The 62,476-nt window shown below is 42.2% G+C and overlaps 1 protein-coding gene across 1 annotated transcript; it reads left to right on the forward strand.

Moving 5' to 3' along the window:
* The first annotated feature begins 15,964 nt into the window (after positions 1–15,964).
* Parp1 (poly(ADP-ribose) polymerase 1) lies at positions 15,965–60,357 on the forward strand. Its single transcript, XM_026405764.2, has 23 exons — positions 15,965–16,236; positions 20,057–20,222; positions 31,089–31,204; positions 32,908–33,122; positions 34,494–34,593; positions 36,784–36,900; positions 37,638–37,814; positions 40,265–40,412; positions 41,825–41,965; positions 42,653–42,895; positions 43,206–43,274; positions 43,432–43,564; positions 44,510–44,705; positions 47,261–47,389; positions 51,215–51,298; positions 52,989–53,111; positions 53,824–53,952; positions 55,785–55,883; positions 56,378–56,530; positions 57,521–57,648; positions 58,381–58,442; positions 59,025–59,139; positions 59,503–60,357. The coding sequence occupies exons 1-23, from the start codon at positions 16,117–16,119 to the stop codon at positions 59,582–59,584; spliced, it is 3,045 nt and encodes a 1,014-aa protein (XP_026261549.2). The 5' UTR covers positions 15,965–16,116; the 3' UTR covers positions 59,585–60,357.
* Positions 60,358–62,476: the final 2,119 nt, after the last annotated feature.

Here is a 62,476-nt window from a genome sequence, read left to right on the forward strand (position 1 = left end):
GATGTGATTGGCACAATCATTGGCGGGCGAGGGTGATTGGTCATTCGTAAGCGGGTTACACATTCAAACTGATTGGTTTGGGCCCTGTGAGGAACTGCACAGGGCCCTAGGCTAAACGGCCAGTAGGGCGTTGTTTTAACTATCTCAGGAATCTGGGTGTAACAGAGGAACTTAATAATACCTAATCTTTTACATTCAAGCTTTCCAGTTTAGAAACTTTACCCTTTCATTCTTTGTATATTAAATGTGTTCATATCTTCCAGGTATACAAGTCTTTAAAAGTAAAAGGTTTAAAGGAACATTTTATCAAGCTAGTGTTCTTCAAACTAAACTTGTCTGTAATGGTAATTTTGGATTTATAAAGATAAAAAATTTTATTAGAAATTTATTTATATAATTTAATGTTCTGTGACCAAATCTAAATTTTATGTTACCTTTTACACTGAGATATAAAAATATAAAGGTATTTCTGAAAGATAGCAAGAGCCTGATCAGTTTAAAGGTTAATATTGTGAAACATTTTGCAACTTTTTTCCACACCAAAAAAGTTAAAGGCTCTCAGCCTTTCTTTGGTTTATTTTAGATGTAATGTCGTGCTGTATTAGCTAACACTCATACAGACTCAAAAAAACAAAATATGTAAACTTTATAAAATGATATTTTGTTATGCTCGAATTTGGGACCCCCAAAGACCACCAGAGACCCAAGATCATGTAAGCAGCTGAAAGGGTAAAGTTTCTAAGCTGCAAAGCCTGAATTAAAATGTAAAAGACCGGGCATCATAAAGTTCCTCTGCTACACCCAGAACCTGAAATTCCTGAGATAGTTAAGACAATGCCCTACTGGCCATTTAGCCTAGGGCCCTGTGCAGTTTGTCACGTAAGCATACAGGGCCCGAACCAATCAGTATGAATGTGTACCCGGCTTAGGAGTGACCAATCACACCCCCCCACACCTGTTCCCGCCAATGAATGTGCTAATCATGTATGAGAGTTGTTGTTCAATTTTCCCTCGCCTCATGCTGATTTGTTCTGATGTATTCAAAGCCCCCGCCCTCCCCAAAAAGTGTACTTAAGCACTGCTTAGCCTCTGCTCTGAGTTCTGGGTTCTTCTTGAGTGAGCCTAGAGCCTCAGCGCACTGAATTGGATCCTCAATAAATCCCCTTCTGCATTTGCATAAGTCAGTCTCTTGGTGGTCTCTTTCTCCGACTTTTCACAGGACCCTTACACAGCAAAGAGGTGTTTATTGTGAGCTAGCTTGGTCCTCTGCGCGCGCACACACACACACACAGCAACTGGTGACGCTGAGAGGCCCTGAGCCCAGGGTTTGCAGCATTTTTATACATTCTTTGGAGAGGGCAGGGACTTCACATACATCATAGCAAATCATCACACACCGCAGGAAAATCAAATAACAACTCTAAAACATGATTAGCACATTCACTGGCGGAAACAAGTTGGGTAGGGGTGATTGGTTAGTACAAAAGGGTATTCATTTGAACTGATTGGTTTGAGCCAGTACGTGCTGAACTACATGGTTTCCCAACTTGTTATCAACCACCATAAAATACTGAGAGGGTCATCTGGCATCCCAGGTATTTCCCTGTCTCATGCTGATTGGTGGCTGCTAGGGGGCTGCTATGGATCCCCACCTAGCCTGATTGAGTCAGGGACACATCTCTCCTGTTATTTGTAGATAAACAATTTAGCAGGGTGGGAATGTACCTAGGAGTGCTCTGTGGGTTTTTCCAAGGACAAAGGCATGTCCCTTCCTTGTGTTAGACCAGGACGCAAGAAAAGACCACTGACTCCAATTAAAATCAAATTAAAGCAAGCTTATTATTTCGACCAGCCGGGCTGCCTTTCCCTCCCAAAACAGCGGGAACAAGACAGCCCCGAGGCTTCTTTGTGGCCCAGTTTTATAGCCCAAAAAGTTACACAAAAGGGGGGGTTACAGATAACAACATTCTGAAGAGCATAACACAAGTTTACATTTTTGCTGGCCCCGGCATCAGAATTTATGGAGATCTTAGAGACTCAGAGAGGGTCATTGTCCGGCCAGGGAAGGCCAGAATTTATGAGGCGTCACTAAGGTTTAGGAAAGGGTTGTTATATGGTCAGGGAAAACCGGACCTGGGTGAGTTCAGGGCACGGGCAGGCATTCCAATCAGCTTTACAACATCAACTAATGGCCAGGCCATACAGACATCCTGATATTTTTACAGAAAACAGAAATGAATCCTTCATAACTTGTGACAAGCTGGCTTCTAATCTAATGAGATAACTAGGCTAGGTATATCACTTGGACAGGCTTTGCTCTGAGATAGAGGCTGGTTTTTCAATTTAAAGAGAGAGACCAAGATCAGCTTCAGAACTAGAACACTTTACCTAAGATTTGTAAAAAGCCCCATGTTGGTAAAGATGGCGCCAGGAGTGTTTCTCTTCCGGGAGCTCAGGCCCATGATGTCACGCGAACCATCACCTCCAATCCCTGTGAATGGCGCCAACTTTGAATGATGCACCTCCAATCCCTGAAGTGGTGGGAACTCTTAGACAATGAAGAAGTTACAGCCCACTGGCCTTCTCCTCCTCATCCTGCGTTAAGCCCATAAACATCAACACCCTCTTCGTGCTCTCTCTCTCACTCTCCCCCTCTCCCCCTCTCCTCTCTCCCTCTCCCCCTCTGCTCTCTCTCTCTCCCATCTCTCCTCTCTCTCCCCTCTTTCCCCCTTTCCTCCTCTCCTCTCTCTCTCTCTCTCTCTCTCTCTCTCTCTCTCTCTCTCTCTCTCTCTCTCTCTTCTCTCTCTCTTCCCCCTTCTCTTCTGCGGCTGCCCACTATGGTCCTGCTAATAAAATCTGGGACAGGTTTTAGATTTGGTCACAGAACAATCTCAGATAATTTGAGATATTAAGCCATCATCTGTTGACAGATAGTAAATAAAAGGGGTAAAAATAACTTCATATTATAAACATTAAAGTTTAAACTCAGTTCTCTTACTTTAAGACTGGTGAAACTGGCTTGCTGTATGTTTTAAGATCAAGGCTTGGGCTGGGGATGTGGCTCAAGCGGTAGCGCGCTCGCCTGGCATGCGTGCGGCCCGGGTTCGATCCTCAGCACCACATACAAACAAGGATGTTGTGTCTGCTGAGAACTAAAAAGATCAAGGCTTAAAGATTAAGTCTAAAATACAGGATTCAAGAAAAACAATATTTGAGTTTGCCCTCTGAGTTATCTTGAACCCAGGAAACAAGGGGAAGACTTCGGTCTACAACTCTGGGTCACATGACCTACCAATTAAGGAGATTACTGGACCCTAAAAAGAAAATCAGTTAATGCACGTACTGCAAGGGAGAGATGTCCCTGATGCTTCCAAGGAAAGCCTTATGGTCAGCAAGAATTTAACCCATTCTAGTGCAGATTGCACTAGCAGAGCTCCCTGAGAGTAGATAGACCCTAAGGGAACTCAGCTGACTCTTAACATAGATATGAACAAGGTCAGTTTGACCACCTTGATCTTAAAGACTTAGCAAAAACTTTAAAACCAAAACACAGCCATTCCTGGGCATTAAAAAAAAAAAAAAACCAAGGAAGGGCTGGGGTTATGGCTCAGTGGTAGAGTGCATGAGGCACTGGGTTTGATTCCCAGAACCACATAAAAATAAACAAATAAAATAAAGGTATTGTGTTCATCTACAACTAAAAAAATTAAAAAGTAATTATTTTAATGTAACTTAAGATGTACACTTGTGTTAGCCCCCCCCCACCTCCAAGAATAAGTAAGACCAAAGGCTACAAAAGAGAGAATCTTAGGCAGAAATGTCTGATAACTATCAAGAGAAGTTGCCAGAGTCAGAAGTTTTTAGTCAGTTTAAGGCCTACAGATCTTCCTAACCTCCTACACAGGTAGGCTTAAACAATGTTTGCTAATATAATTATCTAGCCGTAATAATAAAGAAAAAGGGATCTCTACTAAACACAGAGGTCATGCCAATAAAAATACATTTTACAAAAATCAGATGACATTAGGTAACTTAACTAGATATTGTGTTTACATTCCTGATAACTCTAGCAATGTTAAAGATTTACATTCCCAAATAAAGGCCTTATTAGATTTTGTTAGGCCTTGTTACGGGAATAACTTCTCAGCTCTTCCACCTCCTGGTAAGAGATTATTGATTTCTATCATCTTCATGATATTCATTGACATGTTCTAGATGCTGCAACATTTATTTTTTATTAATCATATTTCAGTACTCATGTCTTTTTGTTTCTCTCTCATAGAAGCACCCATCCCCAGATGACTTTAAACCTGTTCTTCCTGAACAAGACTTTTACGGTGGACCCCCTCAATCAACTGAGTTTCTAAAAGGAGATTCCAAACTGCCTGCACCATCCCACATCACCCCCTCTCAGTTCAAAGCAGCAAGAGCAGTTTCACCCTTTTCCCTACAGCAGGAAGAGGTACCTAAAATTAGAGGAGAAAATACAGCAAAAATTAAAGACAGTCAATTGGAAATTGGGTCAGATTACAAAATGGAGACCAGTTTGGGTCCAAAAAGTTGGAGATCACCTCTAGAGATTACAACAAAAACATCTCCTACAGAAGAATGACATCCCTCAATGTGGTGATAATTACTATCCAAAATACATGTATGAAGACACGAAGTGGTATGAATATACTATGTATATAACCAGAGATATGAAAAATTGTGCTCTATATATGTAATAAGAATTGAAATGCATTCTGCTGTTATATATAAATTTTTAAAATTACATTAAAAAAAAAGAATGACATCCCTCAAAAACCTCAACCACCTTCTAAAGATAAGACTAAAAAATGTTAATCATGTTTTTTTTTTTTTCTCTTGCTTGGACTATGTTATAAGACCAAGAAGCTAAAACAATACATTTCATCAGTCAAGCTAATGTATATACATGGCCATTACAATCCCTTACCTAATTTAAAAGATAAATCAAGGGTTTGATTGTTTCTAGCAAAGGGGGAAATGTTATGGGCCAGGTTATATGGGCAATGACCAAACAGACTCCATTTTACCCTAAGAGTCCTTGTCATATAACAAGTGCTTCTCCCAAAAACTCCTCCTGTGCCATCCTGATCCTGCTTAGCACACCCTGCTTAGAAAAGCAAATGTTTCTGTTCTTCTTATACAAGGTAAAATTGTTCTCTTTTTGGTTCCCATTTTTCTTGGACAATGTACCCTGCCACAAAATGATTGTCTAGACATTAGTAACCATTCTTTAACTTGTACTCAACTAGGGTCATTTTGATCCCTTCCCCTTCTGCTTATGATTTTAGATCTCATGATGTTTGTTTAGGGTCTTGAATCATAGCAACAGGCACTTAATATTAATGTCTTAACATGCTTTACTTATGGTATAAAAGGTGTACTCAAACCCCTGGAGGGAGTCAAAGGGTGTAGGCTTGTAGCTTGCCCCTTGGCCTGCCAGCTGGTGAATCCAGACTGCCAGCTGGTGAATCCAGACTGCCAGCTGGTGAATAAAGACGGTTCTGTCTCCTGCTTTAAGATTGACTCAATGATTTCTTGCAATCTCACTGGTTCCTCCAAAATGGCAGAGTTTTCTCATGGGAGAAGCATTTCTTATATAATAAGGAGTCTCAGGATAAAATGGAGTCTGTTTGGTCACTGCCCATATAGTCTGGCCCATAACAATAGAAATTTAAGAGGTGGACGGTGGTCTTCCAGTCACTTGAAACATGCCATTGAAGGGAATAGTGGGGACCCCCCCCCCGCCCGCACTTGCTCTCTCTCTCTCTTTCTCTCTCTCAATATCCAGGCCCACTCTCTCTCTCTCTCTCTCTCTCTCTCTCTCTCTCTCTCTCTCTCTCTCTCTCTCTGTCCAGGCCATGTGGTAAGAAGTTTTGTTCCTCTACTCACTCTCTACCATGATGTACCACCTCCACACAGACCCCAAAACAACCAAAGCCAACCAAGTATGATCTGAAACTTCCAAAAATGTGAGCCAAAAATAAACCTTTTCCTTTTATAAGTTGATTATCTCAGGTATTTGTTACAGTAGTGGAAAGCTGACTAACACAAGTGCCAAAGGTGCCAGGTGCTCAGACCATTGGGAGGATGATGGTTCAGCCAACTTATGGCCCTTGTTTTGAACTAAACAGCTAGAATCTCATAGCCATGTTCTTAACATCAGGGTTACAGAGATGAAAAGAATAACTCAGGAAAGGAGCCAAGAGGCTTTGCATACAACCCAAACAGTGATCTCCAAGGAATCTAAGCTTACTCTCAAGAGTAAATAGGAACAAGGTCAGTTTTGACCAACGTGGTCTTAAACATCTGGCAAGAGAATATCACTTAAGCACAGTCCTCTAAGGACATTTAAAAGGAAAAATAATGCTTTTTTTTTTAATGTAACTTAAGATGTACACTTGTGTCAGCCCTACCAAAGTAAGTAAAGCTGGAGGCTCTAAAGGAAGGGCTCTTGTATAAGAGTGCCTAATAATAATGATCACAAAGGAGTTGCAAGTTTGTCCTGAGTTAATTTGAGCCTGATTTCATAGGCTTACAAATCTTTTAACCTCCTACATTAATAAACTTGATCTCTTTTCACAGATATGATTATGATTTACTGTTGTCATGGTTTTTAGAGACTGGCTGAATTACTAATTGCTTTTGTGCTAATTGTTTACCAAAAAGTAATGCTTTGCTGCCTTGTTTATTGTTGGCTTAGCATGATCCCTGCCATATGTATGCCCTGTCCAGTCACCAACATCTGCCACTAAGAACTTCTGGACTTCTCTGATGCTGACTACCCTTAACTGTCCATGCCCCACTTGATGAATAACAAGCACTTTGGATTACTTCCCCCAACTTCACCTCCTTTTAGCAGGAAGTACCTTGGAAATATCATCACCCCTTTTTCCATAGAAAGGGAATATAGAAATTGACAGTGGTCCACTTTATGCTTTGAATATAGCCCTTTCTGCTCAGCCTCTGTGATTTATTTTTAAAACGAACTCTTCCTCTCTCCCTGCTCCTCCCTAATCTCTCCCCATCCCTAGTCTCAGGGGACACAGAATTGCCTTTCTTCCCCATTTTAGGCAGAATTGTGTGCCTGAGTACATACCCACTATAGGAATGAAGTAATTCACACTTTTGGGATGGTACCAGAAGATCTCAGAAATGACTATCTCCCTAATTAACAAGTGAATTATAACTCCAACAGAGAATATGTGGAATAGCCTTTGAATCATTCCTGTTCCTGCTGATGGGCAGAATCACAGCCTCTGGGACAGGAGTCTCCTGTGCTTCTCCTTTGCTAGTAAAGCAATAACATTCTTTTCCTTTTGCTCAATAATAATAATAATAATAATAATAATAATAATGACTCAGAGCCCTACCTGCAAGATGCCTGCTTTCTAGAGCAGTCACCAAAACATAATGGAGTAGGATTTCAGGTGTTTGTCCTTCCTTATGCTTGAAATTAGTAGTTTTGGTTTGTTTTTACCAATTGCATGCATTATTTATATAATCAGAAAAAGAGGCATCCAACCTATTTATATTATGATTTCTTTTAAAAAAGGAGGGGGATACAAAAAATGGTCTGGGATGTAGCTTGGTGGTAGAGCACATGTTTGGCCTGCACAAGAACAGAGGTTCTGAAAGGTCCTTGCTTAGCATCTGGATGGCCATCTTAAGTGACAGCGCCATTTTAAGAAAAAGTTTGCTTTCCAGCCCAAGGGCATTTCTGAGAAAGGCTCACCATTCCTTCATACCAACCCCACCCTTAACCAACCTCTCTAATCCCTGAGCCTGCCCCCTAAAAATCCTGATCCCCAAGCCTGTTTTGCCTCTCTCCATCTATGGAGAGATATGCCTTTATTTGTCAGCTCTGACAAATAAACTCTCATGTCTCTCTCTGCCTGGTCTCTGTCTTTCATTTCTTGCTTGCCCATCTTCTGGTTCCTCGCTTTCCTTTCAGATTCAATTCCTAGCACCAAAAAATGAAAAAAGAAATAAGACAAGGAGGGGGAGGTGGTGTATGGTGGAGGCAGCCATGGAAACAGAGTCCTGTTCCTCTCACTCCACATAGGTCCCCGCTCCAATCCACCCACCACAGCTCTCTCAGTCGATTTTCCCTTCCTTCATCATACAACAGCCTTTTTGTCTCCAGGCTCACTCTTTTAACAAACCAACAATATAACATATGGTAAACGGCATTAAGAAGTTAAGAGCAAACAAGGGAAATAAGGTAAGAAATGTTTATATCATTAAAAAGTAAACAATATGGGGAAATTTTTAATGGGCAAAAGGTAGTACAGGAAATTCAAAGAAGAAGAAATTGAAATAGCCAACAAAATATAAAAGGACTCAACCTTACTAGACATGGTGATGCATACCTTTAATTTCCAGCTACCCTGGAGGCTGAGACAGGAAGATCACTTGAGTCCAGGAGTTTGAGGCCAGCCTGAGCAATGTCTTCAAAGAAAGAAAGAAAGGAGAAAAAAAGAGGAAAGAAAATATACATACATATATACACACACATATATATGTATATATATACACACACACATATATATACACACATATATGTATATGAAACTTTATTGGTAGTAAAAATAACATTAAAACTGACAATAAAACAATACTAAGTACTAAGTATATGCAAAGATATGGAACTACTAGAACTCCCCTATCCTGCTTTTGGGATACAACCAGTTTAGAAAACTTTGGAAGAATTTATTAAAGCTAAAACTAAGCAAACCCCATGATGCAATAATCTACTCCTGAGTAAATATCTAACAGAAATTACACAAAGAAGAATGAAAAGATGTACACATTTCAGTGGGCAACAAGACTTAAAATATTCCCAAACCTGAAAACAGCCCAAATATTCACCCACCAAAGAATAGAAGGTAAACCGAGGTACAGTCACTCAATGGAATAGTACACAGAGATGAGAATGGACAAACTGCAGCCACACCCAAAAATATGGAGATTCATAGGCTTAATACTGAACAAAATAAGCAAGCACAAAAAAAGACACCTAGTGTATGATCCCACTCACATGATGCTCAAAAGCAAGCAAAACTGAAAAGACAGAAGTCAGAACTGTGGGAGGTAAGAGCTAATGGCTGGGAATGGGCAGGAGAGATGCTCAGGAAAAGCTGGGAGGGTTCTCTATTCAGAATTGGCTGGTGGTCATGCAGTAAAAAGTTCACCAAACTGTACCTCCAGGTACATACACTTCATAATTTGTATGTTATTCTTCAAAAATATCATTACAAATAAAATCAGGAAATCATTAGATCTTCAAAATTTAAAGGATTATGCATTTCCCTGCACACTCAAAATAGTGGATAGTGTTAGTTTCACATGTTGCTAGGGGACATATGATCCCCTACAGCTTTTTCAATGGTCAACTTTGTTTTTGTGTTTTTTAAATTTGTTCTAATTAATTATATATGACAGTAGAATGCATTTGGACACAACAAACATAAATGCCGTCTAACTAATCATTATTCTGGTTGTCCATGATGTAGAGTTACACAGGTCATGTAATCATATATGCACATAAGATAATGATGTCCAATTCATTCTACTATCCTTCCTTCCCACATACCCCCTCCCCTCCCTTCACTCCCCTCTGTCTAACCCAAAGTACCTCTATTCTTCCCTAGCCCCCCTCTTATTGTGAGTTAGCATCTGCATATCAAAGAAAACATTTGGCCTTTGGTTCTTTGGGATTGGCTTATTTCACTTAACATGATATTCTCCAGCTCAATCTAATTACCAGCAAATGCCATAATTTCATTCTTTTCTAAGGCTAAGTAATATTCTATTGTGTATATATACCACAATTTTTTAATCTATTTATCTGTTGAAGGGCACCCAGCTTAGTTTCATAGTTTAGCTATTGTGAATTGAGCCGCTATAAACATTGATGTGGCTTCGTCACTGCAGTATGCTGATTTTAAGTCTTTGGTTATAAACCTTGGAGTGAGATAACTGGGTCAAATGATGGTTTCCATTCCAGGTTGTCTGAGGAATCTCGATACTGCTTTCCATAGTGGTTGCAGTCCAATTTGCATCCTACCAGTAATGTACGAGTGTATCAAAGGTCAAGTTTGAATCTCTAAACAATTTAAATGTACATACATTATCAGTCATATTCCTTCTAGGATTTGTTAGTCAGTTGTCCATTATTCTAACAGAATACCTGAGATAATCAATTTAGGAAGAGGAAGGGTTTATTTTTGACTCACTGTTCTGGAAGTTTTAACCCATGATCAATTGGCAACAGCTTTGAGCCTTTGGTGGTACATCATGGCAGAACAAGCATTGTAGAATAAACTGTTTGCCTCATGGTGGAGAAATGAAAAAAAAGAGAGAGGAAGAGTCCAGGGAGTCCCTATTCCCTTCAAAAGTATGGTCCAATGACCTAACACTTCCTACGAGGGCCCATCTCTTCAAGATTCTACTGCCCAGTCACCTCCAAAGAGTGCCAACCTAAGGACCAGGTCCTCACACATGGACCTTTAGGGGACATTTCAGATCCAACTAAAGCAGAATCTATCACAGAAATAATAGCAGAATGGCCGGGGTTGTGGCTCAGTGGTAGAGCACTTGCCCAGCATGAGTGAGGCACTGGGTTCAATCCCCAGCACCACATAGAAAAAATAAACAAATAAAATAAAGGTATTGGGGTCCATCTACAATATATATATATATATATATATATATATATATATATATATATATATATTTATTTATTTATTTATGTTTATATTTATATATGAAATAATAGCAGAGGTGTGCAAACACAATGCATATGGATGAAAAGAGCAGTATTATTTTTTAAGAACAACAACAAAAGGAAACAACTTAAATAATCTAAACATTTTTAAAATTAGCCTAGTAAATTGAGAGATTGAGAGATAGATTAAGCACAGTTCTTCAATACCCATGCAAAACCAAAGTCAGAAAGAAAATATATTAAAGTAAACTAAGAAGGTCGGCAGCCGCTTATTACTCACATAAACTCACAGCCCAGATGTGGAGAACACCATGCAAGGACACATGGGGGCACATTTGCCAGCAGGGACTGCAGGAGGCAGGTTTTACAGTGACAAGAAGTCCAGGTGACCCTGATTACCATGGGATTAAGTAATTGGCTTGTAGGTTCTGAAGCTGATAAGGAACTTCTCTGTTGGGGGGGGGGGGGTTCCTGCTGGGCAGGGGGGCTATCTAGTGAGGCCCAGGGCTATAATATGGATCTTAATTATCCCTCAAAGGCCCTTGTGTTAAAGGCTGAGGGCTATTGGAAGGTGGTGGATCCTTAAAGAGACGGGGCCTAGTGGGAAGTCTAAGGTCATTGCAGATGTGCTCCTAAGGGGGATAATGGGAAGCCAGCCCCTTCCTGCTCTGTCCATATCCTGGCCATAAGGTAAGTGGCATTTTGCTCTACCACATACTCTCACCACAATGTGCTACCTCACTACAGGCCCCAAAGCAATGTGGACAACTGATCATTGGGCCAACCAACCATTGGGCTAAAGCCTCCAAAACTATGAGCCAAAATAAGCCTTTCTTCTTTAGGGAGTTGATTGCCTTAGATGTTTGTTACAGTAATGAACAACTAACTAATACACCCAGGAAATCCACAGTTAGGTCTATGAGGTTTAAAGATGGCAAAGCAGTACATGGAATCATAGGTCTTATAAAATACATGGACTGATCGGGAAATCCTGAAATATGAACCACAGAGAAACTGGATGTGTAAGGGAACACCTGGGTAACTGCACAAGAGGAGTCTGCCACACAGCAGTATGGGAAGCTGCAAATCATAACAATAGCTGAGAGAAAAAGGGGGGTTCCTGGGCATTGGGCAAGGTAATGAAGACACATTCAATACAGATAAGGGGACTGGAGGGGCTTTGGGATCCCCAGGAGAAATGGGAATTCTTGCAGCCAGGAGACAGCCCACCAGCACCCCCCACCTGCCCTCACCTCCCACACACATAGCCATTGACCTGAGCTGGGTGCGGTGGCACATGTTTGTAATCCCAGCATCTCAGGAGGCTGAGACAGGAGGATTTCAATTCAAAGCCAGTCTCATCGACTTAGTGAGGCCCTAAGCAACTCAGTGAGACCCTGTCTCAAAATAAAAAGGATTTGGGATATGTCTCAGTAGTTAAGGGCCCCCTGGTTTCAATCTCCCGTACCAAAATTAAAAAAAAAAAATCAGAGAAGTGGATAACATTTCTGTTAAAGAGAAAGGAAATCACTATAAGCATGGTAAGAGTTCCCTCATGAAGAGAAATGAACATTTACATCCCTCCTAAAACAGAAATGAAAAAGATGCTCAGGATTCCAGGGCATCCAAAAGGACTCCTTTGGCTTTTTTCTTTATATTCTGAGTACTGCCCTCAAATCAAAGGAGAGCCTGGCTTGTCCATTGGCAATAACTTAAAGAAGCTGGGAGAGAGGTTAGACAACCCTGTACTTATGGTATTTTCAATAGCCACCAACCTTGCCTTGTCTATTATCAGGGTTGTAAATTGACATAGGGATTTATAGCAGTAGCTTCTTGTTGGTGCATGGTACAAATTAGTTCCATACGAGGATAGTGGGTTTTTTTCTTGAAGAGCTTTCTGTTCATATAAGCTCATACAGAGTAAATGAAATTCTTACACTGTTAACTAAATAGCCCTTTGGGGGGAAAAAAAAAAGCAGCTACTTTGTGAACATTCTGAATGCTTCTAAGTAAATAAAACTGTTTATTAGTTTCTCAAAAACCAATTGCAGCATTATAATGAGGAACAAACAAAATAATGTTTATGAGAGCCCTTTGTAACATGAAAAGCTATACAAGTATGAAAGAATATTATTAATTAAATAGCTGGGCTGTGCAGAGAGAGGGCCAAGTGTGGGGTTCAGCATTCTTTCAACTAGTGTTTTTGAGTGCTTGGCACTGTTCCAGGCACTGAGGATACTGCTATGAGCGAAAGAAACAACAATTTCTGCCTTCATGGGGCTTCCAGTATAGTGAGAGAGAAAAATGATAAACATATACAGACGCATAAAATATACTGTTAAGAGTAATAGGTGTGCTGGGTGAGGTGGAACATGCCTGTAATCTCAGGAGGCTGAGGTGAAGGAATGAGAATTCAAAGCCAGCCTCAGCAACTTAGCAAGACCTTGTCTCTAAATAAAAATACAAAGAAGGGCTGGGAATGTGGCTCAGTGGAGGAGCACCCCTGGGTTCAATCCCAGGTACAAAAAAAAAAAAAAAAGAGTAATAAGTGCAAAGAAGTATATAAGCAGCATCTCAGCTAAAGTAATCAGGGAATACCTGGGATGGACAGACCAGGTGGCTTGTGAGCAGAAGCTCAATGAAGTAGCGGAGTAAACTACATGCTGGCTGGGTGAAGACTATTTTTTTTTTCTAGGGTGAAGACTATTTTAGAAGAGCAACAGTTGATGCAAAAAAGGCTTTGAGGTGGGGAGCTATCTTGAGGTGCTTGAGGAACAGGCAGAAGACCCGTGAGGCTGCCATAGAGCTCCCTCTGTATGGCAGAGGGAGTTATAGAGAAGGGGCAGCAATGAATTTTGAGAAGTGGGCAAGGACCAGACCTGAACAAGGGGAGAAACTTGGATTTTATTCTAAGTGGTGAAGAATATCTGGAGGGTTTTGAGCACGGAGGTGACACAGGTTGCCATATAAAGTGACTGCATATGGTTTCATGGAGAAAAGATTGCAGGAGGGCAGGTATTGAAGAAGGCCAGGTAAGACACTATCTCAGAACCACAGAAGACCACAGTGGCTGTGACAGTGCTGGGGAAGGTGGTGAGAAACCATCAAAGTCAAGATTTGGTGACTTGAAACAGATTAGAAAGGAAAAAAGGTGATACCAAGGTGTTTGGCCCAAGTAATATGGAGAATGGTGGGCCATATCCTGATGTGGGGAGCAGAGGAGAAAGTTTGTCTCTAATTGAAGTATATACTAAGCCATCATTCAAAAATATTGAGCAGGCAACTGGACAGGATTGGTTCTCCTTAGGATTCCAGGGCAGGAATTCTTAACCATTTGAGTACATGCACAGGACCATTTTAGTGGTCTCAGGAAGCCTATGGACCCCTTTCAGGAATAAACATCATGTAAAAAATTACCTGAATACAATAATATCTTCCAGAGACACTCTCAGGCAAGCTATCCCAGAACCATAAAACAGAATGCTTCAAAGACCAAATTACAATGCTGGAATTGCAAGGCTTATTGAATTAGTTTAGAACATCTGATTTAAACCACTTGCAAAAGGAAAATTGTTAGGATAGATAACATTTACAGGATAAGGTACAGAAAGGTAGAAGAACCATGTGTTCATCTCTATGGCATCAGCCTGCCCCACTAATGGTGAGATTAGAGGATCACAGCTGAGGATGTTCTTGGTGGCTCAATACAAGGTACTGTGACCAGAGTCCTAGGCCAGACTCTGGGGGTCCCAACAAATCAATCTGGCTATTTTCCCCCAAAACCAAATGGGGACAGAAAAGGGAAAGTGATTTTAATCAACATGGCCATATTGGGAAGGCAAAGTGAGATAAAGCATCTCAGTCCTGATTTCGTACTTAGTTTTCATAAACTTCAGTTTTAAGTGCAGGAAGAACTGGGGAAGGGGCTGGAGATATGTATAATTAAGCAGTCTTGGTCAAACTGTGGTCTGGTTCATCATTATTTCAGTTCTGGTTCTACAAAATAGCTCCAGAGAAATTCTTATCATTGAGGGCAATCTCCATTTGCTGCTCAGGATATTTATCTATCAGATCTATGATCTTAAAAAGGGGTGCAATTTGAGACCAGATGATTGCTCTTGCCTAGTGGGCAGTCTCATCATGAGGTAATCTGTCTGCAATGCTCTGCTACCATGTAGGACAATAACGGGAGATATCTAGGCACTGCTCCAGGAGGTCTGGAGGAGGAGAGTTTAAAGGCTGGCAATTGAATGTCCCTGAAAATCTTGAAAATACTCTAATCTTGGTGTCCTTAGTCTTAAAGGGGGACAAAAATAGGTTAGGTAAATTTAGGGCAAATAAACTGTATAACCAGTTTTTAGAAGTTCACCTGGCCACAGCTGTAGCTTGCCAACCAGCCTACTGAACAGCCATGGATTTTATCTGCATTTTGGGGACAGAGCATATGGATGACAGAATGGGACCAAAGGATCGCCATTTAGAGATGACATAGTTGTCAAAGCAGAGGTGGAATGAACATGTCTTTTGGTAGCTAAGTAAAACTCTTAACATATGTTTCATCATGTATGCTACTTATTCCATTTACCTTCAACACAGCTAACAGGTTACTAACTTTTAGGATTCTACTGGTGTCTCTCAACCTACTTGCCTACTTAACAGCTGTATCTCTTTGCTTGTTTTTCTTGTTTTCCAAAGCAGAAGTGAACAGTCTAAAATATGGCAGGCTCACCATACAATGTATTAAATGAATAAAACAAAAGGCATGGGACTAAAAAAAGAAACTTTGTATTTAAAAAATACAGTTCTACATCAAATAATGAGTTCCACAATTTTCAAGTAGTGATTATCTTAATAATTTGAGTTCTCTCTAACTCTAAAGTGGTATGAAAACATCTGTGAAGTGCAGGCGTGGTAGTGCACACCTGAAGTCCCAGCTACTGGGGAGGCTGAAGCGGAAGGATCGCTTGAGCCCAGCGATTCAAGGTCGAGTAAAGAGATCGCGGCTCAAAAAGAAAAATCCTCAGTGATTATTGCTACTGTAGCGACCCGTGGCGCTTAGACACGCGGGAACTCAGACCCCCGACACGCCTAGGAAAGTTCGCCCCTCCCGGCCGGCAGGGGGCACTCCCGCCGCTGGCCCCGCCCCTAAGCGCGGGTGCTAGGGGCGTTCCCGCCGCCAGGCATCAGCAATCTATCCGGGAGCGGCGGTGGTCGGCGTGGCGTGCTCGGCAGCGGCTTTGGGCGCCTGAGCACTTGCGGTGAGCGGACCGGCGCGGGCGGAGTGGTGAAGCGGCTGCAGCGGTGGTGTGTGTCCAAGTTGCGGTGTCTGGTCCCAGAGCCGCAGCTGCACGAGCGAAGGGATGGCCGAGTCTTCGGACAAGCTCTACCGAGTCGAGTACGCCAAAAGCGGGCGCGCCTCTTGCAAGAAATGCAGCGAGAGCATCCCCAAGGACTCGCTCCGGATGGCCATCATGGTGCAGGTGCGGGGGTGGGGGAGGGACCGAGCCGGGCACTCGGCGCAGCCCGGGGCGTCCCGGGCCGCTTTGTGGGCAGCGAGATGAGGCGCGTGGTCCCACCTGGTTAACTGTGTCGGGGCAGGAAGGACGGAGGACCGTCTGGGAAGGAGCCAGGCCTGTGGCGCTGCCGCCGCCCCCAGTGGCCCTCCCGGTCGACCCTTCCGGGAGATTTTGCTGATCTTGCAAGAAAAGCCCGGGAAATAAGAGTTTTCAGCCAGCGGTACCATTTGCTCTGTAAAACTAAGAAACCACTTCTTTCTGGGTGGCAGAGTTCTTGTGTTATTGCCATTCGCCTCGGGGAAGAAAAAAAAATCTGTGCTACTCTGATTATGACCTACCTTCTGGAAGATTTTTGTCCTACATGGGTGGTGTCTACTGGCATGTGAGGATTTTTTTTTTTTCTTAAACCTATTTTTGGCTCTCATTTCAACACCCACACCCTCTCCTTTTTTATTTTAATTATGCAAAACTGCAAGGCAGTTTCGTTTCCATGTAGTGAATTCACTTTGGACCTGATTTGTGATTGAAAAACCTTTTCCTCAAACTTTGCAGGTTCACAAATTCATTGTCCATGCTTTTGCAGCTGTCTGGTTTGAGGAAGAGTGGCTCTTGGGGCTTTCTTATCTAGGTTCTTTTGAAAGATTGGGGGGTCCCCTCTGGTGTTCTCTGAGGCTTCCAAGGTGGTTAGGGAAGTGTCCAGGTGTTGCAGTGAGAGGGTGGGCTAGCAGGCCTTTGCCAGGGCCAGAGGTTCCTGTTTTCTCAGGTTTCCAGTTTGCTGTTGTCTGCCTTTGAAATTCTGGTTCAGTGTTGTCCCATTCCTCCCATCTACAGCATAAGCTGTTACCCAAGTTCAGTGCTAATGGTCAAGGTAATTGCCCTGGACTGTAATGTGTTTCACGAGTGACCTGATATCCCTCAAGGGATTTTTCAGTACTTGGGTAGAGGGCAGGAAAACATTTATCCAGTGGGTACCAAGGGCCAACTGTACCTCTGTTATCTCATTTCACAATATGGCAGGGACTGAGGCTGGGTATCTTCAGGGCCTTCTGTCTCAGTACCTGGCACAGTACTTTTTCATTCTGTAGACATGTAAGTGCCTCATAAGCTCCAAGCACTGTTAACTAATACCTATAATTACCATTGGTGACAGAAATCACACATACTGCTAACACACCTTTGCTTTGCTGCTGATATTCAGGATTGAAAAAAAAATGATTTTATTTAGAGGTTAGGAAAGACAGATGTAATTTGTTTATTTTTTAACAAAGAGGATACAAGAGAATCAATCCTTCTGAGCTTGGTAAATATTGCTGTACCGGGTGGGTGGTACTTGGTGGAGCTGGGCACTAGGCGGTGTGCCCAGGAGAGAACCCAAGATGTCTTAGCCAAGTGTGGGAGCTTTAGAGTTCTTATTCACAGAAGTAGGGCAGGAAGATGAGACTGGAGAAATAGATAGGGCCTAAGATTTGAAGAACAGTGACCACACCCAGAGTCTTTGATCTTCACCCCAAATGTATAGGCCTGCTCCTAAGTTCCCCCTGCTAGTGCTGGGGGTTCTTAACCTGGGTCTATGGGTGACTGAATAGAATCCAAGAGATCCCCAAATTTAGGTAAGAAAAAATTCACATCTCATCTTTACTAATCTCTAGATTAAGTTCATTATTTTCTTCAGTCATCAATATTAGCAGCAAATTAAAAGTATTTTACCTGGGATTTTTGTCACAACAAGAGACATTTTCAAATCACTTTACAGCTGGGGATTGCTCAAAATAGCATACATAACCGTGACTACTTCAGAATTACCGTTAGTTACGAGTGGTAAAGCTTATACATTAATGTACCCCGAAAACGCTTTTTTAATGTTTTGATAATCATTTCAATATAGTTTCCTGTGTTTATTATGCATTTAAGGTGTTACTCCTAGAAAAGGACTTTCTTAGGCCTCACCTCCTAGGCCTCCCCGTTCAGCCAGATGATCCTCTTAGTGGGAAGTATGGGCAGAAACCTAAGTATAGCCAGTGTACTGAGAAAAGAAGAGGGGGAGGAGGAGGCTGCTGCTGCTGCTGGGAATTCCAGGAAGGTTCCTGAGAGGAACCTGAACCTGATAAAATTTAGCATTCTGGGACCTCCTTCCCTTTACTAGATAGTGAAAGAAACTCTTTATTATTCAAAGTTAGCTTGGTTTTCTGTAGTTGTAATTGGAAATTTTAATTCAGAACTTAAAGTTGGTCCTATAGGCTGAGCTGTGGAAGCCAAAAAGAAAGAAGTCATTCTTCTCGGTGCTTGAATTTAAATACCTTCTTTTACATTTGTATGGGGGGATTGTTCTCCAAGCAACCAATACCTGATACTTTTTAGCTATGGTGCCTTGAGGCAGCCTTAGAGGGAGGAGCTGGGCCCGGGTGGGGTGTTTTGACTGGGAGGGGTAGTGGGCCTGTGAGTTCCTCAGCCCTGAGCATTCTTGGCACACAGCACAAGTCTGTGTCTGTGTAGACAGGCAGGTGGTGTGGCCTTTTTACACAGAAGAAATAGTGAAGGTTTGGGAAATGGTGCCTGGGTGAGGACTCATCTGTGGTGTGAGGCTTTGGGCAGCGCCTCTCAGATGCCCAGTACTCAACACAGCACCCAAACCAAGGAGCAGAAGGTAGGGTCCCCCAGCACAGCCAGGAAGAAATGCTACAGGCACATGTCCTCTTTGGCGCAAGGGTAGTCCAAGCTTGCCAAGGAGGGGTTGACCAGGGAGGGTTCCAGGTAGATCCAAGTTGAAGCCACTTTTGGTGTCCTTGACAGCCAGATGCTTGGGGATCTGCATGGACTTCCTGGTGATATCTGGTGGAATGAGAACATGGGTTTTCTCTCAGAAATGCTATTTGTCATCTAGTTTTGGGGGCCCATCTTTTCTTTTTTTCTAATAATTATTTTTTAGTTGTAATTGGACACAACACCTTTATTTCACTTGTTTATTTTTGTATGTGGTGCTGAGGATCAAACCCAGGGTCTCGTAAGTCCTAGGTGAGCACTCTACCACTGAGCCACAACCCCAGCCCACGGGGTGGGGGGAGGGGGGACATCTTTTCTGCTGTTTCCCATTTTTCCCCCCTCTAGATTTAGGGGGAGAAAATTATCTCCTTTTCCTAAAGGAGAGGCAGATCATTCTGTCTCAGGGCCCTCTAGCCCTCAACTGTTATTGCACAGTGCTTCCCTCACAGAAGTTAATTCATTCCATTTATCTATCTTACTGCTGCAAACTTGACACTTTTTTCTGACACATTTTCTCTGCCTTTCTCATTATCTGGGTCTTGTTCCTCATTATTGGTAACTGCAGAAGCATTTAAAGAGCCGCTTTCTAGGCTGTCCAGGCCCTTTGAGTCCAGAGGTGATTGCTGTGGCTGTCTGGCCTTTCCCAGCAGGTGCAGTGGGGCCAGGACACCAAACGGTTGTCTTGCGCATTTCACTAGTCTGTGCAGCAAATCACTAATGTGGAACAACAAGGGGCTAAAAGGGACACAAGGCAGAGATCTGTTGTAGGACACTACCACTTCATGGCAGTAGTGAGCTACAGTTCTCTAAGCTGTTGGGAAAGATTTTGAGGAGGAACATAGGATAGAAGTGTTGTTAATCACTCACATGCAGCTCCTTGTGGGATATGTGGAGGACACAGGCCAGGCCATTTTAGAGAAGGAAACATTCGCTATGATGCCGTACACTGAGAGCTAGGGTGGTCTGGCAAGCCTGACTCTGGAGTTGACTGCTCACTCACCACCTCTGATTCCTTTCCTTTCAGTCACCCATGTTTGATGGAAAAATCCCACACTGGTACCACTTCTCCTGCTTCTGGAAGGTGGGCCACTCTATCCGGCAGCCCGACCTTGAGATAGATGGGTTCTCTGAGCTGCGCTGGGATGACCAGCAGAAAGTCAAGAAGACTGCGGAGGCTGGAGGAGTGACTGGTGCGTACACAAAGGGAGGGCTTGGGAGTTTGCCCCCGCTTCCCAAAGCTTCCAGAGGGTCTTTTTGGAGGGAGCAAAGATTGTCCCCCATCTTTCCTTCTGTGTCTCACATAGGTGGTTCAGGAGCCCAGTGCCCATGTGTTTTAGCAACAGCTCCTCAACCTGCCTTGCCTGGAGCGTGTTTGGCCTTTTACTTTTCACATGCTTGAGATATGGCCCTTAATGATTATTTAATCTTGTTTATAAGACTTTGTGTTTTTAGAGCAGTTTGAGTTTTCACAGCAAAATTGAGTAAAAGTACAAAAGTAGAATTCCCATTACCACCAGTTTTTCCCCCACCTCAGCGGTACATGTATTACAGTCGGTGAACATACATTGAGACATTATTATCCAGCATTCGTAAATTCACTGCCTTAAAATCTTCTGTGCAAGACTGGGGATGTGGCTCAGTGGAAGAGCACTTGCCTGGCATGCATAAGCTGGTTTTCATCCCTAGCACCACAAAAAAAAAAAAAAGAAGAAGAAGAAATAAACAAAACCCTCTGTGCTATGCCTGTTCATCCCTTCCTTCCCTCTAAGCCCTGGAAATCACAAATCTTTTTTATTGTTTCCATAGTTTCTTCTGATGTCTTAGCCCATGTCATGTCAGGTTACATAGGAATAGGAAACAAAGCGATTAAATGCCTTATCTTGTGATGAAATCCGGAGGCAAGAGAGAGTAAAAAGGGAAGGAGGAAGGTGATATCCATGGTAAAATCAGGGGATTAGTTCCAGGATTCCAGATGCTCATGACCATTATATAAAATGTTGTAGTGTTTGCATACAACCTACACCCATTCTCTTGTATACCTGAAGTCATCTCTAGTTTACTCACAGTGCCTGTGTAAATAGTTGTTACACTGTAGTAATTAAGGATAATGAGGAGGAAAAAAGTGTACATGTTTACTATAGAGGCGACCTTCTCCTTACGCCTTGCCAAAATATTTTTTTTAATCTATAATTGATTGAATCAATGGATGCAAAAATCCACAAAGGGTCAACTATGTATGGCAGCATGTCAGGCTGACCATAGTTTCATAAGAAATAGTCAGTTGCCTCCAAACAGGTCTTCACCACCAAGCTTTAGGAAGGCCCCTTGAAGAGGAAGGAGGATGTGTTATCACCCCTATTGGACCAGGCTCACCTGAGTGCAGTTGTTCCTGTGCACTTTGAGTGTGGTACTCAGCCCCAGAGTAACTGGCAATCAGATCTCACATCAAAGACTTCCTGGATTTGTGGTTGTTTGTTTGTTATTTTGATTTGGAGGGCTATTTTCTTGTTTGTTTTTTTTATACCAGGGATTGTAGTACTTTACCATGGAGCTACATCTCCAGCACTTTTTATTTTTTTATTTTGAGACAGGGTCTCACTAAGTTACTGAGGCTAGCTTTAAATTTGCAATTCTCCTGCCTCAGCCTTCCAAGTCACTAGGATTACAGGCATGTGTCACCTTGCCCAGCAACTCCCTGGGTTTGATGGAGAAGGCCCGTAGGTCAGAACTGTGGCCTAACCCTTACCCTGAGATAGTGGCAACCTTAGGGAACAAGGCTGTGGCCCCAGTAGCCATGGCCCAAGCCTGGGAAGGGGAATGAGCCCAAGGACGTAGATGAATTGGACCAGGACGTGTAGTTTTATGGTTCCTTTTGTTTTTTTCATTTAAACATTTGATCTGTTTGGAATTTGTGCTGGTGTGTAATGTGAGGAATGCCTCCAATTTTACTTTTTCCACTTATTGAATAGTTCATCATCTTCCCCACTGATAAAGAGGACTTGTTATTTATAAAAATTCCTGCGTTTGGGGGTCCTTAAATTTTCTGTTCCAGTGGTCAGTTTGTTCAAGTTTCTGTGTTTATGTACACATATACAGTTTTTTGGGAAACTTTAGTTTACAGCAAAATGGAACAAAGTGCATAGATTTTCCATATACCCTTTGCTTAGTCTTCCATAGCCTCCCCCTCGGCCAACAGCCTGCACCAGAGTAGCACACTTGTTAGAATCAGTGAACCTACTTTGCACATCATTATTACCCAAAGTCCGTAGTTTACGTTAGGGTTCACTTTATTTTATTCATTCATTTATTTATGTGCAATGCTGAGAATCACACATAAGGCAAGGACTCTACCACTGAGCCACAACTGCATTCCCATTCTGTGGGTTTTGACAAATGTATTTTGAATGTGTTTACTTTTACAGTGTCATAGATTAGTTTCACTGCTCTAAAAATTCCCTGTGCTCTGCCGGTTCATTGCTCCCTCCTCCCTAACCCATGGCCATCACTGATCTTTTTTTTACTGTCTCCCTTGTTTTGCCTTTTCCTGAAAGAAATGTAGTTAGAATCTTATTACTAGGCTTCTTGCACTTAGTAATAGGCATTGAAGGTTCCTCTCAATCTTTTCTGTTAGCTTGTTTCTTGTTAGTGCTAAGTAATCCTCCATCAAATGGCTGGCTGTACCTTATTTTATCTGTTTACCTGCTGAAGGAGATCTTGATTGTTTCTGAGTTTGGGCAGTTATAAACAAAACTGCTATACATGTCTGCAGATTTTCATGTCAATATGTTTTCGACTCCTTTGTGTAGATGCATGATTGCTATATCTTAGGGTAAAAGTATATTCAGTTTGGTAAGAAACTGCCAAACTATCTTCAAAAATGGCTGACCTGTCTATCCACATCTCTGCTGGTATTCTGTTTTGAATTTTGTCCATTATGGTAGGTGTATAGTACTTTATTATTGCTTTATGTTTCTCTAGTGCTGTAATAATTTTTCACATGCTTATTTGTCATCTGTATGTCTTTGTGAGGTGTCTGTTTAGGTCATCAGCCCATTTTTAATTGGGTTGTTTTCTTACCACTAAGCTTTGAATCCTTTTGTATTTTGGGATGAGGCCTGTGGCTCACTGGTAGAGTACTTGCCTAGCATGCATAAGCCCTGGTTCCATTTCCAACATGGAGGGGGGTGGGTCTTTGTGTACTTACGATAATAGCTTATAATATCTTTTGCAGATACTTTCTCCCAGTATATGACTGGTCTTTTTTTTTTTCAATGTCTTTCATAGTACAGAAGTTTTTAAATTTTAATGAAGTCTTGCTTATCAGTTACTTCTTTCATGGATTTTACCTTTGGGGTTTATCTAAAATGTCAGCACTAGACCTAGAGTCATAACAAGTTTTCTCTTGTTATCTTCTAGTTTTATGTTTTACATTTAGGTCTGAGATCCATTTTGAGTTGTCTTTCATGAACAGTTGAAGACCTGTATCTAGATTCTTGTTTGGCATGGGGGTGGGGGTTTTTTGTTTTGTTGTATGTGAATGTCCGATTTAGCACCATTTGTTGAAAAGACTCTTTTCTCCATTATTACCTTTGCTTCTTTGCCAAAGATCAGTGGACTGTATTTATGTGGGTCTATTTCTGGGCTGTCTGTTCTGTTACTTGTTTATCCTTTAGCTACCCTGTCTTGATTGCAGTAGCTAACTATAAGCCTTAAAGTCCAGTAGAGTCTATCCTCCAACATTGTTCCTCTTCAGTATTGTCTTGGCTATTCTTAACCTTTTTTCCTCTCCATGGAAACTTCAGAAGTCAGTTTCAATGTCCACAAACTAACTCGCTGGGTGTCTTTAAATTTTTATTTTTAAAAATTGTTGGTATGCTAGGGATTGAACCCAGGGCCTTGTACCTGTAGACAAGCACTCTACCATTGATCTCCAATGCCCAGCCCCACATTTAAATGATAAGAATCACTTTTCATTGCATTTTGAAGGAAATCATCTGAAACTGCCTCCTAACCTTCTCCCTTCCTAAGTTGGCCCAGTTTAACCTGTTCTCGTGACTCCAGGATGTCATGTCGCTCCTTTCTTCCCCAGGGAGCTGTTTGTGTCTGTGCTAAAGTGTGCTTCCTCTCTTTGCTCAGCCTTCTTGCAGTTGTTGGTATGTGTGGCTCCAAATGTTTTTGTCTGCTGAAAATTGAGAGATCAGTAACACCTCAGAATCTTGAGCAAATTTGCCAAGAATGACTCTACATGTGTCTGTTTTAGCAGAGAATGAATTTATTAAAATTTTTCTTGATCTTGATTTCCCTTTTGAATTCAGGATAACAGAAGTTGCAGACTTAAAGACCTAAATATATTATGTTTAGTTATGATTAAAATATATCAAATTATGATTTTTATAACATGAAAAGGCATATTAATTTTGTTGCAGATATGTTTCATGAAACCATTATAACCATAAAATTAAGATACTACTAATTGCCCAGGGATTTTTTTAATCCAAAAGGCCTAACATGCTATTTTTAGGCGTAATGAAAATTTTAATACAATCTAGACCTTTAATGTAGATTAATATTGTGAAATGTCTTCTTTATAAAATATTGTTTTAGTACTCATTTTCCTTTTGTTGTTGTTGTTGTTTTGTAAAATACATATAAGAAAATTTTTGTCATTTTAACAATTTCAAAATGTACAGTTGATGGCATTAAGTAACTCACATTACCATCACCACCATCCATCTCTAGAATCTTTTGACTTTCTACACTGAAACTCGGTACCCATTAAACAACAGTCCCCACTTTTCACTCTCCTCAGCCCCTGGTAACCACTCTTTTTTCTATCTGAACTGTACTATTCTAGATACCCAATATGAGTGGAATCATGCAATATTTGTCCTTTTGTGACTGATATCTTCCAGGTTTACTCAATGTTGTAATGTGTCAAAGTTTACTTCCTTAATAATATTTCATTCATTGTATGTATATACCACATTTCGTTTATCCATTCACATGTCATGGAATATTTGGGGTGGTTTTCACATTTGGCTGTTATAAATAATGCTGCCATGAACTGGCGTGTACACATATCAGTGAGAGACTCTGCTTTTACTTCTCTGCTATATATACCAGAATTGAAATCCCTGGGTCATTCAGTAATTCTGTATTTTTTGAGGAGCGTCTATACTGTTGTCCATAGGAGTTATACCATTTTACATTTCCACCAGCAATATGTAAGAGTTCCAAATTCTCCACATTCTTAACTAACCATTTTATTTATTTATTTAAAATAGCCATCTCAATGTGTATGCAGTGATAGTCTCATTGTGGTTTTGATTTGCAGTTCGATGATATTGAACTCTGTTACTTTTACATCTTGATATTTACTCTTTTCTTGTTTAAATTACAGATTTTCATCATTAATAAGTAAGATTCATTTATTCAGGTCTTACCAAATTTCATGTACCATTCCAGGCATTTAATATCTATTCATTTCATTCAGCCTTTGCAGTAGGTCTCAAGGCAGACTAAGGAGTCTCAGGCACAGAGAAGTTAGATAGGCAGCACTCAGTTAATACTGGTGGTAAGTCCCAAACCGAATTCACATCCAGGCTGTGCTGATTTTAAGACCAGAATTATGACCTTTTAGCAAAATTGAAAAATAGAGCTGCTATAAACATCTTATACATCCTGGGCATCTGTCCAGTTGTTCCTTCAATCTCAAGAAGTGGAATTACTGCTCAGAGGATGAACAGATTTAAGACCTCCTCATGTACGTGCCAAATTGCCTTCCAGAAAGGTTGCATCATGTATGCTTGTATCAGTAATACTTGATGTACCTATTTCTGTACTTCCACACCATTCTGAAAGTATTTTCTCTCTCTCTCTCTTTTTTTTTTGGTGGGTGTATTAACAATATATCAGATATAACAATATATATCTATAGATATATTGTTTTGTTGTTGTATCCAAAGTATCTTTTTTATTTCATTCCTAGTGAGGTAGAAAATTTTGTCATGTGTTTGCTAGCTTTTTATTATTGTTGTTGTTATTAATTTATTTTTTACTTGTAGATGGACACGGTACCTTTATTTATTTACCTGTGGTGCTGAGGATTAGACCCAGCGCCTCACTCATGCTAGGCAAGTGCTGCACCACTGAGCCATAACCTCAGCCCGCTAGCTTTTTTTTTTTTTTTTTAAGTCCTTGGGTTCAACATCCAGTAATACAAACTTGACATTGAAAATGTTTGAGAATAACAAAATCATGGCATTTGCAGGGAAATGGATGGCACTAGAGCAGATTATGCTAAGCGAAGTTAGCCAATCCCTAAAAAACAAATGCCGAATGTCTTCTCTGAAATAAGGGAGGTGACTCAAAACAGAGTAGGAAAGGAAGGAAGAGCATGAGAAGAAAATTACCACAAAACAAGGAAAAGAGGTGGGAGGGAAAAGGGGAGTTGCAGAAGGAGACCTTCATGGGTTCACAAAATACATATACGATGGTGTGAGGGGGAAGGGAAGAATGAGAGAGAGATAAGTGTCACAGAATGGGTAGAGAATAGTGAAGGGGGGAAAGGGAGGGACAGGAGGGCAGCAGAATACAACTGACACTAGGATTGCTGTATGTATACACATGGATGTATAACCAATGTGATCCCGCAATTTGTACACGTGGAAAAATGAGAATTCATACCTTATTTGAATCAAATGTATGATATGTCAAGATCATTGTATTGTCTTGAGCAACTAATAAAAAAAAAGAAAACAAAATGTTTGAGAAAACATTTCTATACTGAGCATGTATAGAATTTTACTCTTTGTTATTATTCATTCCCTAAACAATGCATTATAGCAAATATTTACATAGCATTTACATTGTATTATGTATTTCAGTTATCTGGAGATGATTTTAAATATATATAAGAACCCACATAGGTTTATGTGCAGGTACTAGGCCATTTTATAGAAGGGATTTTAGCATCCTTGGATTTAATATTCTTGTGGGCCTAGAAACTGATCCCTCACAGATACTGAGGAACGACTACATTAACCTGTGTCCTTGCTCATTTTTTCTTTTGAGCTATTTTTTCTTATGAAATGTAGAAGATGCTGTCATAACATTTTACAACTAGTTTTCCAGTTTAATCTTTTTAACTTATATGTGTTTTGCCACATTAAAATTTCACTAATGTTCATGTCTTCTCATTTATAGTATTTGTCTTTGGTATTAATTGTATTTGGAATTTTTAAAATAATTTACACATAGTTATAGGTACATATCGCAAGTATGTATTACAGTTTTTTTCAGCTTAGTTTTGACAATCGAACACCTATCTAATGCATATCCTATCAAATTGTAGAATATTTCTTTAAACACTAAGAAACAATGTTTGAAGAACATCATTTTAGTTTTTATTATTTTTCCATTCACGTTGTTGCAAATGTCAGGGTTTCATTCTTTTTTCATGGTAATGGTATTTTATAATTACGCAGTGTATACATGTTTTAAATATTACATAATGGTACCTCATTACATCTTCTATGTTTGGAGTTTTTTTTAATTTTTTATAACTTTATTTTTTAATGTGGGTCTCAGCATCGAACCCAGTACCTTACCCATGCTTGACAAATACTCTACCACTCAGCCCCAGCCCCAGCCCCAGCCCCAGCCCCAGCCCTGTTTTGTACTTTATTTAGTGACAAGGTCTCACTGAGTTGCTTAGCGCCTTTTTGCTGAGGCTGGCTTTGAACTCCCAATCCTCCTTTCTCAGCCTCCTGCGCTGCATCCAGCTAATTAAAAATTTTTTAAATTTTAAAGTAAAAGGTGGAGGAGGGTTTCTTGTTAGATAAATTGAAAAAAGAATGTAGAACATTTCTGTTGCATCATAAATTTCCCTCTGTGCCCTTTTCTGGTCATCCTTCCCCTCCCCAGGAAACCATTTGATTTCTTGTGTGTGTTAGGGGCGGGGGTGCTGGGTGTTGAAGCCAGGGCCTTGTTCGTGCAAGGCAAGCCCCCTACCAACTGAGCTATATCCCCAGCCCCCACTGTTTGATTTCTAACCCCATAGATTAATTTTGGTGTGTGTATGGGTTTTTTTTTTTTTTTTTTTTTTTTCCTTTTGTTTAGTTTGTACCAGGGATTGAATCCAGGGGCATTCAACCACTGAGCACATCCAGAGCCCTTTTGAGACAGGGTCTCACTAAGTTGCTTAGAGCCTCAGTAAATTGCTGAGGCTGGCTTTGAACTTGTGATCCTCCTGCTTCTGTCTCCCTGAGGTGCTGGAATTACAGGCATGCACCACCGTGCCCAGCCCTCATAGATTGATTTTGCTTGGCTTAGAGTTTCAGGGGGAAAAGCATTTGTGTGCTTTCTTGTGTTTCTTTCATTTAGGAAGCAAGATACTCATCTAGGTTATTTCACGTGTCATTGGTTAGTCCTTTTGTATTGTAGTCTTTTGTGTCACAATTTATCCAGTTTTCTGTTGGTGACTTTTAGGTTGTTGCCATGAAGACTATGACCAATACAGCTGCATGTGTATACAAGTCTGTGTGTATACTTGTGCTTTCATTTTTTGGGGGTAAATATCTAGGAATGGAATGGCTAATCATGTGATGGATATATATGCTGCTCATTTGAGAAACTGCCACACAAAGTGCCAGTCATAAATGAGAATTTCAGTCCCTCCACATTGTTACCGACACTTGGTATGGTCACTTTTTTAAAATATTGACCATCCCAATGAGCTGTCTTAATCTAACATTGATGAAGGTTGAACATCCATAATCCAAAAATATAGGAAACATTCCAAAATACAAAACTTTGAGCACGAACACAACACCACAAATGGGACATTCATATGACAGGTCAACATCAAAATGCTGGCATCATAGACATCATATAAAATTACCTTTAGGCTTTGTGTGTAATGTGTACATAGTATACATAGAACATCAATATCATGCTTAGACTTCCGTCCTATCCCAGAGATATCTCATTGTGTATATGCAAATATTTAAAAAAAATTTTAAGTCCAAAACAGTTCTGGTCCCTAGTATTTCAGATAAGGGTTACATGACCTATATCATCATGGTTTTAAGTTGTACTTCTCTTTAAGAGTTCTTGGTATATTCTAAATGCACATATTGTGAATACCCTCTCCCTCTCAGTAGCTTGCCTTTTTAGTTTAATTATTGATATTTTTGGAACAGGAGTTTTTTTTTTTTTTTTTTTTTTTTTTTAAAGAGAGAGTGAGAGAGGAGAGAGAGAGAGAGAATTTTATTTATTTATTAGTTCTCGGCGGACACAACATCTTTGTTGGTATGTGGTGCTGAGGATCGAACCCGGGCCACACGCATGCCAGGCGAGCGCGCTACCGCTTGAGCCACATCCCCAGCCCTGGAACAGGAGTTTTTGATTTTCATGAAGTGCTTGTTGTCTCATATAAGAAATCTTTGCCTATTCTAAGATCAAAGATATACTTTTTGTTTTCTTCTAAAAGTTTTGTGAGTTTAACTTTCACATTTGGATTTGTAATCTATGTTACATGTATGAAGAAGAGGTCTTTTGGGTTTTTCCCTATGTGGATAGGCTATTCTAATGCCATTTTCTTGAAAAAGCTTGGTTCTCTCATTGAATTGTTGGGTCTGTGTCTGGATTCTGTTTGGTTCTGTTGATTTGTCTAGTAGTACCACAGTGTTTTAAGTACTGTAACTTTTTAGTAATTCATGTAATTCCTCCAACTTTGTTCTTTTTCAATATTGTTTTGGCATTTCTAGGTCTTTTGCAATTCCTTGTACACTTAAGCTTATTAATTTCCTCAAAAAAGCCTGCTAGAAACTCAGTAGACATCATATTAAATCTGTGGACCAAATTTCAGATAGTTGACATCTTAACAAGTTTATCTTTGCAATCCATGAACATACATTTCTCATTTTATTTAGATTTTGTTTAATTTCAATAAAGGCAGTTTTCAGTGCAGAGATCTGTGTTACTTTTGTTAAATTTATTTCTTTGAGTATGTGTGTCTTAGTGCTATTTAAGTAGCTGTGTGCTCTCATTTTTTTTCAGTGTTTATATCTATTATATAGAAACGTTATATATTTGTAGATTGAGTTTGTGTCCTTTAAATTTGCTAAATTTATTTAATAGTCCTGGTAGTTTTTTTGTATATTCCTATGGATATCCCACAAATGCAGTCATGTCGTTTACAGACAGATGGCTTTGCTTATTTTTTTCTAAACTTAACACCTTTCCTTTCTTTTTTTTTTTTTTCTCTAACTATACTAGGATCTCCACTGCAGTGTTAAATGGTAGTACTAAGAGGACAGCCTTGTCTGATTCCTGATCTTCAGAGAGACATCAGCCTTAGAATTTATTTTTATATAAGCAAAGAATCTAGCTTTTGTCCCATATTGTTGGCCAGTACCATCAAATCGCTCATTGAATGATTTAACCTTTCCCTAACAATTTAAAATTATACCTTTAGGGCTGGGGTTGTGGCTCAGTGATAGAGTGCTCGTTTAGCACGTGTGAGGCCCTGGGTTCGATACTCAGCACCACATAAAAATAAATTAAATAAAGGTATTGTGCCCAACTACAACTAAAAAATAAATATTTTTAAAAAATAAAATGATACCTTTACCATGTATTTAATTTTTATGTATCTTTATGTTTGATCTGAATCAAGATATTTTCTTTAACCTTGATAAATAAAGTATAATGAAAATTAGAAGGCTGAGTAAGAATATTGCTCCAGGATTTTAAGGTAAATACTTATTACCAAAGCCTGTGTTGGAACTCCAGAGTAAAGGGAGAATGGTGGAAAGCTCTGCAGCTCACCACCAGCCAATATGATGCTGTTCCTGAGAGCTTGTCTGAGAAAAGTCACATTATCAGAAAAGAAGCTCTGTTAAGCAGCCATAGTAAACAGAGATGAAATAGATAAATTGTAGTTCCTCAAAACACAAAGGTGTCCTGGGGAAAGGTGCTGGGGAGGTGATGAGGGAGGTTTGGGGAGCTGTACTATGAAACTGTTGACACATTGCCGTGTGTTCATTGTTCAGGTAAAGGCCAGGATGGAGTTGGCAGCAAGGCAGAGAAGACACTGGGTGACTTTGCAGCAGAGTATGCCAAGTCCAACAGAAGCACGTGCAAGGGGTGTATGGAGAAAATAGAAAAGGTGAGCACTTTGTGATGCAAATGTCTGTACTTTATGGAATGCTTGCATTGGATAACTTAAGAAAAAAAGAAGCAGCAGGCTTTAGGTGCTACTGAACAAGTAGTGACTAAAAATATAGTGAGGATCCTAGTAGAGACTGGAGATGGCAGTGACTTTTCTTACAGGCATGTTGGGCCCTGCTTACTCACAGTCCAGTCTTCATGTACATAGTGCCTCATCTCTTGGGATACCTGGGAGGGTTTGGAAAGCATTAACACAGGAGGTTCCCCCTGGAATGGGATGGGTCTTGCTTTGTGGCAGATTTAAGTTTAAGAAATAGTTTCCCTCTTATGAGCCTTCACCTTTCTTTTGTTTAATCAGAGAAACTTCATTAACCAAACTTCCCTACCAATTTGAGACACTAAAGACTAATAGTCCAACAGAATAGATGGCTGGCTGTGGGTGGGGTGGAAGGGAAGGCCTGCACCCTCCAATCTTCTTTCCCTTCTCTGATGTTACATATACTTATTCATTGAAAGTTTCTGTCCCCTCGAGGTATTATACACTGTCTTAGTTAACTTCCTGTTGCTATGATAAAATAATTGAGATAAACCAGCTTAAAAGTAGGAAAAGTTTTATTTTGCCTTACCATTTCAGAGGTTTCAGTCCAGAACTGATGGGGCCTGTGGCACATAGTACATCATGGTGGGAACAGACACAAGAGGTGTCTATTTACCTCATGGTGGTCATGAAGCAAAGACAGAGATAGGAAAGGTCTTCCTTATCCTCTCTAGGGCATGCCCCCATGACCTAACGTCTATGAGGTGTCACTTTCCAATAGTGTCACCAAGCCATCAACACATGTGCCTTTGGGGAATACTTGAGCCAAACTACATCATATAGGAAATTGACAAAAATATGGACATGCTGGATCTTTTCAAGTCCTTCAATTGCCAAAAATTGGAGGCAAAAATTAAGGTTCTCTTCATCTCAAGAAATGCCAGGTGCTATGTGCTGTTGAGTTTTGCTTGGCCTGCAATGGAGTTCTGTGTATTTTTAGCAGCCCTTATGGTTTCTCTAGATCTGTGCCTCACAGGCATGAAACTCCCAGGAATGCCATGCCTAACAAGGGCAGGTTGGCAAGATGGGCTCTTGCCTCTGGGTTTATTACTGTTTCTTGGTGGAGGCTTCTATGTGTAGAGACCAGAAAGTACATGGGAGGATGAAACAAGCAAAAAAGTTCCTCTTGAGGCGGGGTTGTGGCTCAGTGTTAGCATGCTCACCTAGCATGCGTGAGGCACTGGGTTCGATCCTCAGCACCATGTAAAAATAAAGACAATAAAGTCCATCAACAACTAAAAAAAAATATTTAAAAAAAAGTTCCTCTTGGGATAGGGAGCTGCACTGGGGGGCCAGCCAGATGTTGTGTGAGATCCAAGTTGTATCCAGCACAACACATCAGGTATTCTTGTGCCTGCCTTAGGTCAGCATCCTCAGGGAAATGTTCTCAGTCCCTTACTGTCCCCATTCAAAATGGGATGCAGATCCTTATGGGTAACATAATCCTTGGTGACATAAGAGCTAAAACTTCACAGTAGTCTTTGAGTTGCTGGCCAGGCCGTGACCCCAAAGCTTTTTGCCAATTGGAATACAGGCTGGCCTTCTGCATGTTGTTCACTGCACTGCTTTGACGCTCCCTATACCACATTCTGCTTTTCCCACAGGGCCAGATGCGCCTGTCCAAGAAGATGCTAGACCCAGAGAAGCCACAGCTGGGCATGATTGACCGCTGGTACCACCCAAACTGCTTTGTCAAGAACAGGGAGGAACTGGGCTTCCGGCCTGAGTACAGCGCCAGCCAGCTCAAGGGTTTCAGCCTCCTTTCAGCGGAGGATAAGGAAGCTTTGAAGAAGCAGCTCCCAGGAATTAAGAGTGAAGGGTGGGTGGAGCTTGGTTGCTAGGTGGGGGTATTAAGGGAGGCCTAAAGACCTTATAAATTCTGTACTGTTTCTTGTTTTACTTGGATGTCTGTCACAAATCTAGGGAGATGTAGACTAATGCATGGTGACTGCAGGGTTGTGGGAGCGTCACATAAAGACCACCACTCTGTACTGTTGAGTATTCCCCTTGCCTAGGTTATCGCCATGGTTCCTCTGATCCCCTCACTACCCACCTTCATTGTCTCCTTAGCATCCTGTAGGCATGTGTGTAACTGGGTCTCAGGGAACGGTACTGAGGGAATCATGCACATTTGTCAACAGCGACTGGCAGTGGGTAATGAGCTCCCCATCTTGGAGTTGAGAGCCTTGAGTCCATAGGCAGCCCCTCTCCTTCCTATTGACCCTTTGCTGGCCCCTCAGTCCCAGAGAGAGTGGCTTGTTAATGAGCACACCAAGGGCAATGTGGCAGTGCTGGTGCGTCATGCCCCTGGGATAGCAGCTGGGCCATGGTCATCAAGCAGTCTCATGCATTATTTCGGTTAATAACACACAAGCTCATTACACTGGCACATATGACTCTGGAATGTGTAAGAAAACCAGCAAACCAGGCCCATAAATGAAGTCCTCAGCATGTTGCAAGTGTGGTATGGATGTAGGGATTCACCAGCCACATTTATGTATGATACCAAAATGCTACACATTTGGTTTGTCAGGCACTGAAGTCCCCTGTAATTGGGCTATTTTATCTGGTTATCATCACAATCATGTAAGGCATTCTCTCCCTATTTTATGGATGAGGAAAATATAAAAGTTTGAACTTAGTTCACTGTTGGCCAGGACAGACTGGTTAGAAGGGCTTTCACCTGTCACTTCATGTTTAGGTTCTGAGTACAGTCCCATCTCTGGTAATTGTCTCCTGGCCTTGGGAGCAGCCTTGTGTTTTAGCTCCAGAAACTCAGTGATGACACCCATGTTTGTCTGCAATCCTTGCCTTTCAGCTGTGGTTTATTTCCAGTGGAGTCCCCACCAGAACTTTCCTAGTGATTTTGTACCTAGAGTTTTGAAATCAAATGGGGCCTGAGCTCTGAAACCTGTAACCAGTTCTAAGGCCCCAGAACAAATTTCAGCTCACCTCCTTGGGTAGCAGAGTATATTATGAAATGGATAGTCTCCTGCCTTCTTGGTTGCAAATACTGCCTGAGTGTTTGACCAGAAGTTCCTAAGAGCCCTGAGTGGGACACGTTGCAGGTAAGTGACAAGCATGTGTAGGGCCCAATATTAGGAGTTAAAATGATATTGAATTGTGTCATTACACATCATTGGTTGTCTGTTTCAGTTACTGGTTCTTTTATATTCCATGTCTCCTTCAGAAAGAGAAAAGGTGATGAGGTGGATGGAGTAGATGAAGTGGCCAAGAAGAAGTCTAAAAAAGACAAAGACAAGGACAGTAAGCTTGAAAAGGCCCTCAAAGTGAGTTCCAAGCTTTGTCTCCTTTCATCGTTCTGTTTCATTCTCCTCGTTCTGGGAAGAAAATTCAAGGAAATATGTCCCACTTACTAGGATAGGATCTTTAAGAATTCTCAGATTGATAACCTTTGTTGATAGCCTGGCTTTCTTCCCAGTTAGATTTCCTCCTCTCAAATATAAGATTTTCATTTGGAGGAGAACCCACAATTTGGCCATAGGTTCCAAGCCTGTATCCAGGCTCAGACAGACAAAGCACTCAATCCTCACTAACCAGACTCAGCTAGGGAGGGAGAATCATGCTTCATCCTAATTGGGCCTTGCTATACATTCTGCATCTTTGGGGATACTTGCAAACATAAGAAACCAAGTATTAAATTCAAGGATACTAGAGGTTCACAACATGGACAAGTGTTTTGAAGATTTGAAGAGAGAAAGTTTTTCTACTTTATTTTTTTTGGTTCCAGGGATGAACTCAGGGACACTGAGCCACATCCCCACATCCCCAGCCCAACTCTCACTGAGTTGCTTAGCACCTCGCTTTTGCTGAGGCTGGTTTTGAACTTGTGATCCTCCTGTCTCATCCTCCCTAGCCCCTTAGATTATAGTTGTTTGTGCCACTATACCCAACTTCATTTTTTAAATGAAGGTCTCAGTAAGCAAAGAAGTGGAAGGCATGTGATGAAAGAGGAGAGATACTGGGTGTTTGGGAAATTAAAACAGTTGATCTCTTCCTGGGAACATGGTTTGTGTGAGCCATCTGCTTGGATCTCTTGTGTGAGTGTTCAGATTTTGCTGGTGAGATAAAAATTAGAGCTGAGTATGGCGGTGCACACCTATAATCCTAACAACTCAGAAGGTTGAGGCAGTAGGATCACCATGCACCACCATACTCAGCAAAAAAAGAATCTATTGTGTGCCATTCTGAATTTTCCCTTCATTTAGTTTGGTGTTATTCTCTCTATTGTTGCCAGAGATGTAAAGAAAGAAGAATAAATTGCTCCCTTAGCCTTCCCACCCTGGCACCTCTGTTTCTGCTGGCTCCCCTTCCTTGGTTGTGAAGAAAATAGTTCAGATACTTTCATTTAATCCTATCCCCACTACACTTTTTCCTTGCACCTCCTTATCTCCTTATTTCTTTGCCTCAGCATGTCCCCTGCTATAGGGAGGGTGAGAGTGTTGTTAAGAGCCTTTAAACATGGAACTGGGAAGCAAGCTGAGTGTATGACTGCAGCTTCACCAGAGGAGTTCAGATGCTCACTTGGTGCTGATAGCAACACCTTTGTTATGGTAGGGCTGGCATTGTCATCTCCATTTTACAGAGGTGGGATCTGTGACTGAGATGGTGCATAACACCCACCCTCCTAGGAAAGAGGAAGCTCATCCTGGCCTTGACTCTAAAACAAACAGGCTGATACTTGCCTCAGCAAGGTGGTTGTGAGAATAAATGAAATGATATGTGCAAGTGTCTCACAAAGGACATAAACATTAAAGTCAAGATTTAGCCAGGCATAGTGGCACACTTGTAATCTAAGCAACTCAGGAGGGTTAGGCAGGAAGATTATAATTTTAAGGCCAGCTTGGTTGACTTAGGGAAACCCTGCCTCAAAAAAATAAGGAACAACTGGGAAGTAGTTCCATGGAAGAGTGCCCTGGATTCAGTTCCCAGTACTACAATAAAATGAATAAAATTAAGACTAAAATTCCGTTTCCAAAAGAGCTTAAATATATTCTTGCATGATTCTGAATACAGTGTAATATTAAGAGAACTAGTGCTTGGAAATCACTGGAAGAATAGCCATATTTTACCTCCTTTAATTGCTGGATGTTGGCTAGGGTAAATGTGGACCCTGAGTCCAACCTAGAACTTCCCAGGCTCTTCTCTGTATCTCCTGGTATTTGTTTATTAGGGATTGGTTGCAGGGCCTCTTGGGACTTGGTTTCAGCCTTCCCCATACCCCAAGTAGTCTCTCCTCCCCACCTTGTAGAGTATTCTTCAAGAGACCACACTTCAGTTTTAATTTAATATCCACATGAGTGTGACTGGGAGTAGAAGTTTGCTAGCTCACCTTGGAGAGGCAACACAGGTGATTCATAAGTGTAGATTTGGAGGCTGAAGGCTGGGGGCAGACACTTTCAGTTGACTTCCTCTTTTTGAAAAGAGCTGGTCTCTGACCTGCTGGGTCTTGTCCATAGGCCCAGAATGACCTGATCTGGAACATCAAGGATGAGCTAAAGAAAGTGTGTTCAACAAATGACCTGAAAGAACTGCTCATCTTCAACAAGCAGCAAGTGCCTTCCGGGGAGTCCGCGGTGAGCTGCCTTTGTGTTAAGTGGGACGTGCGTGTGAGGTCAACCCTGGCGATTTGGAGTGACTGTCTCATGGAGCATGGGAGGCCCTCCATTTGAACACCTGCTGGTATTAACTGAGAGGAGTAAAACTTCTGTAGTTGTGTTGCACGGTCATCATTGCCATCAAGGTCAGCATTTCCCTGGGACAAATGGCGTGGACTTTCTTAGACCAAACTAAACATTACCATTTGTCATTCTTAGAATTTTGGTGAGGACTAACATGAGACATATATTTACCTTGTGTGTGTTCATGCTACGTGCTTTGCACTCTCTGCTGCCTCTGCCCAAACTCCCCAGGATTGCCAAGCCTGCAGAAGGCATAGATTTAAGGAAACATGGGAACTCAGTGGCATGCCCATGTGCCACTGGTTTTTCCCACTTCCTCTTCCCTGCTGTTATGCTCTGGAATTGAGCTTGGCACAGCAACCTGTGTAGTAGCAGTGGATGCTCGGACTCTGTCCTGCTTTCTAAGTCCCTGAGGGGAGGAGAGGCTGCAGGATCCCTTGACTTAGAGATAAGGTCTCTGAAAGTTTGAGAACCCACATCTCATTGTTAAGCAGCTGCCCAGGGCTGCTGTGAGCCCCTGTGACAGGCCTCTGCAGTGAGTGAGGTCTGCATAAGGTCTTCCATTGCACATTAGTAACTGTCCTTTATTGGAGTGCTTCCTTTCCTCTCTGACATTTCTTCAATGGCTTCAGATCTTGGACCAAGTCGCTGATGGCATAGCGTTTGGAGCCCTCCTTCCCTGTGAGGAATGCTCTGGCCAGCTGGTCTTCAAGAGCGATGCTTATTACTGTACTGGGGATGTCACTGCCTGGACCAAGTGTGTGGTCAAGACACAGACACCAAATCGAAAGGAATGGGTAACCCCAAAGGTAAGGGGTTGGGAGTGTCTTTATCTCTGCCTTCTGGCCTTGTCTACCCTTGTCCACTAATGACATAGTTCCTATGTTATTTGACTTCTTTGCAGCTGGGCCATCCTCATCAGAATACAGAATAAAATTTTATTTATTAGTTCTATACGTTAGCAAACCACGTAGCTATGGAACCAAAGCACCTGTAAGTTTGAGGTTTGTCTGACTAGTGTAAACCTTGCTTGCAAAGACCATGAAATATTTTTACTTTTATTCTCATGTGCCTACTGTGAGCCAGGTACAAGGGATATAGGATGAGTAAACAGTAATTCCTGCCTTGGATTGAAGAGTTTTTCTCAAGAGCATATCCTTGCCTTAGTGCTAAAGAATTGGGTCTTGTGTTCACATGGCTCCTCAAATCAAGCATTTTCTTCATTGAAATGGAACTCTATTGAATTCTCAGATATTCAGGACACAGAAAGCCTCAGTTGGAAAGCCTTCTTTGGAGAACTACTGGTGGGGATCTGACAGGATCTCACCTGTTTGCTCAGACTCAGGTCACCTGTTCCCTGCCTCTGTGTGTGGAACATTTGAAACAATGGCATATAGTAAGGTGTTAAGCACCAACTGTTCCACACCTAGAACTGAACTTCCATTTTGGGTTGGTTTTTTGTTTGTTTTGTTTTATCTTGGATTTTGTGGGGGTTTTTGTTTTGATTGTTTTGTTTTTGTGATGCTGGGGTTAAAACCCAGGGCCTTGTGCATGCTGGCAAGCACTCTACCACTGAGCCACATCCCCAGCCCTTTACTTCCATGTTTCTCCTGGCCATTGTCTCACTTGCCTCTCTGTTCACTGCAGTAATTCTCTTCCTCCCAGTCTCTTCTTTTTACCTGAGTGGTCACTCTAAAGCGCTTCTGACCCTGGCACTTTCCTCATCCTTAAAATTTTAATAGTGATTCCTCAACATTCCCAGTTTTTCTAATTTTAAATCTTACAGATTCCTATTTTTGTGTTCCTTTTACTGTCCTCAGTGAGAAAATATTAAGATGGCAGTAAGCATAATGAAGTTCTTTGTATTATACATACCAATTACAAAGCATCTATGTACATTTTTAGAAGGTATGTACATGGGACTGGGGTTGTGGCTTAGTGGTAGAGTGCTTGCTTCACATGCATGAGGTCACTGGGTTCCATTCTTAGCACCACATAAAAATAAATAAATAAAATAAAGATACTGTGTCCATCTATAACTAAAAAAAAAAAAAATACTGTTTTTTTAAAAAAGGTATGTGCATATGTGAGACATTTTTCCTTCTTGCAGTATTTGCTGCCTATGTGGATTTGTGAGGTCAGTGGCTATTTCTCCCAGGTGCTTTTCTGACAGAATTGAGGTCAGCTCCTTTGTGTCCCCCAGAGTGCTCATGATCTGGCCTGTGGCCCTTCTGCAGCCTTTGTGCCTTCCTTCTCCCATGCCCCTCACACTCATGGACACACACTCTACCCATCTCAGTCTCTCTTTTACACTCCCAGCAATGGGGAACTACTCAGGGTTCCATACAGGCCATCGTTTGTTACTCTGATGTCCCTTCTTAGGCAGTTCCCTGCTTTTTCATCTCCTAGCAGTCTCAGGAGGTTGCTTCCTATAAGTGTCCTCCCAGCATCTCCAGTCTTCATCATCTTAGCTTGTCAAGAACTGAGCTCCTGTGATAAAGTTTGCCTATCTATATCTGACTCCCAGAACCAGACTCAACCTCATTCTTGGGGTTGGAAACTGTCTTTAACTTCTCTGCAGTACGTGGCACTTACTGTCAGAAGCTGTCTGTCCATTACCTCAGCTGGCGTTCACTGTGCATGGACTTAGCTGGAAAAGGTGGTTGCACTTGGGTGAAGACTTAGGAACATAGGAACCGGAGTCTTTCCCCAGAGCTTTCTGTTTGACATTTACCTACCTAGAGCAAGACCCATTGTAAATCACCTGAGATGAAGACTGAACCAATGCTGACAGAAGCATTCACAATAAAGGTTGTAGGGCACTCTGTATCTATTTGTTTGCTTTCTAAGAAAGGAAGGGACTTGCCTTCATTTCCTGGTGTTTGCAGTCTTATGGGGCTTTCAATCTTGGGATGGGCATTTCACTCCAGAAAGGCCTAGTGATCAAAGGAGGAATTCAAGAATAGGGTTAGAGAGGTTGCAAGTATAGGTCCCTGTGGCAATTTCCCTGGCCTTATTGTCAAAAGATTTTTATCATAAAATCAGATTGATGCCAGCTGTCTCATAGACATAGAAGTACTAGAAATAAGTATCATAGCAGCAATAAGGTGTCTTTCAGTCTGGCAGTTGCACATTTTTCTATTTTATGTTCTTTAATATAAGAAGGAAAAAGATTGCATAGGCCAAATCTCCTTTGTTATTAGGTGATTATTTCAAAAGATAGCTGGTTTCTTAAAAAACTAAAATTTGTGTTCTTTAGGAATTCCGAGAAATCTCTTACCTCAAAAAATTGAAGGTTAAAAAGCAGGACCGGCTATTTCCCCCAGAGACCAGTGCTCCAGTGGCAGTGGCACCCCCACCCTCTTCAGCCTCAACACCTGCTGCTGTGAACTCCTCTGCTCCAGCAGGTACAGCTCTGGGAGCAACTGTGGGCCAAGCCTACCGTAGCTACTCAGGGAGATGAATTTGCCTCCATGCTGCAGGGACAAGGAGTTGGTGAATAGGATTTTCGGGGTGTGGGGGTCTCTGCTGATAATGTGGGGAAGCCCTTGGGCCCCCTCCCTTACCTGGGACCTCTCCTGGGGCAGGGATAGGGGACATTAACAATATAAAGTCCTCAAAAGCAAATGACTTTCTTACTCTTGTAAGCTTAGAGAGGGGCTCCTGGCCTGTACTCCCTGCAGTGGTGTTTGGTGTGTCCTTCCTGCACTGCGGAACCTCTTTCCAGGCCTTGATTCCCACTTTGGACCCAGTGTTCTACTTGATTCCTATTATATACAGAGTTAGAGAAAGTTCTTGATCAGTATTAGACTTGCTTCAAGCCAAGACAGACAGATGAAAGGCAGAAGAGACCCTCTGGTTATTTACTCAGGGATTCGCTCTAATAGTGAAGGCCACAGTGTTGTGGGTGGAGGATGAGTTTCCACCCCAGAATACTGGTCACTGTCATGCACCACCCTGCTGCTTGCAGCCTGGGTTCAGGTGCATATGTGGGAGGAATGTTCCGGTCCCTCTTTTCAGGGTCCCCTCCTTTGCTTTCCCCTCATTTACATCCAAATTGATGATTTTGTTCTCCGTGGAGACCGTGGCCAGTTTTCAGTGAAGTTCTGTCAGTGTCTCTAATATCTGCCTTCTGAGTGAGAGCAGGAAGGAAGTCTTCCTACATCTTCTGGTCCAGGCACTGTGTTAACCAACACTTTGTTCCTGTCTGCAACAAACAGAAGGCAGCCCCTATCTAGCCCATCTACCCTGGACTCTCCAGCACCAGCCTACCTTTTTTTGCTTAGAATGATTTTGCTCAGTTTGATTGTGCTAACCAAAACCTTGAGCAGTTGTCACAGACATGTCTAATTTTTAAATAAGAATTACAGTTTGTTTTAAACAGGAGGTGGGTTGAGAGGAATCAAAGAAGGTATTAGGAGCTCACGTGATCTACCCTCTGCCTACTCCACTCTGACCTCCTGGTCCCTCATCCCCAAGTTCATTCGTCTTCTACCCTCAGAGCAGACCAAAGGTCTTCCACCTAACCACCCAGATCACAACATTTCATGGCTTGTCCCCTGCCCTTCCTGTCCATATTGAGGGGTGCATATGGGTTCTCAGTTGGCAGTCTGCTTTCCCTCTGGTCCTTTATTTCGGTTTTTCATGGGCTTCCCCACCCCTTACTCCCACAAAAAGCTGATAAAAGAGGGACGCTTGCCAGGGATCCTGCAGCCTGGCTTCCCTGGGTACTTGCTGCTTGGTTTTCTGCTCCTCCTCCCCTCTTCCTGGGAGCAATGCCAGAGTGTCCAAAGTGATGATTCTGTTCTTGCTATCCCAGATAAGCCCTTGTCCAACATGAAGATCCTGACACTTGGGAAACTCTCCCGGAACAAGGATGAAGTGAAGGCCACAATCGAGAAACTCGGGGGCAAGTTGACAGGGACGACCAACAAGGCCTCTCTATGCATCAGTACTAAAAGTGAGTTTAAAGATTAACTTGTAAGGCAGAACAATGTTTCTATCTTGCAAATGTGATGAAGGTTCAGTGAGGAAATTTGTGACAAACATCACTCAAAAACTCATCATCATCACTCATGTTTTTTTACAAAGGGAAACCAGTATTTGCACTTTGTAGTGCAGTAGCATACATTTGCATGTGTCTTTTTTGCCAACCAGCTATAAACTATTCTTGACTATGTTGCACTGTTTTGCAGCACATTGGTGGGATTGCAGGAAAACAAAAGTTCACAACTCAAGTAGGTTTGGAAAATGCAGAGATAAACAGGTTTCTTTTGTTGTTGTTAGTGGTACTGGAGATTGAACCCAGGCCCTCATGCATGCTAAGCAAGCACTCAGTCACTGAGCTATATCCCGGCCCATTCCTTTATGGGGAAATTGGGCCTATGTGCTTGACCTTGTCTGTGGCACCTCTGACATCTCACCCTATTGAGTAGTTCGGAGAGGGCTGCCCTTGAGTTATCACACCTTAAAGCAGATTGGCCGGTAAGACTGTTGTTGGGATGCAGCCAGCTCTGTGAGCCTTAGAATTGAAAGGCAAGGAGAGCTGCAGGTGACGAGGGTGGGGAAGTAGAACTGTAGTCATTGGAGACTTGGTTTTAGTTTAAAGCTTACTGCTTAGGGCTTTTTTCCCTCCAATTTTGAACAGAGGAGGTAGAAAAGATGAATAAGAAGATGGAGGAAGTGAAAGAAGCCAACATTCGCGTTGTGTCTGAAGAGTTCCTTCAGGATGTCTCCGGCTCGACCAAGAGCCTTCAGGAGCTATTCTCAGCACACATCTTGTCCCCATGGGGCACGGAGGTGAAGGCCGAACCTGTTGAAGTAGTGGCCCCAAAGGGAAAGTCAGGGACTGCACTCACCAAGAAGAGCAAGGGCTCTACAAAGGAGGAAGGTGAGAGCCCCTAATTGCCCCTTCTTGGGTCCAAGGGCCAGGGAGATCAGTGGCCCCATCCTGCCATGGTTCAGAGACTATCTGTGGTGACTGGTTTGCCTGTGTAGGGCCTCTCCATCTGTGTCCCTGAATGGTCAGCTGAAAGCTGCCTAAAGCAATGTTTTCAACTCAGTTTTCAGCAGCCTCCTTGGCTGGTCGGGCAAGCAATGCAAAGATGCCATGCTGGCAAATCATGCATATGAAAAATACTCATTTGCCTTCTATCTTCCCCTTTCTGGTTTAATTTTGGTTTTCTGTGTCTGCTACCAAGGTATCAACAAGTCTGAAAAGAGAATGAAATTAACTCTTAAAGGGGGAGCAGCTGTTGATCCTGACTCAGGTAAGTAAATAGGGAACACGCAGGTCTGTAGGGAACCTCCCTACTGAGGAAGGTGTGGTGCATCCATCTAAGTGGGGGTTATCTAGGCTCCTAAGACCCCTCTGCCTGAGAGCATGGGCCTTGGGTGAGAACTGCAGGAGCTTTACCTCTGGGACAGGTCTGGAACACTCTGCACATGTCCTGGAGAAAGGCGGGAAGGTCTTCAGCGCCACCCTTGGCCTGGTGGACATAGTGAAAGGGACCAACTCCTATTACAAGCTGCAGCTTCTTGAGGATGACAAGGAGAGCAGGTAAGCCTGGGGCCACTGTCCAGGGGTAGGCCTGTCCTGTCCACTTTGTGAAACCAAGGTTGCTCTCAGACCGGGGCCTAAGACCTAATCACAAAGAACCAAAATATTTTAAGATCATTCTGTAAAGAGAAGGGAGCCGCTGCTACCAATTGTGTAACTCTCCTTGGGCCTACCTCTTCCTGGGTTGGCTTCGCATATTCTCCAAAATGGCTTTTCTTTTCTTCTAGTAACAGAATCAAGATTTAAGATTTTCTCATTGTACCTGGGTTTTTTGTGAGTTTTTTTTTTTTTTCAGTATTTATTTTTTTAGTGTAGATGGAAAAATACCTTTATTTTGTTTTTATGTGATGCTGATGATCTAACCCAGTGCCTCACACATGCATTCTACCTCTGAGCCACAACCCCAGCCCCTGTATTCGTGTTTTTAAGTTCTTTTTTTTTTTTTTAAAGAGAGGGGGAGAGAAAGAAAGAGAATTTTAATATTTATTTTTTAGTTATTGGCAGACACAACATCTTTGTTTGTATGTGGTGCTGAGAATCAAACCCGGGCTGCACGTATGCCAGGCGAGCGCGCTACCGCTTGAGCCACATCCCCAGCCCCATGTTTTTAAGTTCTTGAAGCATACGAAGTTTGGAGAGCATTGAACTTTTTTATTAGTTGTGGCATAGAAAATTAGATCCAGGGTTTGATACATGTTATGCAATTTCTCTACCATTTTGAGTTACATCCCTGAATTTACTCTTTAATGTTACTTTAAATTACTAAAATGATCATGATCATTTTTCATTTAGAGTTCTCCCTTGGTGCTGGAGATGTAACTCACTGGTAGAACTGGTAGAGCATTTGCTTCACAAGTCCCTGGGTTCTGTCCCCAGCACCCAAACAATAAATAAAAGTTCTCCCTCCCTAGATGGAAGCTCATCCCCCTCTTTCCCCATTCATAGGTACTGGATATTCAGGTCCTGGGGCCGTGTGGGCACAGTGATTGGTAGTAACAAATTGGAGCAGATGCCATCCAAGGAGGATGCCATTGAACATTTTATGAAATTATATGAAGAAAAAACGGGGAATGCCTGGCACTCCAAAAACTTCACAAAGTATCCCAAAAAGTTCTACCCTTTGGAGATTGACTATGGCCAGGTAATCAATCATTTAATGTTCCTACACTATCTACTCCTAATAAAAGGATGGGATGTCTTATTCTTTAAAAAAACACATTATGGATCACATAGTGTTATTAGGGAATATTACCCAGTGTTCAGAGAACTAAATCCAAACAAACAAAAAACCTAACATTCTACTACCAAAGATAACAAAAGAAAACTCTGGAGCAATATCTATGAATATATAGAAGGCTTTTTATCTGAACCCAAGATTCATTGTAGATCATGTGATAGAAATACAATAGCTTGACATGCTCTGCCAAGAATTTGGGATTACTAGGAATAATCCCAAATTATTCCTAATAGCTATATTATATAGTTTGAGAATATTCCTATGTATGTTATTTGACAGCATTTAGTTTTCTTTTGGTTGATACTTTTGTGTTCCTTCAAGGGATATGGAGAACAAAGTGTTAACCTTTTTAAAATAAGACTGTATTCACAACTATAGTCCTAACAACTCAGGAAGCTGAGGCAAGAGGATCACAAGTTCAAGGCTAGCCTCAGCAACTTAGACCTTGTCTCAAAATAAGAAAACTGGAGATGTAGTTCAGTGAATTCAATCCCAGTACCCCACCCCTCACTCCACTCCCCCAAAAGAATCTATTACTCTTAATGTGGGAAATACACATTCATTTTATAAAAGGAAGGAGATTTGTAGATGAGATTTTAATTCCAAATCTTTGAGACTTGGGATGTCAAGGGCAATTTTTTTTCTTCATAGGGGTTATCATGAGCTCTCACACTAAAGTAGGATTTACCTTTTTATTATATAGTATTAGGTGGAGACCTTAAATTGGAGGCACAGAGGCTTGGTCTGACTTAGTAGTGCCCCCTACTGAATTAAATACTTGTTTTAGAAATTTTTGAGAAATAAATACAAAGATACAAAAAATAGAAACCACCCAGAATTAGCCACAGTTAAAATCATGGTGTATATATCAGTCTAATGTCTTTAAAATTGGATTCCTCCCTTACGTGTTAGGTTGCAACCATCCACCTTCTGCCCTAAGGTTCTGGGAGCATTTCCTCATGCCTTCAAAGTTTTTTGTAGTCACCGTTAAAAAAGCAAAAAGAAAACAGTAAAATTAATCTTAGTAATTAACTTAACCCAGTATATGCAAAATATTCTCCTTTTAACATATGATTGAAAACCATTAATCAAATTATTAATGAGAAAATTTTTTCTATATTAAGTCTGAAATTAGTTGCTTATTTTACACTCACAGGACTTAGTTTGGAGAGACCACAATTCAAAACCTTAGTAACTATATATAACTATATTTCTGAGTAGCTACCATATTAAATTAAACTGCATTGATCTAGAGCATTAGTTGCTAGACTACATAAAATTTCATCCTGTGAGTGGGCCAAAAATCAAAATTGATCAAAATAGTTCCCTCACTCCTATTTAGATTACATCTAGGCATTTGCTATATTAACTGCCAATACACATAAATATTTGTGTGCTTCTGTAATTCATTAGAAGTGGAGTTCATAGGTCAGAAGGAATGTGCACTTGATAAAGCTTTTTTTTGTTTGTTTTTTGTTTATTTTTTGGGGGGGTATTGGGGATTGAACTCATGGCCTTGCTCATGTGAGGCAAGCGACTCTACCAACTGAGCTATATCCCCAGCCCCTTGATAAGGCTTTTTAACATATTGATAGTTTGCCTTTCCAGTGAGTTCACATTTAAGACTCAGTATTATAGCATGGAGACAACCTCCACTATGAGAGTAACAACAGCAGCCTTGAGCATTGACAGCCCTTGGTTAAGCCAGGCAGGTTACAGGTTCAAAGCCCAATACCAGTTACCTTCCACCAAACAAATGCCAAACACTGTTAGTGGTTAGGTACTATTGTGTGATATTGACCTAACCTTCAGGAAGCAGGGATAAAGTCACATGTAGTGTGTTGAGGCAGTATGATTCCAGAGAGCAAGGCTGAGGGGTGGAAAACCAAAGTAGAGGGAGAGGTGGCTCCTGAATTGTGCCCAGCCAGACTGCGGCAGAGAGGGAAGGCGAATGCCAGCATGTGCTTTTACACTGACAAGCTGGCTGGCAGGAAATGATACTGGGTGCTAGATCTATTGGGACTTCAGAGAAGTCTGTATAAACTTGTTCTTGCAACAGCTCTTGGGAGAGGAGTTTGCCCATAAGTCCTATGTCCCATCTTGGTCCAAGGTTCACCTTCACAACTGCTCATTATTTCCATGTTGGGCCTTAGAGGGCACTTGAGATTACCATACAGGGTGCTAGCAAGCCCAAGAAGAATCAGCCCATGCAGATTCTTCCATGGTGGCTGGAATAAGGATCTGGAGCAGCCAGGAGAACATGAGAGTGCATAGGAATTATGTGCCCATGTGCAAAGCCACATGTACTCCTGACCTATCTCCCAGAAAAAAGTAGCTCTTAGCTGTTTTTTGCTTATGCCACTCCATCCTGTGTCCTAATTGCCATGTCCCCCAATAGCAATACCACCTTGCCTGGGCTGTCAATTTGGTTCTCTTATTGATTTTATTTCTACTTTAAGGATGAAGAAGCGGTGAAGAAGCTGACAGTAAACCCTGGCACCAAGTCTAAGCTCCCCAAACCAGTGCAGGAACTCATTAGGATGATCTTTGATGTGGAAAGTATGAAGAAAGCCATGGTGGAGTATGAGGTTGGTGCCTTTGATGATTTGTGAGCATTTGCTAAGAGTGAAGATTAAGTGTTGAGCTAAAGACGAACTCTTTGGTGGTTCTTGTTTTCTCTTGTGTGCTTCTCAAAAATAGAAAACACAGGACAGCAGCTTCTTGTATCTGCCCTTCCTCAGAGAGTGTGAATATGGAATCCTGAAGCCCTTGCCCTTTTGCCAAAGATCATTTGATTGTTTTGAAACATGTAGTATGTTGTAGAGAACTGTCCCCACGTCCCCAATCCCCTTTGTACTTTTTCCCCTCCTAGGTGCCGTGATAGCATGGGTAGGTCTATTCTTTGGGGGCCCAAGTAAACTGGCCAACTAGACTTGTCATGAAAAGTCTGAACAGTCTGCTTGAAGAAAAAGCGAACTGTTAGTTTTCTATCACTCTGACAAAATACCTGAGAAAAATCAACTTATGAGGGAGAAAATGGTTATTTTGGCTCACAGTTTCAGATTTCAGTCCATGGTAGTTTGGCCCTGTCACTTCAGGCATCTGTTAGCATAGTACCTCGTGACAGAAGCACATAGGGGATGAAGCATGTCACCTCACGGTAGCCAGGGAGCAGAATAGATACGAAGGGGCCAGGATTGCCAGGCCCCCCTCAAGGGCACACCTCCAGTGACCTTACTTCCTTCCACTAGGCCCCCACCTACTAAAGGTTCTACCACCTTCAGTAACACCGAAGGCTAGCAACCAAGCCTTCAGCATATGAGCCTTTTGGGGACATTTAAAATCCAAACCATAGCACTGTTAGAAGGCACAGAGAGCCTCTGACTCTTGCTTCCTCTGATAGGACACATACTAGCTATTTTTAACAAAGGGATGGAATGGTGGTTGGTTGAGTCCAGCACTGTAGGTGGAGGCCAAGCACTTCATGTGCATTCTGCACCTCGCCTCCATTCTTCCCCAGGAAACAAGTGCAGAAGGGCTTCTCATTTCTTGCTGCCTGTCTAGCAAACACAGCTTCTCCCTTCCCCAGCCACTGAGCCCAGAGGCTTCAGGGTGCTCTGGAAAACAAGCAGCTTCCTGTGTCCTGGGCTCCTAGGAACCCAATGCAGAGGGTAAGATTCTTGGATTAATCGGCCATTCTGTTCCTTCTCCAAGAAGAGGCTGCTCACTCACCCTCATGTTCTATGACTTCCCATGTTCTTCAACCCCATAGACATCAGGACCAACCCAGCATCTCCCTAGCAGGAGCTCCACGTAGCAGGACTGCTCTGCCCCCACTGCTGTTACAGAGCAGCGTTGAATTACATCCTCTGATGAGTTTGGAAAAGGCCAGGGCCCATTTTCACAGAAACATAACATGACTTCTGTCTGCAAGAATGACTAGTTTAAACAACTTACGGCATACCAAGATGTAGGTGTATGCAAGAGAAGAGAGGAGTTGCTGGGGTAAGGGGAAAAGAAAAGGATTAATGTCTCATTCATGTTCTGAGGTCCGTGCATCATTTCTAGCCTTTTGTACTCCGGTTTGTCTGTGATTCATAGATGTTCTCAACTATCCTCAGACCCAACTCTTCCTGTGAAATGATGTTTTTATGTTGATTTTTTTACTTAGCTGGTTAATTAAATAGCAGGAAGAGAAAGGCCAGGGCCTCTGCTGCTGAGACACCAGAAGGCAGCCTGTGGTAAGTGTGAGGAAAGCAGGTGCCTACCTTGAAACTGAGTGAAGGAGCCCACATGGGATTGAGGTCAATAAGCAGACATGGTGATCCTGGGGAGGGGGAGGACAGGGGTTGTGGCTCAGCAATAGAGTGCTTGCCTAGCACGTGTGAGGTGCTGGGTTTGATCCTTAGCACCACGTAAAAATAAATAAATAAAATAAAGGCATGTGATTATCTACAACCAAAAAAATTTTTAAAGAGGTAGTGGGGGGGCTGGGGATGTGGCTCAAGTGGTAGCGCGCTCGCCTGGCATGCGTGCGGCCCGGGTTCAATCCTCAGCACCACATACAACGATGTTGTGTCTGCCAATAACTAAAAAATAAACATTAAAAAATTCTCTCTCTCTCTCCCTCCCTCTATCACTCTCTCTTTAAAAAAAAAAAAAAAAAAAAAAAAAAAAGAGGTAGTGGGGAGGGGAATCCAGACTGCAGCTCTAGGAGCCACTTCTGGCTGCAGCTATGGCTCTAGGGTTCTAGCATTGATTAAAGTATGTGTTCTTTTTCAAAAACAAAAACCTTCTACCACTTGAAAATTCTTGTCTTTTGTTTCTGGTCTGGAGCCCAGGGTCTGTAGGCATTGCTCCCACTTCTCCCTAAACTGGGCTGCTATGAATCTGGCAATCCCAGCTGTATGTCCAGTGCTACGCCTGAGTTTCTTTTCCAGAATGAGGGAGGGAGTTGTATTTTTTGAGTTCTTTCATCCTGCTGGCCTGTGTGTACATTTTGAGGGGTTTAAAATTAGGCCAACTAGGTGTTTTTTGTTTTGTTTTATATAAACACCAGAATTATACGCTTGGGGACTATTTGCTTCTCCTGGACGTCTGCTCTTGCTCTGGTCACCCTGTACTTAATGGAAACATCTCTTCTAAGAGTTCCTTCTTTAGAACTGCTTTTAAAGTCAATTGATAATCCACACTAAAGTCACTCTGCTTTTCTGTTGTACCATGTTCTTCTTCCTCAGACTTGGCTCAACTATTTAACTATTGCCTAAAATCAGATCTTCCCCCTCAGGGTAGAAGGTATATGTATTTCCTGTGCAGAGAAGCATGCATGCCAGGGCTTGTGGCTGTTAAATTAGAAGCTATTGTCACTGGCCCCTGATTGCTGCCTAGTGAGCTGAGTATCTTTAACATCCTCTTATTTAATTTTATCACCATAGCAATCACATTTCTAAAATTCTTGTTCAGCTCCATCTTGTTCCAGGGTACTCCAAGAGGTGCTGGAAGACCAAAGATGGTTAAGGCACATTCTTAACTCCCAGGAACTCTGCCTTCTTGTCAATGTCTATTGGGAAAGGCCAGGTGACAAATGCCTTAGGATATAGAGTGTGGGGACCACTGATAGCTAGATGTCTCAACCTGGGGACCAAGTAACACAATCAGGGTCTCTCACAGGATGGAGTTGAGTCTGTCTTTCAAGGAAGGTGGCCCCATTTTACAAACGGGGAACCAAGGTTGGTTGAAAGCAGCTGCCTTCCTAGCTAATGTGATTGATCAATCAGGCCTTCTGCCTGCAAGTCCCATGCTTTTCTGCTTTGGCATGCAGCCTGCCTGCCTTAAGGGTCACTCCCATTATAGTACAAGCAGTGGCAGTAGTGTTGGAACCAGTGTCTAACCTTTTGGAGTGACTGATTTGAATGAGGCAGCATTGATTAAAGTATGTGTTCTTTTTCAAAAACAAAAACCTTCTACCTCTTGAAGATTCTTATCTTTTGTTTCTGGTCTGGAGCCCAGAGTCTGCTGCCTTGGCTCTGGGATCCTGGAAAAGTGGCCTGAGGTGGGGAATCATGACCAATGGGCCCTAATTCTCACTTTGAAATTGGATTGGGGATTATGCCATACTCTCTTCTAGAAGTGATTAGGCTTTTTGAGAATAAGGATGGGGCACTGGCTTATCCCAGCCATGAATGAAGTGAGCAGAAATCTTCTTCCAGACAAACCCCAGCTTCCAAGGTGGGGAGGGGCTGTGTCCTCTGTTGAGTTGGGTTACTGGGTCTCCCCAGGAAAGCCAGGCAGGCCTCTGGCTGCCTCCATTGGGGGCCCAAGAGGCCTACAGCAGGTAGATGATTGGTCCAGCCCTTCTGTCATCACACTGCAGTATGCTCAGCTTTCACAGGGCACTCACCCTGTCTCCTCAGATTGACCTTCAGAAGATGCCCTTGGGGAAGCTGAGCAAAAGGCAGATCCAGGCTGCATACTCCATCCTCAGTGAAGTCCAGCAGGTGAGCAAGGAGCTGCCTGGGTATGTCATTTTCCATTCTAGTTTTAACAAAACTGAAGTACCAAACCATAATTCATGAGGATGTGGGTTTTTTTCAATTCAGGATCTCTATTAAAGTGCCTGTCACTGGCCAAAATTATCATAAAACTTATGAACAGCACATTTCAGATATGTAATAAACTTCCTATAAACTTGACCCAGATTTTCGTCCTCCTGTCTCTTAAAAACACTGATTTTATTTTGTGTATCTGTAAGAGTTAGGCTGTTTGTTTTGCAGTTACTAGGAAGTCTTCAAATAGAAGACATTTTCTTTCATTTATGCTTATTCAGCATTTATTTAGTATGTACCAAGGTTCTCCGGTCCTCAGAACCTTCAGGCTAAATCCTAGAGGATTTGGAATATTCTTCTTATATTTGGGAATAGAGTACACTCTGTGAAGAAACAGAAGTACCCAGGAAGGGTACTGCCTGGCTACTGGAGAAAAGGCCCTGAAACAAAGCAGTTAAATCAGTTACAGCCCAACATGGTGGGACATTCCTGTAATCTCAGCTTCTCAACAGGCTGAGGCAGGAGGATCACAAGTTCAAGGCCAGCCTTAGCAACTTAGTGAGATCCTGTCTCAAAAAAGAAAAAAGGGCTGGGGATGGCTTAGTGATTAAGAATTACTGTGTTCATTCCCTAGTGCGTGCCCCCCCTAAAAAAAAAAAATCCAGTTACAGCTGGCCCAGAGCAATCAGTTCTTTTCCTGTTATCTACTAGCTGATAATATTCAAGGCTTTTCTTAGTGCAGTCTTTCCCTATTCCAGAAGCACTCGATGTGAGGGCTGGAATAGCTTCCTTTTCCATCATACGGAGCAAGCCTCCAGCACATAGAATTTTGCAGCCTGGAAAAGTGAACACCAGAATGAGAAGTAGATCTGCAGGGTACTAGCTTGTTACCCCATGACCATTCTGTGATCACATAGACTGTTTGCCAAATATGCAGTAACCCCGTGGTCCAGCTTTTCATGCATTTATTTAGCATTCTCTGCATATGGGCACTAAATGACATTATGTCAGTAGGGATTGCTTAGCTTCTCTGTGCCTGGCTACCTGGACCTTCAAGAACAATAAACAAATTCCCCACCTCAAAGGTGGGATCAGTGGATAAAAGGACTTGACTGAATTTTATAACAGTATGAGGGGCTGGGGTGGCTCAGTGGTAGAGTACTCAACTAGCATGCATATGGCACTGGGTTCAATCCTCACCACCAAATAAAAACAAAATAATGTGGCCACCTAAAACTAAAGATACATAAATAAATAAATATTTTTTTAAAAATGGGAAACCCCCAACTTAAAATCTTCCAACAAAGTTAAAGAAATTTTTACAGCAGTAGCTATGAGCCCACTTGTCTAAATTTTACAATAGTTCTTTGTACAAAATGAATTGTCACATGAGAAGCCCATTGTGTTGAGCTGTCCTGTTAGAAAGTAGGAGATCCTATCCCTACTTCGTGCTGTCATCCCAGTAGAAACATGGTCTTCTGATCATTTCCCCACACGTCCTGGCTCAATGGCTCATGCTTACAGCAGACTACCTATAGACTTAGCTGAAACACTCATCCTCTAAAGGAGAAAGTCTAGCCAAATGCTGGAACTTGGAGCTACTGCTTCTCAGTCTTACATTTTTTTCCTCCCTCTTTTCCAGGCGGTGTCCCAGGGTAGCAGCGACTCCCAGATCCTGGATCTCTCAAATCGCTTCTACACTCTGATCCCCCATGACTTTGGAATGAAGAAGCCCCCGCTCCTGAACAATGCAGATAGTGTGCAGGTAGTGCTGAGGCTTGGGAGGAATACCAGGCTACTGGGCTAAGCCTTGCTCCTTTGCAGCTACCCAGTTCCTCATGGTCTGTGGGGGCAGAACCACCTCCATTACCTCATTTTGAAATGAAGTTGGGTTTTTTTTTTTTTGGTTGTTCACAACATTACAAAGCTCTTGACATATCATATTTCATACATTAGATTGAAGTGGGTTATGAACTCCCAATTTTACCCCAAATGCAGATTGCAGAATCATGTCGGTTACACATCCACAATTTTACATAATTGAAATGAAGTTTCTACTCATATTGGTGGAAACAGAGCCACAGGGGATAAATGATTGTTTTTCTTGCCTTTGCTCTACCAAGTCAAATTTGGGAGGAGCCACTGGGCAAGGAGATCTTTACTTGCCCAGAAGGAGCCTATGAGAGTTCCTGACTGAGTTATAGCTTTGTACATCCTTAGTATAAGTTCCCACCTACCATCAGTGGGCAAATGGAAAGGCTGTTCTTACTGCCACCTAACAACTCCTCCAGGCAGTGAAGCTTCATTGGTACTCCAGGAAATGCTGTGAGTGACGATAATAGGCTAACCCTGACGAGCAGGGAGATCTTCCCTCCCACTGTGTTGGACAATGTCTGCACTCCATTTGTGTGCCAAAGGTGTAGAGAATCTGTCTCCCTCAACTTGGCTCTTAACTCTGCGGTCTTTTGTTCCCCCAGGCCAAGGTAGAAATGCTGGACAACCTCCTGGACATTGAGGTGGCCTACAGTTTGCTTAGGGGTGGATCTGATGACAGTAGCAAGGACCCCATTGATGTTAACTATGAGAAGCTCAAAACTGACATTAAGGTAAGAGGGCCTGCCCTTCCCCAAACATCTTAAGCACTTATCCCAAGAGTAGTGGTTCTAAACTTGAATATGCACCAGAATCTCCTGGAGAGCTCATTGAAACACAGATTGCTATAAGTGTGCTTTTCTAATAAATTCTCAGATGTCACTGGAGGTCCTTTGACACCATCTGGACATTTAACCTATAGACAGGCACCTAGTTTGCAAGGCAGACTTCCAAGCTAGCACCTTAGCTAGTGTGGAGACTCATTTTTGAGAACTCTTGTCAAAAAATTCTCTCTTCTCTCTTTTCTTCTCTTCTTCCTCTCCTCTCCCCCACTCCCCTCTCCGTTTTCTACCTCTCTTCACCTCCTTCTCCCTCTCCCTTTCCTTTCTGTTGCCCTTCCCTCCCTTTGTATCTCCCTTCCTCTCTTTCAAAGCAAACCAGAGGGTGGCATAAACCTTGTAATTTTAGGTTCCCACTTAGAAGTGAAATGCCCAATGACAAATATAAGGAAAATATGTGCCTGAGCTTTCTTTTTCCCTGAGGCCAAAATAGCCCAGATTTGGCACACACGTTGTCCTGAACGTAAGTGCGTTAGACAATCATACAGAAATCGCCCTGCCTGGGCCAACCAGAGGAAGAATCTGTGCTTTATCTCCTAACTTGTCCTGAGTTTGGCTTTGTTGCCTGTGCGCCTTGATTTCCTCAGCCGCTGCTTCCCTGTTTGTGGCATGGCAGGGGCTCAAGTGCACTATAGTGTTGAGCCAGAGCCAATTTTCCTTGCTTAGGACAAAGCACAGGTCTAGGGTCCAAGCAGGGTTAGACACCAAATGTCCCTTCTTTTCCCTTCTTTTTATTTATTTTATTTTTTTTAAAGAGGGGAGAGAGAGAGAGAGATTTTTTTTTTTTTTTTCAGTTTTCAGCAGATACAACATTTTTGTTTGTATGTGGTGCTGAGGATCGAACCCGGTACATGCCGCACGCATGCCAGGCGAGCGCTACCACTTGAGCCACATCCTCAGCCCCTTCTTTTCCCTTCTTGATGGGAAAGCTGTGGGTTCTTAGTGAAAGGGTTCTTATTATTTCTGTTTATAATTTTTTAAGATTTTAGTTAAGAGACAGCAGAGAGCCAGGTAGAGTGGCACACGCCTATAATCCCAGTGACTCTCCAGAGACTGAGGCAAAAGGATCACAAGTTTGAGGCCAGCCTGGGTAGCTTAATGAGACCTTGTCTTTAAAAATAAGACATAAATAAAAGGGTGATGTGGCACAGGCCTGTACTTCTAGCAACTTAGGACGCAGAGACAGGGGATCATAAGTTCAAGGCTGTCTCAGCAACTTAGCAAGACTCTATCTCAAATAAGAGTATAGAAACATAAGGCACACATAGGCTCCTTCATGATAGATTCAGATTTTGTTTAGTGTAGATTACATTATTAAGGATGTGCTCTGAGCCAGACATAATATGGGTGGCTGTGAAGATTAACGACTGAGCATTTGTCCTTAAAACCCCAAGAGTTGATCAGACTTTTAATTTCAAGGCATCATCTTATCAGTGAGCTAGACTGCTTTTTCCTGGGAGTTGGTTCATAATTCTGGGTTCCCTCGCTTTACTGACATTGAGCCCCATATTTCTAGCTTTACTGATACCAAAATTCACAGGATTTTAAGGGAATCCTGGAAATCCTGTCTGTCCAGCTAGATGAAGAGCTGGCACTGTGGGCCCAAGGCCTGTGAATTGCTTTGACCCACAGGCGGTTGGTCCTAAGGTCTGTTGAGCTTGTATGTTAATATATTCCTGCTTTCCTCTGGTCTCCCATGCTCTACTCCCAAAATGCCTATCTTGTAGGTAGTTGACAAAGACTCTGAAGAAGCAGAGATCATCAGGAAGTATGTTAAGAACACCCACGCAACCACACACAACGCCTATGATCTGGAAGTTGTGGATGTAAGAACCCTTCTCCCCACCCCCTTATGTCCTGCCAGCTTCCCTGCCCACTCCTCTGACCTGGGCCTGGGTAGAAAAGATCAGTCTCCTTGTCTTTAAATTATCAGAGGAAGTGATTCATTTGTCTGTTGAACAGAAAAACTAGTAGTCTTATAGTTGGGGGTGGCTTTTTATTCTGTTTTAAAAGGACATTTCCATTTCCCAGACCTGATTTTAGAATCAGAAAGTGTGATTGATTATGAGGTTCAAGATAAAGTCCTACAGTGTCTATCTACTTCATTATAGTGCTAATTTTCATAGATAGTCCTTGCTGAGTGGGATCTTGATGACTTGTGTCACTCTGAGCCTTGTGGAAAACATCTTCCTTATTGCAACAGACCTTTTAATTTCTAGCTATAGAGACAGGTGATCAGCGTTCCATATCCAGCCAGAACTTTCACTTAACCAGATTAACAACTGCTTTTATTTCTCCCCTTTGTTGAATACCCACCCAGATCTTTAAGATAGCGCGTGAAGGGGAGAGCCAACGCTACAAACCTTTTAAGCAGCTTCACAATCGAAGGTTGCTGTGGCACGGATCCAGGACCACCAACTTTGCTGGGATCCTCTCCCAGGGTCTTCGGATAGCCCCGCCTGAAGCACCTGTGGTATGTGCCTGGCCTGGGGAGGTGTGGGGAGCATAGGGTAAATGACACCTGTTCCCACAAAGAGCTTGCAGGTACTTGGGTTAGAGTGTGTGTGTCCCCTGTGAACAAGGGGCCTTATTTAAAGATGTGGTGTTGGCTTGGCTGTGACTGCTCAAGTGGACTTTTTTTTTTTCTCCAGCTCCACAGCTATAGCCCCAGTAGTGCCTTCACCTTTATCCTCCAGGTCCCAGCCCTGTCACAGGTGCAGCTGCACGGGCAACAACTGTAGTTTTTGGAACAAAAGCAGTAAACTGTCCAGGCCAGGGATGCTATGAGTGCTAATTGGGTGTATTGACAAGCAAAGAATGGGCTTTGACCACAGGCCAATCTGAGTCCAGATCTACCCCTACCACTTCCCAGCTAGTAGCTTCCATGAACTTGTCTTTTTATCATCAATAAAGTGGATAATAACTGAGTAAATCCTTACCCAGACACAAGGGATCTGGATTATTAGAATGGACCGTCTGGACAGGACCTTGGAGATGGCCTTCCAGGCCTCATTTTACCATTGTAAAAAGTGAGGCATGAGGAAGTGTAATGACTCGCTAGTGTTGTGTAGTCTGACCAGGCCAATGACCCAAACACTAAACCCTGTGTTTCACTTATATAGAAGGGAATAGAAATAATAGCCAGTATTCTTGGGTGTGTACATGTGCCTGGCACTAATCTAAGCTAAAATTTATGATTGCATTTAATCTTTACACGAGCTTCATGGGATTATTTTCCCCAGTGAAGGAAAGAGAAAAGTGGAATCCGAAAGATTAAAATAACTTCTTGCAGCCCCTCAGCATCCAGCAGCTTGTGGATCTGACAGCCCGGGTAGTCTCTGGGCTCCAGCTTATTAAAAGTGATGGATCACAGCCCTTAGCTGGGTGCCAAGCTAAAGTCAAAACTCAGTAACTAGCCTAACTTCCCATTAGGTTTTCAGCTGTCCCTTTTCCTTTCTTGCAGACAGGGTACATGTTTGGCAAAGGGATCTATTTTGCTGACATGGTCTCAAAGAGTGCTAACTACTGCCACACATCTCAGGGAGACCCGATAGGATTAATCCTGTTGGGAGAAGTTGCCCTTGGAAACATGTAAGTAGACCTGGCTTTGAGGCCAGAAACACTTAATGGGAACAGATAGAGTAGACTGAGGAAAAGAGAATCTCTTTGGCTGGGGGGTGACCAGGAAAATTCTCTACCAGTTATGACTCTTCACTTAAAAGAATCAGAAACCAATTCAAAGCAAGGGAACAAGGGAGATACAGAGATGCCTCAGAAAATGCAAGGACAGGAATAACTCAGCCTCAGGAACCAGCAGTATCTGTTCTCCCTGTGGACTGGGAAGCAGAGGTTAAATCACAAAAAGGTGATCACCCCATAACTCCCTTCTGCCTCTCACGTATTTAGATTTTCTGAGATCAGCAAGGATGGAACTGGAGTCTTAATCTCAGTTCCAAATTCTCCACAGAGAAAATCTGATTAGTCTAGCTTGGTTTAGGCATCCGCCGGGATCCTATCAGCTGTAACCCATAGAGGGAGGTCCAGGGATTGTTAGCTCAGATAAAACCTCCAGAGCTGCTGGCCACAGCTCCAAACAGGACCTTTCCTTGAAAGTGGCTTCCTAGTAGTGATCATTAAACAATGAGGTTCAGGAAGAGTTACACCTGCAAGTTCTGGAGCAGTGCCAGAAACTTGGGAGGGAGTTCCAAGAGGTGCTGGGTTCTCTGGGTCTTTAGCTCATCTAACATTGTTCTGCTAATTAATCTATTGGTTTTGAGAACCAGTGTCTTGAGTGATCTTCTGAGACTGTCCTGTCTTGATTAGGTATGAACTGAAGCATGCTTCTCATATCAGCAAGTTACCCAAGGGCAAGCACAGTGTCAAAGGTAATGTGTTGCCAGAGCTGCTGCTACATTTGGGGCCATAGGTTGGCGGGATGGGTGGTGCTTCCTCCAAAAGCTAGTGTTTTGGGTTTGGGTGTTAAACATCCATTCATTTCAAATTAAAAAGAAATTTCCCTCTCTGTGGGTACAGCTAGTATCACAAATGCCATAGGTCATTCTCAGTATGAGCACCAGTAACCAGGGGCATTCACTGGCTTAACCTAACTCTTCTAGCTGTATCAGGCAAGAAGGGGGCCTCAGGTGACAGTGGTACCTGCAGCATCTTAGATTGCTGGAGTTGGTAGCATATGATGATTCAGGACTCTGAATCAGGTGTAAGTGACTGTTGTGCATTTCTGTTCATCAGTGTCACCCCTTAGGGGTCAGCTGTCAGTCTTCTCACAGAACCAGTTATGATTGATACTATAATAGGATCACCAATTTATAGACTTCTGACAAAGCATGGGGTATGGAATTTGTGTGCTTAAAATGAGAACCTGTACCCAGCCTAAAGTAGCTCTCACACCCCCAGGACATTTTTACATCCATTCTCAATTCCTATCACTTGCACCTTCTGTTTTTCAGGTTTGGGCAAAACTACCCCTGACCCTTCAGCCAGTATCACTCTGGAGGGTGTAGAGGTTCCACTAGGGACCGGGATCTCATCAGGAGTTAACGACACCTGCCTACTATATAATGAGTATCCTTTCGTGAGTGTGCTGTGTGTGAGCACAGAGGAATGCTTTGGAGTCATAACATGGCTTACATATGCACAGATCACCCAGGGCAGACTGTGATTAGATGTCCTATAGTGGGTCTTATGGTGACTGTGGCCCTTGCATAGTCTCCCTGTATGGAGTGAAAAGTCTGACTCTGGTTGGCTCACAGGGCACAGCCTTTCCCCATTTCCAGAGGATTGGCTTTTTGTCTGCCTAGGCCTCAACTCAGTCCCACAGAGAAGCCTCAAGGATGACTTGTTCATAGCACTGAGCATCCTATCTTCCTTGAGAAGAGGCAGGACACAAACTCAGCACTGTTGGCTCCTTGACATACTTCCCTCCAGGTACATTGTCTATGATATTGCTCAGGTAAATCTGAAGTATCTGCTGAAACTGAAATTCAACTTTAAGACATCCCTGTGGTAAATTGGGAGGTGTGAGTCGCACCCTGGTAACTCTGGTATGAATTCACCAAGAGTGCTCATGCACCAACACACCCAGCAGAAACCTCAACTAAGTTGCCAATGGATGTTACCTTTACTAAATCTCCTTAGAAAAGTGTTTTTATATGAACAAGTTAAAAGGTTTTTCCCAACTTTTCAAATCCCTTGTTTTATGTTGCATTGGGGGTTGGGAAATTTTATCCAGCCAGGAACAGCCCTGATAGATACAGCTAACAGTAGAAGGAAAGTTGGGGAGAGGTTTTTGTTTTGTTTTGTTTGCTTAGACTAGTCCTGTGGAAAAAAAAACAAGCCACGTTACAGCATCTGCCTTACTGGTTTCCCAGGGGATGGAAACACATTGTTTCCACCCTTATTTTTTCTAAGTGTTCATCTTTAGTTTTAATTTTGACAAAATGTGAAGCATTTATTTTGAGCTAAAAATAAAAACTAATTTCATACTATTTAGATTTTCTTTTTTATCTTGTACTTGTTATTCTCATTTTAAGTTTGTGTTATTTGGATTTTTGTTGGTGGATGTGGGGAGACCCAAAGGAGGAACTTTAGTTTCTGTTAGAAACAAAAAGAAATTTTTCTAGAAATACTTGAACATGGAATATCTCAGAGTATGTAGTATAGTAAATAAAAGTTTCATTTGGAATTTTTGACTTCCCTATCAGCAATTTTGTCTTCCAAATTAAAATCATCTATAATCACCAATATAGCTACTCAAGGGCTAATAGTCATTCTTGATTAAAATGCAAATGGCTTCTATACTCTTGTGTCTGGTCTCATTCTGACTACGGATATGGTTAATCTTCACAGTAAAGGGTCTGCAGAGACTATGGGATGTTTCTACCTCTGTCTCTGAAATCTCAGAATACCAGGCATCTCCCAATTGGGAATACCCCACCTGAGTGGTGGAAAATCAAACACAAAGCTTAGGAAAATCTCATTTTTCTTTAATTGATCGGGTACATTTCGGTGAGAAAGCTCGTGTTATTCTGGCCTCTGAAAGACTTATATAAAACCTCCTTGTCTCATAGAATTGTCTTTTGTTTAAGAAGGATACTTATGTTTGCATTTGTGTTCTCTGAAAGTCAGGCTACATCTTAAATGTCACTTCTGACCTTTTACAGAAGGTGAATGGGAGGTGCAGGCAGAAGGTGAATAATAGGCAAGAGAAAGCAGCCACCAATAGCAGAGCACTGCAGAGAGCTCACCCTGGAAAAACTGCAGAGCTCCAGGAATTAGGTTCTAGGAACCCTTCTCTAGCAGAGCAGAGGAGAGAAGCTAAGTGAGCTGCTGTCTCAGTGTGACCACTGGGAATTGGGGTGAGGGAAACCAAGGACAGAATTCATTCAGGACAGGAAAAAAGATAACCACTGAAGTTTTCTCTTGAGTTGATCTGGTGATTAAACAGGTGTCATTTATGACCTATAGCTGTGTCCTGCAGGGGCCAGGATTGTAACTTCATGCAGTTAAACTTTGAGAGCCATACAAACCATAGCTAAGGTGTTAGGATTTCAGATAGAGAAAAGTAGATAAGTCAGTTTGATGGCAATTAAGTTCTTACTTTTTTTTAACTTTTGATGAAAATCCTTAGCACCTTTGACCTGAACCCGTCTCTTGAGATATTAGCCATTCAGTCAAGCTCATCAGCTCCCTGCATACTGAATGTTTTGTGCTTTTCAGGTTTTTTTAACGGCACAGGAAAAAAGCAATTACCTTCGCAGAACCTGATTGAGTATTTTTAGGTTGAAGTGACTTTAATGGGTTCCCTGTAATCAAAACTGATTTCTAAAGAGAGATTCATATTTCTGACTCTGTATTTTTATTCTAAAAAGAGAGAACTGATCATATTATGTTGCAGTATTTACTTGCTTCTCTTTAAGCTCTATCCAGGAGTAACAGCTACCACACTAAAATTAAGAGCCAGGGCTGGACTTACATACTGGCTCAGGGTAGAGCATTACCTAGCATGCATGAGGCCCTGGGTTTCATCCTCAGCACCACCAAAAAATATATATTCAAAACCATCCTAATGCAGAGTGCTTCACAAGAGAACAGGTGACCTGCCCTCTTGTCTTTGTGCCTGAAAATGAATGCTCTCAGATGCAATAGCTACTCAACCAGTACTTGGTTCACGTTTCAGACCACACTGTTCCACACAGTGGCACATGTGTGGGTTTTCAAAAGTTCTGAGAAGCATCATTGTTTCAGTGTGTCACCAATGGGTTCTGCATTGATGATTCTCTTGCTACATTTTGGGTCTCGCATGGCCTGGGAGGTAGAAAACAGCTCATCCCAGAACATTTCTAAAAAGTTGCTATAGAGTGATTTGCATGGAATTTCACCTTAGTGGTGTAAACCTCATAGCCTGTGCTATTAGGAACTAATTCAAACCAGATGAAATCCAGTGATGACCTGGCCCCTGGTGTGTGCATAATATATATTCTGTATTAACTGTTCCCACTGACAGCCTGGAATTTGCATGATGTTGGCCTTCAGAAACCTGTAACTTCTCACTGCTGGGATTTGCATGTTAAGAATGGTTTTCTTGCCTAGTGCACAACTGTAATCCCAGCAGCTTGGAGGGCTGAGGCAGAAAGAGCACAAGTTCAAGTTCAGCATGGGGAACTTAGCAAGACTATATCAAAATTAAATTAATATAATGGTGATGTAGCTTAGTGGTAGAGCACTCCTAGGTTTAATCCCCAGTACCGCAGGAGAGGTGGGGTTGTCCTTGGCTCTCTGTCCCTCCCTGTTCAGTAGACAACAGCATCTTATCATGCAGTGTCAGCCATGTCCTCAAAGACACTGGTGAAGGTTGGAGTGAATGGACTTAACCCTATTGGGCACTTGGTCACCAGGGCTG

Source organism: Urocitellus parryii, chromosome 9 (assembly GCF_045843805.1).
Source record: "Urocitellus parryii isolate mUroPar1 chromosome 9, mUroPar1.hap1, whole genome shotgun sequence".
In the NCBI taxonomy this organism is placed as follows: domain Eukaryota; kingdom Metazoa; phylum Chordata; class Mammalia; order Rodentia; family Sciuridae; genus Urocitellus; species Urocitellus parryii.

Excerpts from the sequence above, each read along its gene's own strand:
- Parp1 (XM_026405764.2), top strand. The coding sequence starts at position 16,117 with ATGGCCGAGTCTTCGGACAAGCTCTACCGAGTCGAGTACGCCAAAAGC. Across the intron at positions 58,443-59,024 it reads GGGCAAGCACAGTGTCAAAG|GTTTGGGCAAAACTACCCCT; the intron begins GTAATGTGTTGC and ends TCTGTTTTTCAG. Across the intron at positions 59,140-59,502 it reads ACCTGCCTACTATATAATGA|GTACATTGTCTATGATATTG; the intron begins GTATCCTTTCGT and ends ACTTCCCTCCAG.